The 70335-nt window shown below is 45.3% G+C and overlaps 6 protein-coding genes across 7 annotated transcripts; 1 reads left to right on the top strand and 5 right to left on the bottom strand.

Moving 5' to 3' along the window:
- Window positions 1-29461: 29461 nt before the first annotated feature.
- On the bottom strand, window positions 29462-32972 carry gatd3l (glutamine amidotransferase class 1 domain containing 3, like; the record flags this gene model as incomplete). Its single annotated transcript, XM_080003533.1, has 7 exons — window positions 29462-29593; window positions 29683-29866; window positions 31875-31967; window positions 32266-32397; window positions 32514-32627; window positions 32711-32763; window positions 32856-32972. The coding sequence occupies 7 exons, from the start codon at window positions 32970-32972 to the stop codon at window positions 29462-29464; spliced, it is 825 nt and encodes a 274-aa protein (XP_079859659.1).
- Window positions 32973-34060: 1088 nt separating this feature from the next.
- tmem127 (transmembrane protein 127) lies at window positions 34061-36299 on the bottom strand. Its single transcript, XM_080003370.1, has 3 exons — window positions 35568-36299; window positions 35301-35465; window positions 34061-35198 (listed from the first exon to the last, which is right to left on the bottom strand). The coding sequence occupies exons 1-3, from the start codon at window positions 35830-35832 to the stop codon at window positions 34888-34890; spliced, it is 741 nt and encodes a 246-aa protein (XP_079859496.1). The 5' UTR covers window positions 35833-36299; the 3' UTR covers window positions 34061-34887.
- A 1192-nt stretch (window positions 36300-37491) lies between these two features.
- ciao1 (cytosolic iron-sulfur assembly component 1) lies at window positions 37492-40387 on the top strand. 2 transcript variants are annotated; one of them, XM_080003710.1, is made up of 8 exons: window positions 37492-37611; window positions 37654-37845; window positions 38578-38726; window positions 38806-38917; window positions 39016-39104; window positions 39207-39402; window positions 39497-39566; window positions 39742-40387. In XM_080003710.1, the coding sequence occupies exons 2-8, from the start codon at window positions 37707-37709 to the stop codon at window positions 39974-39976; spliced, it is 990 nt and encodes a 329-aa protein (XP_079859836.1). In that variant the 5' UTR covers window positions 37492-37611; window positions 37654-37706; the 3' UTR covers window positions 39977-40387. The 2 variants fall into 2 exon arrangements, with proteins under 2 accessions (XP_079859836.1, XP_079859837.1); XM_080003711.1 differs by having other exon boundaries at window positions 37501-37845.
- Window positions 40388-40542: 155 nt separating this feature from the next.
- On the bottom strand, window positions 40543-55261 carry snrnp200 (small nuclear ribonucleoprotein 200 (U5)). Its single transcript, XM_080003709.1, has 44 exons — window positions 55043-55261; window positions 54313-54476; window positions 54004-54175; window positions 53727-53919; window positions 53567-53622; window positions 53354-53452; window positions 53113-53265; window positions 52913-53012; window positions 52684-52820; window positions 52473-52550; window positions 51616-51789; window positions 51345-51482; window positions 51077-51232; window positions 50598-50768; window positions 50307-50500; window positions 50030-50153; window positions 49658-49807; window positions 49311-49553; window positions 49004-49192; window positions 48561-48758; window positions 48296-48448; window positions 48131-48211; window positions 47408-47491; window positions 47138-47244; window positions 46938-47056; window positions 46644-46798; window positions 46349-46538; window positions 46085-46258; window positions 45741-45901; window positions 45428-45655; window positions 45133-45324; window positions 44847-45025; window positions 44604-44755; window positions 44043-44151; window positions 43839-43947; window positions 43118-43307; window positions 42829-42993; window positions 42577-42698; window positions 42314-42457; window positions 42016-42192; window positions 41711-41871; window positions 41101-41182; window positions 40918-41010; window positions 40543-40827 (listed from the first exon to the last, which is right to left on the bottom strand). Exons 1-44 carry the CDS (start codon window positions 55085-55087, stop codon window positions 40678-40680), a joined length of 6411 nt encoding a protein of 2136 aa, XP_079859835.1. The 5' UTR covers window positions 55088-55261; the 3' UTR covers window positions 40543-40677.
- Window positions 55262-56743: 1482 nt separating this feature from the next.
- On the bottom strand, window positions 56744-62040 carry slc20a1a (solute carrier family 20 member 1a; the record flags this gene model as incomplete). The annotated part of the gene is made up of 10 exons (XM_080004279.1): window positions 56744-56899; window positions 57483-57567; window positions 57677-57862; window positions 57946-58420; window positions 59128-59340; window positions 59590-59745; window positions 60853-60949; window positions 61036-61121; window positions 61236-61376; window positions 61692-62040. 10 exons carry the CDS (start codon window positions 62038-62040, stop codon window positions 56744-56746), a joined length of 1944 nt encoding a protein of 647 aa, XP_079860405.1.
- A 3318-nt stretch (window positions 62041-65358) lies between these two features.
- Window positions 65359-69885, bottom strand: vgll4l (vestigial like 4 like). The gene is made up of 5 exons (XM_080004104.1): window positions 69763-69885; window positions 68009-68132; window positions 67618-67903; window positions 66859-66928; window positions 65359-66716 (listed from the first exon to the last, which is right to left on the bottom strand). The coding sequence occupies exons 1-5, from the start codon at window positions 69827-69829 to the stop codon at window positions 66415-66417; spliced, it is 849 nt and encodes a 282-aa protein (XP_079860230.1). The 5' UTR covers window positions 69830-69885; the 3' UTR covers window positions 65359-66414.
- Window positions 69886-70335: the final 450 nt, after the last annotated feature.

The raw sequence follows: 70335 nt of genomic DNA, 5'->3' as shown, positions 1-70335 counted from the left end.
TTTTTTTTTTCTTTGGGCACAACCCTTTATGTTTGTTTTGAGCAACCATGGCATTTGGATAGCGGCTTGCATTTTAGTAAGAGCCATATTGTGCTCCCACGCTGTGCTGTGCCTCTGAAGCACAGCCTTCCATCACCTCGAGACCCTCTGTTAATCGGTTTCGCCTCGGCGCAGTGTCGTAAGGAGCTTTCTCACCTTTTATCATCATTAGGTTGCACTGTAGGACAAGCCCATTCCAAAAGCTCTGGAGTTTAAAGGAGGATGTCAGCAAATCGAACACTTGACCAACGGGTGTCAGGAGACACATGTCAGACTAGGCTGTCCACAGGTCTGTGCTATTTATGTTGTATCTAAATCTCAGATATATACCAACTGTCCAGGCCCTATTCTACAAATTGACCTTGGCACTATCCCAGTTACAGTGAGAATATGCTATAAAAACACATTATGTTCACGTAGGTCATTTTTGTACACTGTACACAAGTACCCTGTACCCTGTGGTGCTTTTTGGAAGCTTATTGGTACATGGGTCCATATAGACCCCCCAACCAAGAGGCCAGCGATAGATTCTCAATGATTGCCCATGTTGTTACCACTTGTCAATTTGGGGTGAACAGCTAATTTCCTACTATAGTAATGAAATGTCGATAGAAACATATAATTAGGGTGGAATGCTGAAAATAAATCCATCAATTGATTCCTTCTGCTCCACAGGCTGGTCTAACCAGTCAAATTTGCATTGGTGGCCTATATTCCCTTCTACTATTAATGACTGTAATCCGAGCACCAATCCCGGGTTCAGCTGGTGTTCTCTGTGTTTTTGTTTGCGTGATGGGATTCCTCCACGCAGCTGCGATCACCCCTGCCCGAGTGACACTCCTCGCTCCTCAGATACGCCGGGTTGCCCCGAGGGCTACGGCCTTTGTTGGGATTAACGGGGATTACGAGGAATGCACTGCTACCGCTTATCAGGCCTTTCCCTGTTAGCGGCATCACTGATGGTGCGGCTCAGGTGCTGAATGCCCAGATAAACGCTCCGCTCGCCGCACAGGCTTTAACCAACATCAAGTCCGATGATTCCAACGGCCATGCCAGTCCAAATAAACCAAAAAGTGAGACCTCATCCTTAGTTTAGTGCAGCCCTTTCAGTGATCTTAACAAGATGATACTGATCATTGAACTTCGTCATTAGATGTGGCTGGGCGATATATCACTATTACTGGGTATTGATATTGTGATATGAGATCTGATATCGTCTGGGATTTTGGTTATACTGATATCATGATTATAGCTAAATGTTGTCTTAAAGTGCTTAATTTATGTGAAGTAATGCGAGTAAACTGTTCTCATCAAAACCTCATCCTGCTCGGTGACAATATCCATTTCTAACGACTGGCTCTTAAATGATTCTTGTGTGTAAAGCACCAATAGCCATTCCTCAACATTTCCTAATAATCCATCAATATCGAGGTATTCGACCAAAAATATTTAAATATTTGATTGAACGCAAAGTGCATGAAGAAGCTCAGTGCTTGTGTTTATATTAGAATGTAATAAATGCTCTTGGGTCTGTGATGTGTAGTTTTGTGCAATAATGCTTAAGAAATAGATTCATAATCTTTCGTAATATACTGTAGCTTGGAAACTTAGAAATGTTATACCACGCTGATCCAGAGTCAGCTCCTCAACCCATTGACTTGAGCTCAGCTCAAGCAGCAAAGGGGAAAATAGTCTAAAAATTTGTGTCGCGAGAAATGCAATCCAAAGCCTATGCTTATGTCCAAACTGTATATTTCTAAACTTTTTATTGTTGATCATCGATAATCGATGATTATCAATAAACTGAAATTTCTTCAACAGTTTTTCAAATGTACACCACCAACCTCAGAGTTCCCATACGGACCAGAATAATTCCAGTTCTAAATCTCATCAGGGGCAAAGGAGGACGATCCCAATGAACAACGGCTTTTAAGACCCAGATTAATTTAAAGCATGTGATCCTTATCCACTGTTTCTTATGCAAAGTCCTAACCTCTGTTGCCGGCAGCATATACAGTATATACACAGTGTTTAGACAAATTCTGGCTGACACGCTCTGTCACAGGCAGTAAACCAGTGCTGTTTTCCTTAATTCCACCAACATGCTCAGAATCCCAGCGGGCACAACAAGCCGGAGTGTTGACTTTCGCGGTTTACAAGTGATTTCTACGGCGGAGGTTAAGACGTGAGGGTGTGGTCTTCATTGCGATGTCAGCAGATTATGATGACTTTATGACCCTGGTCAAGTAGATCAGTGGATCTCAGTCGGTTACACAAGCTGGAGGCCACGCTCCCCGCCTGAGCCTCCGTGCTCGCTGCGGGCCGAGCCAAATGACAGAGTGCCCTTAGTCTGTCTCACCAATTTGATTTCTAATTCGATTACACTATTAACACATGGCAGCAGCCGGGCGGGATTAGCATGGGTGTTTCGAGCGTACCGCCCAGAAGGCTAAGTCATTGCCAGGTCCGAAGCAATTTGTGTCAATGAGATCCTGTAAGAGATGCGATTGGCCTAGGTAAGAGGTGTTCCCACATACTCGCCCTGGATTAATGACTTGTGTGGCATCACAAGTTCCATGGTTATAAAAAATGAAAGTGGTTTTCCAGTGTCTCTCCTCCGACCTCTTACCAGAACATCTATCGGCAAGCTTCGGCAATATTGCAAAATTGCAAAATCAAATCCCTTGCAATAAAATTGTGAATTAATAATTTTTTACTACACTGCCCTTTTATTATTATGTGGTCAGGGTGATTTGTGGACCAATGATTTTGGAGTCAAGTGAAGGAATCTGTCAGACTGACAAACAGACTGATAGACGGATAGTCGGATAGATAGATAGATAGATAGATAGATAGATAGATAGATAGATAGATAGATAGATAGATAGATAGATAGATAGATAGATAGATAGATAGATAGATAGATAGATAGATAGATAGATAGATAGATCACCACGGAACTCGACTGAAATGCATGGCTGCCTTCTTGAGGCCTCCTCTGTTTACAGAGGAATTAAATGTCTCTTCCTCTCGCTCTGCTGCTCAAGGAAACAACCCGGTTCTCTCCCGTCCACATGTGCACCTGGAGACAAAGCCCCCTGTAATAAGACGACTCTCTCTGGGAGACAACCCTGAGTAGCTCTATAACGCTGTCATCTGTCCCATGGAAACACAGCAGCACAGATGAGACAGAAGCTAAAACATGGATGTTCCACTGAACCTGACCCTCACCCCTCCCCCATAGACACTTCATGGACCTGTACGCCTTGAATTGAATTGATATGTCAATGCATTACATTAACACACATTCTTCATTCTTCTGGACTATTATCCGTGCACATTGCACATACTGTTGTACTTCATACTCTGAACATTTGCACAATTTTCCTGCACAAACTGTACAGCTCTTTATTTACAAAATAGTTAAATAAATAACTAGATAAATGAATGAGGAAAAACCGCCCTATTTAACATATTCTTACATATTTTAAATATTGTTTTCCTATTGTTCTATTTTGCATTCATGTTTCCTGTGCGCACCAAACACCAAGACAAATTCCTTGTACGTGTAAACTTACTTGGCAATAAAAAGGATTCTGATTCTGATTTTGGATGCAAAACAGGATTCCCTTGTAGCTCATGCTCTGCTTCATATACACTCATCAGCCAGAACATTAAAACCACCAATAATAACCACTAATATTGTGTAAGTCCCTCTCGTGCCACCAAAACAGCTCTGACCCGTTGAGGCATGTCGACTCCACAAGACCTCTGAAGGTGTCCTGCGGTATCTGGCACCAAGACGTTAGCAGCAGATCCTTTAAGTTGCGAGGCGGGCTCCCCCATGGACCAGTTTTGTTGTTCCAGCAAATCCCACAGATCGGACCCTAACCCTGGCCACCCTCATGATGTAGAAGAAAACGCAATTCACCCGACGAGGTCACCTTCTTCCATTGCTCCATGGTCCAGTCCTGACGCTCACGTACTCGCAGCCCAATACGCATCAAGCTGTGATGCACTGTGTGTTATGACACCTTTCTATCGTAGCAGCATTAACTTTTTCAGCAATTTGTGCTACTGTAGCTCTTCTGTGGGATCGGACCAGACGGGCTAGACCAAGCGCATCAATGAGCCTTTGGCTCCCATGATCCTGTCACCGATTCACTGGTTGTCCTTCCTTGGACCACTTTTGGTAGGTATTAACCACTGCATACCTGGAACACCCCACAATAGCTGTGGTTTTGGAGATGCTCTGACCCAGTCGTCTAGCCATCACAATTTGGCCCTTGTCAAAGTCGCTCAGATCCTTACGCTTGCCCATGTTTCCTGCTTCCAACACTGCTTCCAAGAACTGACTGTTCACTTGCTGCCTGAAATATCCCACCCCTGGACAGATGCCATTGGAACGAGATGATCAATGTCATTCTCTTCACCTGTCAGTGATTGTAATGTTCTGTGATCTGTGTATATTACAGGTGACTGGTGTGAATTTACTCCTTATGATGTGATAAAAAAGAAATTGTTTTGTCCTCATATCCTTCCTCCGCCTCCCTGTATTTCCACCAACCCAAATAACAACAGTCCCCAGCCCTTGGTGGTTAAGTACGCGGTTGCGGGGGGGGGGGGCTAGTAATTGTATCCTTCTACTGTTCTATTCAAGGATGCTTGTTAACTCAAGTACAAGCATGAGTGGCAAGAGCCTAAATATAACTGCTGAATAATTTCATTAGCCTGTGCTTCTGCAATACATCTGCAGCCGTATCAGCAAGTAATGACCCACACCTAGCCACGTTCTAATAATAGCGGCCCTCTTATATCAATTTAATTAACTTAAAGTAATAAGCCGGTATTAGGGGTATCTGAATGGAGCAAGCGGGAAGAAAGCTTGAGGAGGTGGCGGGGGGCTCTTGTTCCACTTTTGTCGAAAGGGCACCAACTTGAAACATGTGCCTCCAATCCAATTTGAGTCTGGGGACCCCATGTTCCCCTCCAAGTTCACCGGTGTAGCACTTGTCAAACAGCTCGTTGCCAAAGCAGAATAACAATCTAACGATACAAGGACGCAGCTGAGACAGAGAGTAGACGTCGTTCAAATGGATGGTGTGTCCGGCGGCTCTTCATCGCGTTTAAGTGCCGGTAATGAGGGAACATCTGGAGGCGGGGATCTCACCTCTGCATATGTCACCTGTCCATTGCTGTTGGCCTATTTAGCTTGAGGCAAAACCTTCTGGATAAGGTGGACCAATCACAGGCCTCGGGCTAATCTGTGCCATACACTTAGAGCCTCCCACCGGTCTGTCCTAAAGACATACTTACAGTTGTATACAGGTACACACGCACAAACACACACAAACACAAACACACGTGCGTTCTTGCGGAACACTACTTAGTCCCTAATACTAGTTAGGGATAGCATATTTGCCTTAATCCAGCCACAGATCAGACGTGCACATTTTCTTTCCATTGGATTAAGATTACTCACAATAAATAATGTTATTCAATAAGCACAGAGCATCTGGGAATGTTGGATTATGAGTTGATGGTAACTTCAAAGATTATAATTGTCTGATGCGGGGGTGGGTAGTATGGTCGGTGCCGGTAATCTGTAAATGGCAGCGTTCTGATGTGCAATGTTCCCGTCTCAGGTCGGGCGATGTGTGAAGGTGCATGAGGGACGGCCATGGGATTGGAGAGATGGTGGCTTCCGGCTGTCACCGCTGCTGTGGCCTTCTGTCTGCTCAGTAAGTACGCTCCCAACAGTGACATTTTTCTGAACGAGATATCTAATGAATTCACATCTTTCCTTTCCATCTTCTTTTCCATAGTTCTACCATTGTGTCTTGGTCTTTTGGTGCCATTGTCCAGGAACTCCAGTGTTTGTAATAAACCAAAGAGTCTTTGAGCCCTTTAAATGATGACAAAGCATTAAAGAGGAGTAGGCATCTGCGGCTCTATGTCTAAGCCATCCACAATCAGGGTGACTGAGACCGTGACGCATCTGGCACAATTCCTCCCTCGCCATGCTTTGGGGAAAGTGACGAGGAGGGGGTATTCGGGATAGACGCAGAGTACAGTAGGATAAAGTCCCACTTAAATAATAACTGTGCTGTGTATGTGGATTGAGATCAATCTGGGATTTGTGCTACCCCCCAACCCAAAGACATGCTTAAGTTGGGGGAGGGGAGGGGGTTGCGGCGGCCCGCAGACCATGTGTGCACGCCAGGGGGTGGGGGGGGGGGCAGCAGGGGTACACTGCCTCGCATTGGAGAGCATGGCCCCCTCCTCCAGAGATTAGAGCGTAATCACCAGGACAGATGAGTTGCAGAGCAAACACCGGCGCACATTTGCAGACACGCTCTGGAGAGAGAGAGTCAGAGGGACAGAGAAAGAGAGAGAGAGAGAGAGAGACAGTGAGACAGGGAGCAAAGTGAGAGAGGTGTCACTAATGGGATTGCTGTGTTTCTTCAAGCTTGTGTGGTTTCAGCAGCCACACAATCTTGTCACTAAATCCACCAACATTGTTTTACATGCCCCATGAGTGCCGGCTTTAGCCCGAGAACAAGCCGGGGAGCTCACAGTCACTAGGACTTCCAGGGTCTAGTTCAACACCCGCAGCACTGTCTTTTCACTGCTTCCCTCCGGGCCTGCTGGGGTTTTGCCCTCACTTTTACAATGCACGCCATTCCTCCTTTCCAATAGAAGATATTGCCTCTGAATGTTTACAGTCTACTCTCGGCCTAATGGATAAGAAAAGTCTCTCTGGAATTAGAAAGCCCCCAAACCTCCATCAAGGTTAATCTGGTGTCTCCGGCGGCCATAACTCTCTTAAATAGTTCCACATTTAATGGATGCGCGGGTTGAATTACGTATTTGCTCTCGGCCCTCTCTGTGTTTATTGCCTCCCAGGGCTAGTGCCGACAGATGTCTGCGGTGAGCGTCCCCCATTTGAAGGTGTTTGAATTGTGTTTTCCTGACAGGTGCGTCGCAGGGTTTGGCGTCACTGGTGCGCGGCAGGGTGGGGAGCTCGGCGGAGCTGGGCTGCAGCCTCACCCCTTCTCCCCAGCGAGCCACCACCCCCAACCTCTTCCCGCTGCACGTGGTGGAGTGGGTGCGCCTCGGCTACAGCGTTCCCATCCTCATCAAATTCGGAGTCTACGCCCCTCGCGTTCACCCCAATTACAAGGGTAAGACCCGTTCCGTGTCACCTGACACGTTCCCATATCAACGTGATTGGATCGCATGAACCTTCATGATAAAGAGATTGGAATGACTGCTCACGAACGGCCCAGGTGGGTTTGTGAAAACCTTTTTATTTAATGAAGCCAGTTGGAAGCTTAGGACAATGAGCTTAGGACTATGAACCTAAAACTAGTATGAGAACAAGTGTGTGTTTCTGAGAAGAGTCACGTGAACAACCTGTAGAAAAGGTAGATGCCTCTTGTCTCAAGTGAAGAGGAGTCCATGTGGAAAGGTTTTGTTGTTGTTGTTGTTGTTGGTAGTGTCCTTGTGAAGATGCTGAGTAGGACACAGAAATGCTGCTACAGTGTGGACAGGCAGAAAGGGGTTACTCTGGTATTTATTAAGGCGGGGGGAGGGGTCATTGGGGGGGTTGAGGTTTCGTTTCACTTGAAACAAAACCTCAAATAGATAATCTACCCCAACCGCAAGCCTTGTAATTACTGGTTGGGTGTTTGAGCCGGTGTGCCTCGAGACTGCAGTGGTAATGCATGGTAGAGGGGAAGGGCATTTTAATGGAGGCAGTTAAGGCAGGAGGAGGGGGGATACTGGGAGAAGAAGGGGGGGGCGGGGCTGGTGCGCTGAGGGGATGTGTTTTTGGTATGGCGGGTGGTGGGCCCCCACCACCACCCGGCAGATTAAATAGAGTGGGGTCAAACTAAGGAAGGCCTGGTTGAGGTTGGGGGGGGGCAGTGTTTTATTGGTATTCTGAGGGGTGACCCAGTCAGAGGAGATTGTTTTGCTGGAAGGAGGATGGAGGCATAAGAGGCACTGGGAATAACAGTTTTCTTGCTGGAGCGCCATAATCCCATCATTGTCTACTGGAGAACAAAAGACAAAGGGGGGCCATCATGGCCGCCCTGTACGCTGCATCACTGCCACAAGCCCAAACAGCTACGGGGAAAATCCCAAAACATCCTCGGACTCCTCAAGCTTCCCATAAATTGAAATATCAATATGACATAGAGATCCCTTGGAACACGGCATTAAGAAAAACAATTTGATTCAGCCTCTCCAAAATCATACGGATCAATTTATCGATTTTTTTTTTTGTGTGTGAACCTGCACCCAATAACTCCTTTCCTTCCATTGGGCTGGTGTGTGTGTGTGTGTGTGTGTGTGTGTGTGCGTGCGTGCGTGCGTGCGTGCGTGCGTGCGTGCGTGCGTGCGTGCGTGCGTGTGTGCGTGCGTGCGTGCTTGCGTGTGTGTGTGTGTTTTGGCACTTGGAAGTCTTTATGGAGGCCGTTAGGGGTGTCATTGTCTAAGGGCAATCATCTGTTGCTGCAGCAGCCACTACGAAGTAAACAACATATTACTGACATGGATTTCGAGTAGAGGAGAGTGTGTGTTTTGGAGTTCCCAGTCCATAACTATCACCCGTATGTGTGTTAGTGTGTGTGTGTGTGTGTGTGTGTGTGTGTGTGTGTGTGTGTGTGCGTGCGTGCGTGCGTGCGTGCGTGCGTGCGTGCGTGCGTGCGTGCGTGCGTGCGTGCGTGTGTGCGTGTGTGTGTGTCTGGAGTGGGCACTGACCCCCTGTCTGCCTCGCACGCTCATATCTCCCCTCCCACTGGAGACAGATGGCATATGAAGCGTGTCAGCGCCACTGTAGGTCTAATGTATTCTACCCTGAAATTAAAATGTGATGGGGGATTTTTAGATTTAGCCACAAGACAGAACAGGAGGGCGGCCATTTACTCATCCCTGCCGTGGCTTGTCTGAGATCAGGGGCTGGAGAGGAAAGATTTACACTGGGGAAGATTAACGGTTTGAGGATCCCTGTACTTCAAATAGGGAGGCTATGGAAAGCTGCACCACCCTTGGAAGTAGTTTTTTTTCTCAAATGGGTGGGGCTGCAACACAGTAATTTAGAGTCAATTCAAATACAAGGAGGTCGCACAAGCTTAAGCAATACAAAAGCGGCTCTCGGTGGAATAGCTGTGATTTTGTTCCTGAGTTTACCACCTCTATTATCCCACCTCCGCTGCAGCGTCTCCATTGCGGGCTGCGGAAAAAAATGTTCCATGAAGCCATGTTCCCTCTAATATCGCTGGCCATTTTTAGAGTCTGAGGAAGGCTTATCTCCCTGTGAGGGCAGACAAGTCATCCATTTAACAAACAGCTTTTTTATTTTTATAGTGGATATCAGGTGCATTTGAGATTGCTCTCGGTGCCTGGGGAGTGTTTGCTGCGCAGGAGTGTCCTTCTAACGACCCCATCAGACGTAACAATGTCTGTCTAGGCCCCGGAGTCTTTCGAAGATCTAGTGGGAATCGGAATAAGGTTTCAGTTTCCTGCATCGATCTTGTCCTGCGTCTCAGTCTGTAATCCAGCGCGCCCCGCAGGGCCGAACATCAATCAAGCCCGAACAAAGAGAGAGCCGCCAAATAAATATGTCGACCGCCAAAGCAGTATATGGTCTGCGCAAGGTGTGTTGGAAATATATTGGAGCATTGACTATGCTTAGGGCTGGGACTTGTGGCCAGAGCGGCCATTGGCCTCAGATTGGAGACCTATTGCCGCTCCACACACTTGAAGGCTCAACTAGAAACTTAATCTTGGCCAACAGAGCCTCCGCAAACAAGAACGAGATCGACAACAAGGAATGTGAACAGCTCAACAGAAAGGTGGCACCTGAACCCGATCACTTTTTTTTTCCACCACTAACCAGTTTTTCTCACATAACTGGACAAGCGGGACGGTCCTCCAAACAGTGGCACAATGAGGGAAGATCTCGGGTTCACCTGCTTGGAGCGACTGGTCAGTACAAAAGCACAAAAGTTAGTGAAAAGTGAGTTTCTTAGGCTGGAGTTACAGAGTTAAGGAGGAGGTTGATGTTCTTTCCACCGCTCTACTGTGGCACTCACGTGCCCTTTTCACTAACTCCATTATTAGGATTATGGGAATGGGTTGGGAGGGAGGGTCTTGGACGGGGACCTGTCTGAGCACAGTCAGGGTTCTTATAGCCTTTAACGCAGGTCTTCCATATCTGCACCCATGCATTACTTGTGTCATGTTTAAAGGTAGAATTGATTTCTATAGATAAGGCTCACGGTGATAAACTTGTTCGGCACAAAGGAAGAGGATTAGCCCTGTTGACTAAGGGTGTAATTCTAATGACGTTCTCCAAATGACTACCTACAGCACGTGTTTCAAAGCAACAGGTATTTTTCAACCTTCGCACTGGAGGCGTAAGGGGTTAACGGCACCGGACAGAGCGAGAGGGACAGAGTTAACTGTAATCTATCACACGACAAAGAGCTATTCATAAGAGGGTTAAACTGATTAGGGCGACATGGGGATTGAAGAGAGAAATTTTGGGGGGGAGGGAGGGGCGCGCTGTCAGGGGCAGGGGGCCGGCTCCAGACTTATGATTGTATTCAAATCAAAACACATCCCACAATGCACCTCTGCCTGGCTCTCCCCTGCACATGGGGATGGACAAAGAAAAAACATAGCTTATGCCTCTCCAAACAGCGTAATCTGTCTTCCTCCATAGCGGCTGCTACCATTGTATCATATTGAAATTCGGTATACCCCCACGCATCGCTATATGTCAATAAGTAGGAGTGGGAACCACCCCTGCAAAAAACACATCTCCGTTCTGTGTCCCTCAGTACAATAGAGCCTTATCTCTGAAGCTTTGGGAGAACCTCCGGACCCACAACAAGCTGCATAACAATACGCAGCCGCTGTCACATTCATGTTGCATTGTTGTCGGTGTCGCCGTGTGCTCGCATCAAAGTGATTTGTCCTACAGCACAGCACATCCCGTCAGGCAAAGCCCACTCACAGGAGCACAGAAAATAAGCTTGATTTCTGGCGGCTCCTGGGCTCTGAAGACTGAGTGATTCCTCACCTGCCACCCACTGGGAGAGGAACTAACTCCTGCTAATGTGGAAGAGGGTGGGTTGGGGTTTTGGGGGTCGGGGGTTGGTGGTGGACACGGGGCCAGGGGATTAGACTTTCAACTTTTTCACCCCACCCATTGGAACGAGGGGCGCATTTTAAGGTCGACTGGAGCCGTCATGTGATATCTGCCGGACGGAGAAGAATGCTGAGGAGATGAGACACGAGAAAGCAGCGAGCGGCCGCTGTCTCCGCACGGCTCTCAGGGGAGGCCTCGTGGATATGGTGCTAATGTGGACTGAAGGGTGGGGCGGGTGGGGCTTGATGAATGTGTCTGCTGGAGGGTTACAGCTCTCTAAGGTCAGAGAGGTCACCGTCTCATTGGTCGCGTTCGCTGGATTATGGATTCAAACACTCGGGGTAACCTTTCCACGACCTCTCGAACGAGGCTTTCCTGAATTGGAGACCGGGGGGTTAGTTGGAGGTGCCAATTCGTCCAGTTTCACAGGCAATCGTTGGGATTTGTTACTCCAAGTAGAGTGTTTGAGTTGAAATACATTTGCTCAAATTGAATTGACAGAACCAACAGTTCGTCAGCTTTGCAGGTGTCGATACTGCTCCTTATTCCACAGCCAAACACAGACAGTCCGTCCACGGATTCAAATGAAAACAGAGGCTCCCCTCCTTCTTTCAGTCTCTTCTTTTGCTGGGTGGGTCACATGACATTGGTCCCATTTTTTTTTCCCTTCTTCTCAGAATTCAGGAACGCAGGTTTTCTCTTTCCACGTGCGATATTTCAAACCCTCTGACGTAAAGCGATCCCCTATCCGTGTTTTGGCGTGTCGGGGGGGGGGGGGCGTCTACGGCGGGGCTCAAATTCAAATCTAAACTCCCGGCCCAGGGTTTTCCTTGGTCTCATCGCTATGGTAACCTCAGTGAATGAAGAGTGCGGGGGGATTGCGGGGGGTCGGTCCCTGTGCACTGACGGACAGGAGGAGGATGAAGGAAAGGGTTAAGTGTTCAACGGTGAAATGAGAGTTCCCCTGTGGAGAGCCGGAGGGGGCCGGCACCGAATTTTAAAAATCAACATCTCTGCACGACCACGTGCGTTTGAAGCCAAAAAGGCCGGTATTATCGATTTAAGCAGCCCCGGGGATTCCAGGGTTTGTATTGTATTGTCGGTACAAAATATCCCAAGAGGCACTGACATCTGTAATGAGCTTAAACGTGGTACAGTTTTAAGCCACACGGGGGATTAGGTGTAAAAGACTACGATTGTGTGTGTGGTGCTGCATGTGAAGGATTCCCCCCCCCCCAATATATGCATTGTCTGCAGTGCAGCATAAGTTCAGTTTCCCAGCAGAGAGGGGGTCCAGGAAATGGAAATGGGTGGCTCAGGGAGGATTCCTCGCCCAGAGATAAGAGTATTTTCACCACACCTGTTATCACCCACGTGCACGTTTCCTCTCGCCGAGCCCCGCCCTGGTGTTTAAATGACGCTGACCTGGAATCAGAGGCCGAGTTTTATGAACACTTTTAACTGCGCACCGCCCATCTATGACCGGCTCTGTCTTTTGGGAGGTCAGTCAATCATTAAACCTGACTATTATGCTCAGCAGCAGCCCCGGTCAGGAATGCAGAGTTAATTGTTAGCCATTGTTGTCCCTTTCCAACCACAGTGTGTTGTTTCACCCGGTCTGGAGGCTGCGTATTTCAATAAGTGCCGTGTTACAACCTTCAGACGGTGTTTTATTGAAGGGGAGCAGCCCAACTGCACAGCAGACGACTGAGATTCGGGTGAAGTTATAATCAACAATTATTAATTTTGTCAAGATAAAACTAATCTGGGTGGCAAACCGAGGTGCTAAATATTAGATGCACAGAGGATGAGGATTCAATCTCAGTTTCTCCCTCGTGGTTTATTCAGCGACCCTATTTCAACATTTTTGGATACATGTTTTTTATGCTTTTTGTCATCTGCGCTGCCTTGATGAGTTGTAAACAGTGTGACGCGTAGATACTTTGGTCAGAGGAATGTGTTTGCTCCTCGCTGCTAAACCAATATTCTCAAGTTACGCATCAGCAGCAAACAAGGAATCTGTAGTGATGGGATGACATGTTTCCCCCCAATTACTTAGTTTACTTTTAAACTCTTTTGGCCCCAGCCTGGAATGAACAACATTTGCGGTGATTTTGTGTGTGTGTGTGTGTGTGTGTGTGTGTGTGTGCGTGTTTGCGTGCGTGTGTGCGTGCGTCTGTGTGTGTGTTCCCCTTTCACGCATCCGCTTGTCGTTTAAGGCCCTGAGATTGAAGGGGGGGGGGGGGGTTTCATTGAAAGACAGAATAAAAGGAAGGGGGTGGGGAGCGAAGGCGAAATCCAGTCCCCCTGCAAACCAGGCTGCAGTCACCAGGCAACCAGGCAGATCAAGTTTCAAAGCCCGATGAGGAGTTGTAAGAAGAGTCAGAGAGGGGGGAGACCATGGGTTATGGCTGTGTGGTGCAACTTGTGTGTGAGTGTGTGTGTGTGTGCGTGCGTGCGTGCGTGCGTGCGTGCGTGCGTGCGTGCGTGCGTGCGTGCGTGCGTGCGTGCGTGCGTGCGTGTGTGTGTGTGTGTGTGTGTGTGTGTGTGTGTGTGTGTGTGTGTGTGTGTGTATGTGTGGGGGCCATGTGCTTGTAGTTCCTACGGTGCATCTGCCGTGCTCCACGGTGTTTGTCTCTGCCAAATGTCCCTCTTTGATAAACAAAAACAGGTGGCTCATCTCATGACACATCTCTTTTTCCCGGAGAAATTCACGGTTTTCCGAAAACACACAACCCACCCAACCCTTTTTCAGCTATTTTAGTGATTAGATGTTTCATGTTCCTCCCGAGAAGCTTTAATGATAGGATGTTTTCATCGGCTATAATCTTGCACATCATTACGGCCATGAAAGAGTTATTCATGCTCTTACACTCCTCCGACCTAAGCATTATGGGTTCTCGTCCAATGAGAGGTGTGCTCGTTGCTGTCACAAAATCCGACCGGCAGAAACTATACGCACAGTATGAGATTAGATCATTTGTCCTTAACGCAAACCCCACAGAACGGGCCCCGTCCCCTGCATCCATACGCTGCAGTTGAGATTTGACTTTGACCGTGGCCTTTTGTGACACTGGTTGAACGCTGTGTTTTCCACTGTGCGGTAAAGCTCAGCCATGTGCTGAACCGATCTGACCAGTCTAGCTGTTTGCGTGGGTGTGTGTGTGTGTGTGTGGAGGGGTGTGTGTGTGTGTGTGTGTGTTTACTGATCTCGTGGTCTCTCTCTCTCTTTTTTTCTCCGACCCCCTCCACCCCACCCCACGCCTGGCCAGGCCGGGTGTCTCTGACCCGGGGAGCCTCTCTGCTGGTGGAGCGGCTGACCCTGGAGGACGAGGCCTGGTTCGAGTGCCGCATCCTGCTCCTGGACAGCCAGACCGACGAGTTCCAGAACGGCACATGGACCTTCCTCTCCATCACAGGTGCTTGCTGAGGTTCTGGGGAGGTGGGCTCGTGTGGTTGGGGTGGGGGGAACCTGTTCCTTTTTATTTTTTTATTTTTTAACTTCTGAACATAGACGCAGTCCTTAGATTAGAGCAACTACAGTGTGGGGGCCGGGTCCCCGAGGGCCCTGGGCCCCAGCACTTCCTGAGGAGTGTATGAAGGGCTGTTACATAATGGGAAGCAATGCTGGAGACTGATCACTCTTCTCTCAGGAGTCTTTTCTTATCTTATCTTAACTCTACAAGCCTCAATTGAAATCCATACTAACCCCTTGATCTGCTGCCAGGCTTTGATTGCACACTAAATACATTCACCTCTCTCTATCTCTCCCTCTCTCTCTCTCTCTCTCTCCTCCTACATGTTGCAGCGTTGTCTTATAGGGTTAGGGCCCACATTACTGGTCCACTTTGCCTGTACTGTAACATTTGCATCACATCAGGCATGTATTGTTACATCATCATCATTTAGCAGACACTTTTGTCTAAAGCAACTTACAATTATTCATATGGCGATGGACGCAGAGATTCTCCTGAGATTCTGCCCCCTGTATTGTGTTACATCGAGACACATTATCTAAACCTAACTTATAAAGAGGCTTTTAATGAAAGGATGGACCAAGAGCAAATGTTGACCGGTGCACAATTAATTGTCTCTATCAATTTGCCTCCTGCCACCGGGGCCAAAGTCATTCTAGTGTGTCCAGTTGTGTCCTGTGCCCTGGTGAAATTCAGTGCACATAGAAATAAGAACAGCTTCAGAGCTCAACACTAACTTTTAAAAGTGGTTGCCAGGCTGGCAACCAGGCATGAGCTTATGGTTGTCGAAACTGAATATATGGTTGCCAGTTTTTGTCACCTTATATTTTGAGTAATTAAGGTACTCTGCAGTTATACATCAGCTTAATAATGAAACTGTGACATAAAAGAATGTGTAAAAGCTTTATTACAGTAACCAGTACTTTGTTTGTGTTTTATCTGATACCCTAAAGAATTTCAATCTTCAGTGGGGAAGAAACACATGTTTGTCACACACTGTTTGTCCCCTCATTGTTAACAATGATATATTCTAATTAGCATCTTTCCATTTAAAAGTAGCTTATGAGGCCATATGAGGTCTGAGCCACGCTCATTAATAATGCTGTCTGTCTACAAAGATAAGAACTGGTTATTTTATTGGAACGGATATACAGTATGTTGACAAATTTGACCAAATTGACTAGAAAAAACACTAAAACTAAAGACATTTCCTGAATATTTTTATTTCATTTTAGTTTGATTTGTAGGTACACCATATAGTTTCAGTTTCATTTTTTCTGCTATTTTTAACCAAAATGCTTTTCACACCAAATTTTACTTTTTAATTTAGTTTTAGTTAACTGTACAGGAATGCAAACATGTGTTTGGTGAAAACCTGAGCCTGAAATATACTTATAGTGGTAGCCAAAGGTTTTCCGAATCTCAATGAACGCATCACTTCCGACAGCAATTTCAATTTTCCAAGGGTTGATAGTAGATAGGGCCTGCGTAAAATGTTTCTTTCTACAATTTCCCAAGACTGTGTTATTTGAGGTTTATGGTAGATAGGGCCTGTGTAGAATGTTTTTTTGGCTGCCCCCCCCCCACCACTTCAGACACACATTACAATTTTCAAAGCCTGTGAACGTAGCATTGCTTCCTGCTTGGAGCGCCTTCAACCAGAGATCAGAGCCATGTCCGCTTCTTGATCTAACGTAACATCAGAGAATGATTCCACTAGTTAATTGATCGCGGATAGTGTCATTCTCTCGGACGGATAAAAATGCTAAAATGGGTTGCCGCACCTCACCGCCCTAATTTTCAAATGTTCTTCGTTCAGGTACATCTGGTTCTTTATCAGTTTAATCAATTTGCACATTCATTTGTGATGTTGACGGGTGAGTCAAACTTTTCACCCCCACAGTCAAACGACTTAATTTGCTTCACCATCGGCTAAAAGGTGCCTGTGTGCACCAGTGCATGCACAATTGCACATGTGAGTGAAAGCACCAATGCACGTGCAGCGTTCTGGTTCCAACTGTAACAACATATTAAAACTTCACTAATGCAACAAATGTATTTCTTTAGGGGTGCTGTTTGCTGTCCCTATTTTTTTATATTGAAAATTGGCTGCCAAAGGCGGCAACAAATGGTTGGCAATTGACTAAATCTGGTGACCAGGCAACCGTTACTGTCTTTTAGCACCACCGGTCTTTATCAAGACGCCGCCCACCTTTGTGGAAGTTCTGCTTGGGGACTCTCTGACTCTCAGCTGTGGAGCGCACGGCAATCCTCGGCCAACTGTCGTCTGGCACAAAGATGAGAGCCCCATTGAGAAACATGAAAAAATCAAGGTATAAGAGATAACCAGGCATAATTTGCTCAAATTGCTCAAATTACTGTCAAATTGTATTTCCTGCTTGACCACTTAATAAAAGCCTTTTTTTTTCAAAACTTATTTTTCCCGAACCCTACTTTTCTCTCACCGTTTCCTCCCACCCCTTCCCCTCTCTGTAGGTGCTCAATGGCTCCTTGTCTCTGCCCATCGTCACGAGAGACATCTCAGGAGTCTACAAGTGTCACGTGTCCAATTCGGAGGGGAACCTCACGCATTCCACACAGCTACAGGTCAAAGGTAAGCATTGAACTCTGCTACCATCTGGGAGAAGGTAAAGTCTCTATTTAGCTCAGTGTCTCCCAGGTAGGACACTAGGTCACTGTGTCCAGGTAAACCAGTAACTTTCAGATCATATGTTTCTCTGGGATAAGAAATCAAACCACACTTACTCAATGCACATTGTTTTTCAACCTTGTCTTTTCGAAAGTTTACGCATAATCCATTCATTTTACCATAAGTATGTTGGGACCAAAAGCAGCCTCATGTAGTCTATACCGCCACATAGAGCCCATCCTTGGTCCTTACCAGTCCACAAGGTCTATACCCTTACCCGGCGCTGATCTCTTAGAAAATCCTCACGATGACTGACCGTATCATTGACGCACGTCAATCTTTAGCTGTGTTTATGGATAGTCTAAATGTGGTCACAATATGTACCTGGTGATTGCTCACACTCTCTCCGACTCATCCAACAGGTCCTCCAATCATCATCATCTCCCCGGAGGACACCACTCTGAACATGTCCCAGGATGCTGTTCTGCAGTGCCAAGCCGATGCCTATCCCTCCAACCTCACCTATGAGTGGCTGAAGCAGGGGCAGAATGTTTACCATATTGAGTGAGTGTTTATATTATGAATGTGTGAATATGTCTACTTTAATGTCAATCTAATCGATACAATGACAGTAAAGGCTACCAAACCCGCTGTGTCCTGTTTGCGTTCACCTCTTAGGTCCCTAAAGTCCAGAGTGAAAGTACTGGTGGATGGCACACTTCTTATCCCGAATCTTATCCCAGAGGACGCCGGCAATTACACCTGTGTTCCGACCAACGGTATCCTGACCCCGCCCTCTGCGTCAGCCCACCTGAAAGTGAAACGTACGTACATGTGGTCGTTTTTCTATGAAGAGACAGGACCTGGTTGAGCTGTCTGTTAAACGGTGCTTCATAGGATTTCCTCATTCTCCACCTTAGACCCTGCGCGGGTGATTCGAATGTCCCAGGAGACATATCTACCGGCCGGCATGGAGGGGGTCATTATCTGCCCTGTCCAGGCGGATCCCCCCGTTCTCTATGTCAATTGGACCAAGGATGGGGACAATTTGAACCTTGATAATGTAGGTTCCAGCGGATAAAAACACCATTTCATATGTTATAAACAATGGGGTAATGTGTCAAAGTTAATTTTTTTGGAAGCACTCAATGATTTGAAATTCTGTCCTTGTTCTGTGCAGTATCCAGGATGGATGGTGAACTCAGAAGGCTCTGTATTTATTACTGCAGCTAATGACAACGCAGTGGGAATGTACACCTGCACCGCCTATAACAGCTACGGCACCATGGGCCGGTCCGAGCCCACTAAGGTCATTCTGAAGGTATGCCCCATCATCATCATCGCCATCCCTCATTTGTTTCGGACAGGCAAATCGTCAATCGACTCCATCGATCGCCGATTGACATTAATGGACAGGTGATTCTTTTTATCCAACTGGAAAAATCAGAGCATTGAAACAGTGCAAGTGCAATTAACTGTGCTCTGAAACTCATCCCCCACTCTGAATCGATCAAAGCGGGAGTGGAGAGGGAAAGAAGGGGGAGAGGGGGAGGAGGGAGAAGGTCTCCGCTCTCTCCCTCTCGCCCTCTTCGCTCAGAGCTGTTTTGTATTTATTATTGATTATTTGTAATGTTCATTGTGTAAAAGTGTTCTTGTATTGCATGCAAAAAAATGACTGTGACGTTTTCCCTTTAGTTGTTGTGACTATGTGTTCTTCTAACCTTCATTGTGAAATGTGTTGTTTGTATGAACAATGACCACAGAAATGGAATGTGACAAAGACTTAAGTGGTTGTAAACAAGTACGTCTGTTTACACCTGGCATTAGAATGCATCTCCACATGCGTCTTGAGTAACCACTTGTGATTTGATCTCACTTCTCCGCTCTAAATGCCAGTCTAATGTAGCAATATATAATATAACCTCATAGAGAAAGATTTAGATTTATTTTGTTGCCTAAGTTTCTTACTTGTATGGAAAATGAAAAATGTAAACCTCACTCAGAGAATTTGAGCTTGAGTTTTTTTTATTTCTCCTCCAGACAGCGGTGCACCGTGCACACCGGTTCCCGATTGCCATGCCAGTTTTCCTGTGTTATTATTTTAGATCTGTTTATTTTAGTTACTTTCCTTCTTGTACGAAACTCATTTTTCAAACACAACCGAGTTAAGGGACTGTCGAGTTCCAAAGAAAATCTGTGTGTCCCCACTGTCCCGTGCCGCATCACGCACGTCTCCTCGTTATTTCCGTTGCCATGGAACTGAATTTATGTTTTGTGTAAATATTTTACTTGTAAATAATATATCCTGCACTTCTGTAACGGGGAGACCGCGTTTGCTGCAGCACATTTCGTTCTATGCGCGCCATTGCTCTAGCCTAAAGGATAGTCAAAATTCCTCTCCTTACGCTTTCCAGGACCCGCCCTCATTCCGAGTAGCCCCTCAGCCAGAATATCTGCAAGAGGTTGGCAGAGAGCTGATCATTCCCTGTGAGGCTAATGGAGACCCTGGCCCAAACATAACCTGGAGCAAGGTAGAGGATGGGATGTTCTACCACTACTACTACTACTACTACGTTGTTGTCTACTACTGTGGTGCATTCCTGTTGTATATATATATGTGTGTGTGTGTGTGTGTGTGTGTGTGTGTGTGTGTGTGTGTGTGTGTGTGTGTATGTGTGTGTGTGCGACCTATTTGTCGTTGTTGACTGTAGATTGGCCCAACTCCTCGCTCGCCGTACATAGTGTTGACTAATGGCTCCCTCCTGCTGCGGCCACTCAGTAAGGACCACCACGGGGGGTGGGAGTGCCTGGCTACTAACCGTGTGGCCACGGTCAGCGCTGGGACCGTTGTCGTTGTGCTTGGTAAGTCTGTCTCAGTCTTAGGTGTTACAAGGGGCAGAAGTTCAGGTACAGACTAAACCTCCATCTTGCATTTTATTCAGGCACCAGTCCTCACGTTGTGTTGTCAGTGTTTGTCACAACGGTGATGAACCAGGCAAATGTGTCCTGGGTGCCTGGCTTTGATGGTGGATACACCCAGAAGTTCACCGTCTGGTCAGTAATATTTTCCATCCAACTCCTGTCAAGGGTGAACTATTTATCCTTCGAACGCATTTCTCTTCCATAACTTTGGTGTTTCAATTGTCATTTATTTTCCGATATCTTCTACCAGGGTAAAGCAGGCCTCCAGAGGAAAACATGATTGGGCATCTTTGCCCGTCCCCACATCCAAAAACAATATTTTGGTGACTGGGCTCTTAGCTGGTACCCACTACCAGTTCAGTGTTCTACCACAGAACAAACTGGGCTCTGGACCCTTCAGCGAAATAGTTTCCGTGCGAACACAAGGTTGGTGCATACTATTTATATAAAATTTACCAGCAGATATGATTTTCTTGCTGCCAACGTGACTGAACTTAACTTGGTGTCCTCATCAGCTCCTCCCACAGAAGCCGCCACAGTGGCCACCACTCTCCCAACACTGGACCCTCCCATATTCCTCTCAGCAAACCAGACGGATCAGGGGATTCTCCTGCAGTGGTTCCCCCCCGAGTCCCCGTCCGCCCCGCTGACAGGCTACGTCCTGCAGGCCCGCAGAAACCAGGGCCATTGGGTGATCCTCAGCAGTGATGTGGGTGCCACCCAGAGAGAACTGCTAGTGCAAGGCCTGCACAGAGTAAGGATCCATGAATTATACACGTCAAAAAACATTGACCTTAAATTAAATCCGGGATCTGAAATTAAGACTCTAGCCCGGTTTACCTTGGCTGACTTCATTATTCTTAAATGCAGTAACAGCTTCTTTTAAAACAGAAGCCAAATATCTCAATTTTTAATACATATAAACAAAGAATGACATTTTTAAATAACATTTTGAAGCAAGCATCATTCATACAGATTCACAAGATCTCTCCCACCCTCTCTTACACAGGACTCAAGTTATGACTTAAGGTTGATGTCTCGCAGCGACAAACTACTTAGCGAGCCCAGCGAATCGGTCAATGTGTCCACCACAGGTACATTTAGTTCAATGCCAGTATGTAAATGCCTTGAGTCTGGGTTTAAATTTGATTACAATCTAATATTATTATGCAAGATAGAAAGCTTTCCTCAACTAACATTTGTCTTTATTAAAAATGATCAAGATTGTGTTGTCTGATCTAACTGCAGGGATGGAGATGTACCCCATTCGCCCAAGTTTCCTGGAGTTTGTTCCCGTGCCTCTTTTGGCTGGTGTGCTCGGTGGAGCGTGCTTCCTGGTCATGGCCATCATCCTCTCCTTGGTGACAGCATGTTTCATGAGTCACAGGAGGCAGCGACGACGGCGAAAGAGAAGAGAAGGTAAAGAATAATGCCAAATATTTGAATTTTTTTAATTTGTAATAGAAGGGTCCATAACTATTTATCTATCTATCTATCTATCTATCTATCTATCTATCTATCTATCTATCTATCTATCTATCTATCTATCTATCTATCTATCTATCTATCTATCTATCTATCTATCTATCTATCTATCTATCTATCCCCTTAACTCACTCTCCTTACTCTTTCAGCTCTCCCCTTTGCCTTCCAGAAAAGTCCTTCTACAGAGTAAGTCTAAAACTATCTCAACTCTGTCTCCAATTCACCATTTTCTGACATAAAATTGAACTTATAAGGAATTATTAATTGTTGGAAGCCTTTTTGGGGTAAATTTATCCTCTTTGCCTTTTTCTGTCTTTAGAGCTCGCCCTGCTCCCCCCAGTCCTGACAGTGTCCTGAAGCTGAAGATGAAGCTGTGTCCTACATTTTTCCCCAACTCGTCCTCCTCACAGTCTGACCGCTCTTCCTTTGACAAAGGTAGTCGTGGGGAATACCACGACCAGAGGAAACAGCTCCTCTCCAACTCATCTCCGCCTCCCCATTACACTCTGTTCGAAAGCCATCTCGGTTCTCAGGCGCCTTCGCCAACTGCGCTTGAGTCCATCTCCAGAGGTCCAGATGGACGCTTCATTGTCCAAACCCTGCCGGAAGGTTCCAGTCTCTCCAGCAGAAAAGACTTGAAAAATGAGATCCTGCATAGTAACGGAGGGGCAAGCGGTACAGGCAGCAACCGGACATCTTTCAGGGACTCTCCAAGGTCAAGCACGTTGAGCTCTGCGAAAGAGGAAAGAAACGACTCACCAATTACTGTGGAAGTTCCTGAGTTGAGCAAGCCTCCCTCTTCCCCGGGGAGGGTTAGGGCCATGGCAAGAAACTTCTCCCGCCATGGCTGCTTCCACTCAGATGAAGAGCATGGATCTGAGGTCCTGATAGAGAGAGCTAGCTTCTACTCAGATAACAGTGAAAAGAAAACAAGTGACTCTATGAGGAGATATTGCCTTCCTGCTAATGCTCAAGATCTCCTCCCAAGTCTTGGCAGAAGAGGCATGCGACTAGACAGGGACAGAGACAGGGCATGCTTTTCGGGCTACAAGCCTATTGAGAGAGAGAGCCAAGTGACCAACAACAGCACCCAAGTCTCACAACTTGACGGCGAACTAGAGGAGGATAATATAAGTAAGTGTCTCAAACTGGCCAAAGAGAGGGAGGAGATGGAGAGGGAGTTGAAGAGTTTCACAGCCAATCAAAGGACTAGAGGCCATGGAAGGGAGGAGTATCAGTCCAATAAGGCAGGAAGCCCTCACAGAGATGTGACTGGGTCAGAAGAGGAACCTATATGGAAGCCACAGGACGTCACCTTCAGACAGAAACACAGGAACTCGGGCCAGACAAGTCAGGTATCTGACTATAGGAGGGCCTGCTATTTTGGAAACACAAGCAGTCCTATGGATCGACTTCCATCAACACGTATACAGTGGGACATTAGCCCTGTTACTTCTGCCACCAGCCTTGTGCCAGTACAGAGCCCAAGAGAAACTCCCACACTAAGGCCACAACATCCTCACACATGTGACGTTATGGAAACTACAGAGGACTCCCTCACCGTCGATTCCTTACGTTCCCCGGGCACTCAGATCACTTCCCTACCAAATTCTTCTCCTTTTGTTTCTTCGGAAAGCCATCCGATTCTTTGTTTAGGAACCCCCAACAGAGGCAGGTCGAGGAGCCCGGATGTGAGTCGCAGAAGATCCCTGGCTGATGAGAGCTGGATAGAAAAGACACTGGGAGGAGAAGCTGCACTCGGCAGAACTCCTCCTGTAGATGTTGAGAGGCCTGCAAGTGCAGATAATCCTCACACTGCTACTGTGCCATATAGTGAGTCTGAGAGAACAGAGGTGCTAAATTACACTGGCAAGAGGTATCCCAGTCCCTCAAGTTATTCTACTTTACCGTATGAACACAGTGAAGCAGGAGCAAAGGCCAAAGACAGAGGGGATCGGGGGAATAGTGAGCGTCAGAGTTCAGGGTTTCATGCTGAGTTAGAGAGGGAGGGAGTGAGAGCACGCTCCAGGAGGAGTGATAAATGTATTTTCTCTGCCAGTCCAAGTCCCATTTCCCAGTTAACTCTCGTAGAAGAGTGTGAGAGTGACCAGTCCCAATTTTCTGTAGCTAGAATGTCAGACTCCTTCAAGGCAAAGCCTTCAGCCCCATCTCCGAAAATGCTGCCAACGCAGACAAGTGCAATTCTGGAATACCTGAGCCTTCCAGGTTTCATTGAAATGAGTGTAGATGAACCTGTGGAGGAGAGTGAAGCTAGGGGGAGATCTTCAGTGGCTAGAGCAGATGTATTTCCTAAGAACTGGGAGGTCAATGTTCAGGAAAACCTGGGAACAAAATCAAACCAAAAGGCAGTTTCCTTTGAGGACACACAGTCAGTCACAGTGAGCGCTGCAAAAGCAAGGTTGGATGCCAGCGAAAACACTGCTGAAAAGGCTGAGGTTAGAGATTCAATACTCAAAGTAAGACTTCCAGATAATCTTAAATCACAATCACCCTGTCCAGAAAAAACATGGAAGCAACTTTACCATGAGAAATCCAAACTTCCTGTCAGGAAAAACACTAAAGGTCCAGAGAGGCCACATTCAAGACTAGCCTCCAGTTCAGCCCACACATTGTTAAATGCAGCTAAGAGCATGGCAGATATAGTCTCAAGGCAGTCACCGAGTTTGGGAGAAGGTTATGAATCCATCCCAGAACCACCCCAAAGACAATCTTCCCTGAACAGGACCAACAATATTGCATCACGAATCTATCAAGCCCCTGTGCCATTCCTGAAGAAATCTATAAGCATAGGCCCCTGTAGAACCCTCTCAGGTGTGGGCCAACCTTGTCCCTTCTTAAAGAAATCCATTAGTTTAGGTTCACAAAAATGGGAACATTTTGAGAACCCAAGGCCATACATCTCAGAGAGGTGCTACTGGGATGAGTATCCCAACCCTGATGTCAGGGTCAAGTCTTATAGTTTGGGTCGCTATCCAGCTGCCCCACCCAGGCCAGGCCCCTCCTGGCGGGAATATGTCCCATTCAGGCATCCCGGCTTTGGGAGCCTAGAAGGGCCTCACCATCCCCAAAGACCTGTGCCTAGTCCTTCCTATCTCCCTCCCTCCGTATACCCATCCAGGCTGACATCCATCTCCAGTAGGTTGGAGCCCTCAGATCCACGATGGTGGGCCGCTGAGTCCTCCAGGTACCCTGCCTCTTATCAAGAAACTCTGAGGTCTGCCCAGCATAAATATGTCCCCATGCCCTCTTCCATCCCCATACCCCAGAACCATTATAGACCCTGCTCCAGGGGAGAGACTGAGAGACTCATTGACCCCAGGAGGGGGCCTCCTAGGTCCTACCTGCCTAGGGGTAACAGTTGGCCCTCACCATACGTTGCCCCCTTCCCGCCAAGGGAGGCAGAGAGCTACAGAGAGACAGAGAGGGTGTTGGTGAGGGGAGGGGAGGCTGAGTTTCGGGAAGCGAGAGAAGGAGGAAGGACCAGTTACGCAAGCCAGAGCAGCGGCAGGGGTAGCGCCGGCTTCTTCCGTCAGTCCCTGTCCATCACCCCCACCCTCCTCAGCTCCCCGGAAACCACAGAGGAGAATGAGCGACACAGAGCCGAGATGGAGCTGCATGCGCGACGGGCGAAAAGGTGAAACAGCACCACACCCGGCCAGTAACAGAGAACACTCTCAAGTGTCTTCTTCGCAGAAGGATTTTATTGATGTTGCCAAAATGTTGTTTGTTGTGTCGTAATTACTTGTTGTGAATGTCACTTCTATAATCTGACCACTTGTTTTATATGTCTCTCATTAGAAGGAACACGTCGGTAGATGAGAGTTATGAGTGGGACTCTGCTGATCTCTGTGCGGACTCGGAAGTCCTGGAGGCCACGAAGTTTGATCAGTCGCAAATGTGCGTAGGCAAAGAAGGGGGGGAGTTAAGATATGATCAAGCTCGCTCTACTGGTGGCCTCCAGGACAAACAATGGAAAGGTGAGAATGGAACAGGTTGCGATTTTGTTTGGTGCTGTAAACAATCCATGTTATAAAGCCACATTTCCACCGCAGGAACTTTCCCCAGGAACTGGGAACTTTTGGAGGAACTCAGTGCGTTTCCACCGCAGGGACCAGGGTCTAAATTCAAAGTCAAAGTCCCCAAAACCAAAAAGTCCCTGCTCTGGGGGTGTAGTACTTTTCAAAAGTCCAGGAACTTTGGGGGTGGAGCTTGCAGTGTTGAATATTTATGACTGGTCGTGTACTGCATTTCATTTCAGACATCATTTTTAAAAATTTGGAGCCGCAAACCGACTTTTTTACAGTTTGTTTTTGGTTCTAAAAATGTTCTGTTTGTACAAAAAAAAGACATATTTTGATAATAAATAACAGAAAAATAAATAACAACGGAGTGCAGTATATGAACACACTAACTGATGTGTGGTGTATATACTGGAGTGTATCAAGATTTTGTGTGAACTCTGGTTTTTCAATACGTTTCAAACTTCAATATTTTTTTTTACGGTAAATACAAGGACAGAAGAAAGATAAGATAAACTCTTTCTTTATCCTTTCTATTCTTCTTGTTGGTGTATAGTCTTCTGCAATAGCGCCCCCTACTGGACTGGACTGGAGCCGTTTGTTGTATAGTCGCTCACAAAAAAGACGTGTAAAAACAGCCGTTGCTTTTTCATTCGTCAGCAAACTCATTTGCATAATCGTCACAGGTCTTTAGACCACGGTGGAAACGCAGACAACAATAGGTTGAAGGAACCTTTTTTTCCTGAAAAAAGGTTCCTGGGACTAAAAGTTCCGGGTACTTAAGGTGGAAACGCGGCTTAAGTGTGCTGCTTGTTGTTCCTGCATACATCACCTTGTGCCCTCGTGCTGTGGTTATTGTGAACATCATGAGTGACATGCCCATCCTCGCATCACATCTCGCTGCCGCCCCTCCCAGGCCCGTCTCCCTCAGTCAGCCCACCTGCTTCCATCCAAGCGCGTGGCCTGTACAGCCGCTCCCTAAGCGAGGCCCGCTTCAACGCCCTTCGCCTGGAGTACCAAGAGTACATACGTGCTCAGGAATCCGTTGGTTCCTGTGAACGCTGCCTCACCCCTGGCCCCGATTCAGACTCTGACGCCAACTCAGCACTGTTCTAGCCGCTTAGCCTGGTCCGTCATCCCGCCTGTCCTCCTGTCCCCTTATCGTCATTTCACCCCTCGCCGCCTGCCTTCCCGTCCTCCCCCATGCTGCTTGATCATTAGCGTATAGTGACGTTCTGAATGCATAGCCAGGTCCGCACGCTTTACAACGCCTACCCTTTCCAAACGCTGCCTCATTATGTGTCTCTCTCTGCCGTTCTCCCGCAGGTTCTTCTAAGAAAGACACCGAGTAGTTATTTTATTCTTTGCACAGAAGACAGCACCGTGGTCGTGGACAAGCCTGGACACTTCCATCACAACATTTACCTTGTTGTATTTTCATCCTCATCGTTTTTTGTTTTTTTTTGTTTTGTTTTTCTTTTGAAAAATTCTAAATTCCCAAAACTCCTTTAGCTGTTTCCAATAGGGAAGTCATTCATGACTTATGACATGACTTATGATATCATTTTCTACAGACAAAGTCATGTACTTATAATGGTACCTTCAAGCCTTTTGTGTACTCTACCACTGGCTGTGGACAGCAGTTTTGAGGAAAGAATATTTATTATTTTTCAAAAATTCGGTACAATTGTTTCGAGGGACTTTTGGTCTGTAGTGACAATCAGATACAGATGACCCCATTATGAAAGGACAAGTGAATCCATTTAAATATGTGTTTTACAAACAGCATGCTTAAAAAAAAAAACCACATAAATGTTGTGTGGTGCAATGCTGTGCATTTGATTAAAAAAAAACTGTTTCTGCAACAGTGAATTTATTTTTCCAATCATGTTTATGGGCACTGGAATTCTTTTAAAGTGGACCTATTATGCTCCTTTTCACCAAGTTAATATATGGTGTCTGGGGTCCCCAAAACATGCTTTATTTTTTATTTTTTTTGCTGAAAATACTGTTCAGAATAAATTAAATAAATTAAATAAATAAATTTGATTATGCAAAAACACATAGCAAATACATTTCCATCATCTGCAGTTTTGTCCCAGACAGCTGGTGTAAATTCCTCTTTCTTTTAAAAGATTTGTGCTGATATCTGCAGACAACAGAGCAGTTCCCATGCTTAGCTCTTAGCTTCGACGCTAGCGGGTGCAGTGGCGCAGCCGTGGGTGGCGTTACTCAGATGGAGGGTGGATCTAATTGTAATGTGTCTCAATTCTATGTAGCACTGAGACACAAAGCTGAACGGCGTGTTTTAGGACATGTTTTCTGAAACAGACAGCTCACAATAAACTGACTGGGTTGTCTTATGTCACAGTTTGTGTGTTAGTAGGCCCATCAGAGACCCAAATGTATGTTGAGCACAGAAAAAGGGAGTTTTGCAGAATAGTGCCCCTTTAAGCATTGCCATTAAAATATATTTTTAATTGTTTATTTTTTATTTTTACCAACATGTTAAATTCCATCTAATCAATATCAACTGTATGAGTAATTTAGAAAACAAAAATTGAATAACTTACACAATCTATTAATTCTAATGGAAGCCATGATCATTTTCTTACAAAACAGATACCTTGGAATAACCCCTCAGTATTCTTTGTTTGAATAATGTACACATGCACCAATAATCCCTTTCCTTGTATTTATTTTGGAAGTGTAAATGAGATCAAATGATCTCAGACTTTTTCCATCTTAAACTTGCCTGTAACAAATTGTGAAAGTTGAAAATCCGGAGAGGGTGTACTTCTAGAAACAGTGAAACAGGGAAAAATAACTTTGCCTTATTAAGAGAGATATGATTACAAGCTACAGTATAATGAAAAAAATGGCAACAAAGCATACACATTTTATAAGAGATCCTATAGTTTTGATGTACCTTTTGCTACATTATTTCTGTGGATCTTTGTATTTATTGGGTAACGATATGCAAACATGTTTACATTTCACATTATTAATGTGAATAATACACTGTGAATATTTTGTCAACTTGGCTTCTAATATTTCTTGCATGAACTGCTCCATGAATATTGATTTTATGCTCCTTAATCTTTTTACATTTTCTACGGACCATTTTGCAGTGCCGGGAAGGATTTGGAGAAAAGGAAACTTTTATGAAATTTTGATAAATCAACACTTGTATTATACTTACTGAAGAAACACAGCTGGAATGGTGTGAATATGCATTTCTGGCAACAGTTATTGTGGATGTTTTTTGTTTTGTACAAACTGGAAATTTTTATATCTCGTCATCAGGCTGTTTTGACGTTTTTATATGTTTATTATGAATAAATGGATTTATTTGCAACGACACAGACTGAGATCATGTTTTTGAGTTGCTTTCTAAAAATCATAGGACACAGACACCTCACTTGCTCTTCAACTTAAGTGTTTATGTAAATACGTATTTCAGAACTATTCACATTACAGACAGTGGGCCAGATGAGTATTACAACAACAGGTAAATAGCGTAAAAATGTCATTTTGAATTGTATTTAATGTCACAAAAATTTCAGTGACTTGTGGAAAATTAAGCGACCATGAAAAGCATTTAATACCTAGGATGATGATATCTAAATCTATCTTTCTGTTCAAAGAGCACACAAATCTGTTCTTAATTCAGGCTTCTTAGCACGGCTCACTTGGTTGACATCCGCATGACGTGTTTCACCATGTTACCGATACCATCAAATATGTAGTGGTAGTGGTACTCGGTCTCCCACATGAATGTAGGAGTGCTGATCACCTTGTTCTTCTCGTCCACATAGGCCTCGTGATGAAACAGCAGTCAAGGCAAATACAGGATAATGATAAGAGTGTTACGACATTACACATGAGACACCATCGATGGATAAAAACATCTTTAAAAAAGGATATGTATGGCTCACGCACAGTGTGCCTTGCACCCATGCTCTTCACAGCTTGCACCATGTTTGTGTGAGGCCAGTTCCCCCAGCGGCTGTTCTCGTCCCGTTCATAGCCCAGGGTCACATCTATGCCAGGGAGCACACGACACGCCAGCATGGGAGCCATGCTGGCTAGGCTGGAAAAGGCACCGAGAGAGAAACACACACACACACACACACACACCAACCACATGTTGGGACGGGGTTTGTTTGTCTCTTATGAAGAAAATGTAAGTATCTGGTGACAAAAAGCTGAGTATGAAATCTAAATTGTCTAAGCTCTCACTATTTACACATAAATTGACTAATTTCCAACTATCTGCATTTTGACCATTAGGCACAGTCCATTATGCACGGTGCTTCTTTTGTTTGGTTCAATAAAGAACAGGGTAAAATGAAGTAGTCTACATCTTAAATAAATTTAAAAAAACACTTTTTTTTTTAGGAGGAACGGGGCAAGGGGATGCACAGCAGAGTGCGGTTAGCGGGCAACCCCATCTCTGGTGCGGTGATGAAATGGACCCATATCGGCCACTGGGCCCCGGTGCAGCTGCACCGATTGCAACAGTGGTGCTTACACCACTGGAGGTTGTTAACGAGGCATAACATCGCCCAAATGAATGCTAGATGACCTGAAGATTTTTGGATGATTATCAGCAGATATGAGTATTGCCTATGAAAGTCTGGAGAATATTAGGATTGAATTGGTACAATGAATGAATGAATACAGTTTTAAACTAACCTGGCACTTATCTTTTAATTATTATCTTTCCTAGCAAATACCCTCCGTGTGGGGTTCCTTGACGAATACAGTGAGGCCCGAACTAGTCGTCCCGACACTGGAACAAATAAATACTGTATCTGCTTTGATGATGCTGTGATCCTCTGTCTTCCCTGTCGGCTGATTTTGTCAAACACTTCACGAAGATTGAATCAGCTGTCAGCACCTTTTGCCCTCCACACTGCCAGAGGCCCATCCCTTTCCTCTGTCCACGTCCTCCTTAACTTGTCTTCTCTGTATTTAACAAAGTCAACCAACAATTCCTTCTCGGCACGCTCTCTAAGTTCGCCATTTCTGTATTTTCACTCTCCCACTTTGAGTACTACTTGAATTAAAACTTGTTCCAGGTCACTTGGAGAGGATCTGTCTCCAGTCCATGCACTCTTAACACTGGTGTCCCCCAGGGCTCAGTCTTGGAGCCCTTGATATTCTCATTGTACACCAAATCCATTGATTTCTCCTATCTCTGCTGTGCTGCTGTTCATAAAACATATTTATTGTTAAATAATGGGATAATTTACTATTTGTGTTAAATATTGACGAATACTGTATATCTTTGGCCAATGGCCGTGTTGTTTCCCCACAAAAACATTTTTTCCTCTCTTTCTCATAGTATTTTATTTTGAAACAGTTCCTGAATTACACACCTAACTGGGATAAAGAGCTTTTCTGGCGAGTATAAAGTATTTAGAAAAGATCTTTTGTCAGCCTTAACGAGGACACTGGGGCTTAGCCGAGGTCTTTTTAGGACTGGCTGGCTTACTGCCTGTTGAGGGCGGTGACTTCACACCGAACTTTGCAAATACTTTTTTTTTAATCTAATGTAGTGTGTTTAATTTAAAACAAACTACATTATATGTTAATGATACATATATTTTTTAAATGGACCAGTACCATAGATCTAAAACTGAGGATAATTCCATTATTCTTCTGATCCCCTGCACCATTTTAGAAAGAAATGTATAAAATTACACCAAATTATAATTATGCATCTGAAATCAAAAATAAATTATCTCATATGATATTATTTGAATACCCTACTACCAACGCTATTCTGTTTAAATCCACTCTCTGACAACATTATAAAAGCAAGTAAAACTATCAAATTTGCATTATATATTTGATGGTTTGATGGCATGCTTCCTGTTAATATGTAAATGGTACAGTAGGTTACTGTCGTTTTGCAACGTCCGTTTTGCTTCATTTCAAATACAGAATTCTCAGAGAACAGTTGCAAAAACGTCGCCACTGTCCCAACACTATTACCACTGCTGTACAAGGACTATACACTGTACATTTTGCAAGAAATTGCCAATATACTATAGTATGATATATTATACTATATATAATATAGTAACACATACCCGATGGGCTTGTGGGAGCGGTGGAAATCCTTCAGCACCCTCTCCACATCATTATGGAGTTTGCAGTCTTTACCCTCCTTCACAAAGGTGGAGCTGAAGAGTAAAGCATCAATAATTATGAATATTTCTGATTCTTTCTCTGTCGGTACAGTAGCCTACCCATATTTTCTATTGACCGTATTTCAGGAGCTCATTTATTAGAAAGCTTTAAACTGAACACAAGCAAGTGTAAAAGACACATTGAGGACCGGGCATAATTAGCAAAAAAAATTTATTTAACTCTCAAAGTAGCCCATTACATTTTTCCAGTGTCTATTTTGAACAGTAAAACCTAAATTGATTGTAGGAGCATTCTCTAAATGAGCCCCCCTGTTTCCTCTCTGTTCCTCACAGGTTCTTGGTGATGCCATGGCCCCCGGGGAAGATGACCGCATCAAAGCTGTTCACATCAAGCTTGGCCAAGTCCTGCATCTGCATCATTCCCTGCCCGTGGCTGAACCGAGCTGCCTCCACCATCATGTTCCTGTGCACAGCCAAAAAGCATCATCATTTGAGCTATTTGTTGTAAGATATAGACAAGTACAAGTTTGCTGTAAAGACAAAATCTTCGATAAGAAAGCTTTAAGAAATACAAGCTACCGGTTATCTCCAGAGGCAGGTTGCTTCTTCATGTGGTCCACCACATGCATCTGCTGCTGGTTTGGAGCAAACATCTGAAAGCGTGCACCGTTGCGGCTCAGGTGATACATTGTGCTGCAAAATAGTGGTGAGCCACAGTGAGTCATAATAGAATGATGCAGAAATATAATGATGCAGAATGAAGGTGGGATACTCACTATGCTGCCTCATGGATATCAGTCCCATCCCACCAGCCACATCCTGAGAACACCTAAAGTAAGGGAAGTTAGAGGGGTGACTCACAAAAGCACATCAGTCCACTCTTCTCCTTGAATCGAATCGTGCAAATCGGAATACACTTACCACTGCAACATTGGTATTTCCCCAGTTGCCATAGTCTCCATGATGCACAAAGCACGCAGGCTGGCGAGCGATGGCAGACAGTGTCTGCTTGGACAGGAACAGCCTGGTCGCAAACATGATTAAGAGTTCGGCTGTAGAGAAAAGGTGGACTGTGTCGGTAAGCCTGGAAGACGTTTGACAGGTGCAGCACTGCCACACGCGGCTCTACTTATACAACCAAACTGTGGCCAAATGACGTTGCCTTATTAACCCTTTTTTCTGGGAACAGCCTTCACGTCCTTGTCTAGATTGGCCTATCCCTTCCCTTAACACCGCTTCCCTCATTAATACCTTGTTTTTTCATCTGATTATCTTAAGTCATTTCTGGCATCCATTTTGTCTCAGCTTTTAAATAGGCTGGACATATTTTAATAAGGTACACCCGTCTGTCAGGTCAGCAGAAAATATCTGCCTTCAAATGAAGAGGTTAAAAGTGACTAGTTGCAAAAATGCACATAAATCATAGCAAATGTTGTGCTCTAAAATATATATTACACGACAAAACCGGATGGTGAGGGTTGAACAAAAGATAAACGAGAAGTGATGGAAGTCTTTGCACTCTCCCAGTCATATGCCCTTTAAAGTCCATTAGGGTGTAAGGCTCTTACTTGCTGTAATTCCGTGTGGTGTCTACACAGTCTAGACGCCGAGCCTTGAAATATCCTAGTAATACACAAGTGCCAAACACTATAAGTTGTCTGTCAATCTCTCTGATCCAAACTTGAACCCCTTTAGGCACTTTAAAGTAGTTGTAGTAACCTCTCTGCGTGAAACAACCTAGAGTAAATGCCCTCCAGTTCCACGGGTGAAGGCCAGCATATGTGGTGATAAAATGTGGCATTCATTTTGTTTTTTATTATAACCTCTGTCATTTTTCACTATAGTATATGTACATTACACACAGTATTTTAGTCTTGGCAATTAACAGTGTGTAGATTCCAGCCAAGGGGTTTAAACTAGACAAACCAGGTAGGTTCACAGCATGTGAACAAAACAATACACATACACACATAAAAATGTCACTAGATTTTCACACAACACTTTATTTCCATTGAATGAATGAAATTTAACACAAAAGATGTGTTCAAGTTCATTAATTCAATGGAGAAAAAAAGTTTGCTCTGCACTGAGATTTGGGGAAAAATATTGACTCAAAAAAAAGGTGCTCTTATTTCTCCATTCACTTTATTGAATGGTACAGGGTGTAAAACACAAGACATGATATACAAACACCAACATGTACAATCTTTCACCCACTGTCTGAAATACCATTGTATTTCCTCATCCAGTCTCAGATCTCGCAGTTTAAATAAAACTAAAAACACGTCTACACAGCAAAGGACGCAAAATAAAAACAGCATGAGGGACAACCCGTTAATAAATAAAGGTTCATTTAAAGAGTAAAAATTAAATGTCTAAAGCCTTTACCTTGGTGTAATTCTATTTTGTTGGTGCAAAATCAAATCACACACTCATTGCAAGGGTATATAAAAAAATAATTCAAAAGGAATTCTGCTTTTTCCATCCATCCTTCCATCAATCCAATACTATGACTGTGATCAACTGTCGCCATCACAACTTCATAATTAGGCATCGAAGAGGCTTGGACTTCTCCCCCTTTCGATGAGACGTTGAGGAAGAGCCACGTTGAAGTTGAAACAAAGTGCCAACTAATTTAGTTTTCTTTACATGTAAGGACGAATGCCTAAGAGCCATGTACATGCAAAATCACTGAAAGCGTCAGAGGAGAAAGTAAGAATCAGCTCCAATTTTCTGCCAACACAAAGTTTTCATGCACCCAAGCACTAACAATCAAGGAAAGTCATTGTACACAGTGTGTTCATTACAAAGAAGTGAGTATTTGGGATGTCCACTTGATAAAGAGTTATTGTATCATACATTTTATCATGTCTGCATTTGATGATGAGGACAAAATGAAGCAACGCTGATAGAAAAGCATGTTTGAATCGACAGGCGACGGCCCTGTGCTGCGTCAGGGCGTGTAGGCAGGTGGTGGCTGGAACTGGTTTGCAATGTCATAATCAGCAGGATATGTCTCACTGCTTTCCTCCATCTCTGAGAGCAGTTCTAGAGCCTGCTCCTCTTCCTCCGTGGGATAGTGGCGCAGCAGATTCGCCGCTGTCGCGAGAATGGACGCCCCGCCAGCCCCCGCCACCAAGTAGAAACTGATGGCAAATGTGACGTAGATAAGAGAGCCGTGGTACTTTTTGTGCTGCTGCTGTAGTGACAAAATGAGCTCCGATGCCCAGTAGCAGAAGCCTATCACGGTGGCACACTGCAAGACTGGTGACACAGAGAGAGCCAAGGAAAATGGTTAGAATATAAATAAAAGTATATTAAATATTAACGTGTACTCTGCCAAGTTATGCAAGTACCCCGAATTACCTGTGAGGATATGAGCGAATGCGTATCTGCGGGTGATCTTGAGTGCGGGGTGCTTGGGTCCAAACACATCCAGGAGGAAGGCGGTCAGACTGCACAGGATTCCCAGGAAGCAGAAGGCAGCGATCACTCTCAGCAGCAAGACGGTCTGGGGGTTCACGCAGTTATCTAGGGGGGGGGGGGGGTGGAAAGAGTGATAAGGTGAAAACAAACAACACTTCAGAAGATCATCGCTGGCCGTGTCCATTTTTAGAGAGAGATTCCTCATACCGTCCAGGAGCTTGGGGTCAACGTAGCCCAGGACATCCGCCACCCCCAGCTCCTGTCGGGGACAGGTGCCCCCGTGGACCCGCAGCCAGGCGGGTTCCGCTAGGGCGGTGCACAGGGCGGTGATGGACAGGGCTCCGGGCAAGGCGGAGGCCAGGCTCCGCTCCGGCTGCTTGGGCAGGGACGTGCCGCCGCCACAGCCGCTCCCTCCTCCTCCTCCTCTCCTCCTCCGGCTTCCAGGGACGGCGGAGCCCGGCGGCGCGTACATCTCGCTCGATCTCCCGGTGGTGTCTCTTAGAACAGGCTCCGAAATTAGGCGCCGCAGTTGATCTTTACAGACCGGACTGAACCCCGGACGCCAGAGTGTCGTGTTTCGGCACAGACAGCGAATAAACCACGGAGCTGGCAGCTGGGGATGGAACTATCGCGTACACTGGAAATTTTGGCTCTAACGTCAGAGCGAATAATTAAATAACACTTGTTAAAAAACACGATCGAGACACGACAGGCAGACAATGGACAGATGGGTTTCGGGCCTAAGCTGCTGTTAGATCGGTAAGATCGGTTCAATTTGTTTCTTCACTCGCGTAAAAACAAAAAAAAAACGTCTAGGTAGCCAACAAAAAGTGACGTTGAATGTCTGGTCGAGATGCCGTCGCTTGGCCGGCGGGAGAGGAGAAACAAAGACAAACAAAAACAAACCTGCGCTCCCACTTCCTGTTCCAAATACCAAACTTCCTCGTTCCAGCCATTCTACTTCGCTCACCCCCACCAGCCGCAGTGCGGAGGTCACCGTGGTCGGTGCTGCCGCCCAGAGGCCGTTTGCAGAACTATCGGACCTTCAACACGGTTATTGGAATATACTCCACACACACATACATATACATATATATATATATATATATATATATATATATATATACATATACACACACACACACACACACACACACACACACACACACACACACACACCCCCCGGTATATTCCATATACAGGGAACTTATTGGTACTAGTTGGGTATGAATGAAAACATAGTTGGAGATGTCTGTAAATACTGAGTGGTATATATTCAGCATTTACACATATAAACAACTCGAACTCGACTCGTACTGATGTTTCTAGAAAACGTTTAACGGCCTGTGACACACAGTTGCTTTGATACTGTGATAAATGGACCCTAGACAGACAGACAGACAGACAGACAGACAGACAGATAGATAGATAGATAGATAGATAGATAGATAGATAGATAGATAGATAGATAGATATAGACAGGCAGACAGACAGACAGATAGATAGATAGATAGATAGATAGATAGACAGATAGATAGATAGATAGATAGATAGATAGACAGACAGACAGACAGACAGACAGATAGATAGATAGATAGATAGACAGACAGGCTGACAGATATAGATGGATAGATAGATAGATAGATAGATAGATAGATAGATAGATAGACAGACAGACAGACAGACAGACAGATAGATAGACAGACAGATAGATAGACAGACACGTCTTATAACGGCTGGTTATGGGCTTAACTTCCCAGTGCTATTATAATGCAATATAATATATAAACTGCAATATTGCAGTTTTTGTGTGTGTTTGAAGAGCCACCAAACCCGGGTTAACGCGGCATGGAAACTCAAAGCGCGGTTTCAGACCGGACCTCGACGCGTTTTAAACGAAATTAGTAAAAAAAAAAAAAAAAAACAGGCAGAGGGGACGTGCTTCACCGCTGATGGCGTGGGCCGCAAGGTCCCCGATCGAGGTCAAATCGGACTCGAGCGATGCCGGGACCCAAAGGGTAAGAACCGTGTGTTTTTCCCCGAGTGCCGGCCGGAAAGGAACGCAGCACGCGTGTAGTGCCGCCTGCCGCCCGCCGGGGGGCAGCACCGCAGAGGCCGCGGCAGAGACGCGCCCAGGAAGTTGGCGGGGTTGGCGAGGCCCGGACTGGAGCTCCGTGGAGACGACGTCGGAAGCCGCCGCCGCCTCCTTCCCTTTCCCGCTACGCGTCGGGGAGCGCGGTCGGAAACGTGCGTCTTGCCGCGCACTGCGCCGGGTGTTGACCCAGCCAGCGAGGCCAAGCAGTGCTAAGCCACCACCTGACAGCGGCGGCGGCAGCAGCAGCAGCCATGGGGGACCCGCTGGTTCTGGTCCAGAGGTTCAGCGGACACCCGGACTCCCGTTGCTGGTGCGTGGCCTGGAGCCCGGCGGGCACCCTGCTGGCCTCCTGCGGCGGGGACCGGGCCATCCGCATCTGGGGGAGAGAGGGTGAGCCCGGGGCGGCTGCGATGGCCGTGGTGGCCGTGGTGGCCCGGTCACCGTTAACTTGTTCCCTCGTGTCTGTTGAGCCGCTCCCCTGGTTCCCCCCACACGAGCTTCCAGGGGGTTTCGCGCAAAGTGACAACATGACCACGATCGGTCGCAGATTCACTGTCACACGGGTTTGGACTGGATCATATCTGACAAACCGTCACACTTGTTCAATGGTCGCCTGTGCGCGATTATTTCGAGCGGATCGAGGTCGTTTGTTTCCGTCCAAATTAACGCCAAATTTAAACCGATTGAGTTTAGAGGACACCAGCTGTCTCCCCAAGTCGTTATGTTCCGATCTCAATTCCAACAGATGGACAATATACATGTTTTTACTGTAACAAGTTTAATTTATTTTCGCTTGTGTTTGTTTGCCTTTACATCTGCCTCTACACTGGAATAAAACAAATAGAAAACACACTTAAATTTTCACTCAACTATTTGTCTGGCGATTAATCGTCAACTCACGATGTGAACCGAATTGGGGCGTTGGGTGAGACTATCCCTCGGGTCGATGCGAACTTTGTGGAAGTCTGCAAGATAGAGGGCGGTGGCTCCTGCCATCGCGACACACCCCGGTTCTAGAGAAGAGGTCTGAGCAGAAACTGATCAAAAAAGAGTGCTTATTTTTCATCTCCAGGGCAAGGTTCCCCACCCCTGATCTAGAGACGCTTCCTTTCAAATTTTTAGGTGAGACCTGGAAGTGCCTGACCGTCCTTCAGGACACCCACCAGCGCACGGTTAGAAAGGTGTCCTGGTCTCCGTGCGGCAACTATCTGGCCGCAGCCAGCTTTGATGCAACGTCGTCCATATGGAAGAAGAAGGATGATGATTTTGAGGTCAGCCTTCACCTGCAGTCTTGTTTCAGAATGCAATTGTGAATGCCTGCGACAGCTCATGGTGCCGTCTGTCTTCCAGTCTGTGACTGTGTTGGAGGGACACGAAAACGAGGTGAAATGTGTGGCCTGGGCACCGTCGGGAAATCTGTTGGCCACGTGTAGCCGAGACAAGAGTGTCTGGGTTTGGGAAGGTCAGTGCTGCTCGTATCATTTTACACACCCCCCCCCCCACAAACGTCAATAAAGGAGACTATGTTTACAGACAAATAATTCATTTTGTCTCTAACAGTGGATGAGGAGAATGAGTACGAGTGCGTAACCGTAGTGAACTCTCATACGCAAGACGTGAAGCACGTTGCCTGGCACCCTACGCAGGAGGTAGGACACAGCACACACCACTCGCTTCACCCAAATGGTTGCAGCGTGCCCTCCCAATCCACCTGTGTTTGGTACCTAACCCCCAACAACGCCTCCGTGCAGCTCCTGGCCTCATGCAGCTACGACAACAACATCTGTATTTATAAAGAGGAGGATGACGACTGGGAGTGCAAGGCCACACTGGAGGGACACACATCCACAGTCTGGAGTTTGTGCTTCGAGCCGAGCGGAGAGAGGCTGGCGTCCTGCAGCGACGACCGCAGCGTGAAGATATGGAAGCCGCGTCAGAGCGAAGAGGGTGTGCGCTCCTTCTGTCATACTGATCCTGCTTAGAGAGGCTGGTTGAGCTTATTCCAAGGTAACGGTCTGTTTCTCCCCTTGCTGCTGAACAGAAGACGTGTCCTGGAAGTGTGTTTGCACGCTATCGGGATTTCACGGACGGGCGGTGTATGACATCGCTTGGTAAGAAGTGTTTCCTCCTTGATACTTTGTAGTGTGTTCTATATTTGAATAGGAACAAATCTTAGGAAGAATGAAAACAACCTATAAAGGGAGACCTCTTAAGAATCAATAACACACCAATACTATGTATTCAACATCAGCTCAGTAAATTCTCCGTACGTCCTTTTGTGTCAAGGTGTCGTTTAACCGGTGGCATAGCAACCGCCTGCGGTGACGATGGGTTGCGTGTGTTCAGAGAGGACCAGCCCTCAGACCCCAACCAGCCCAACTTTTCGATAGCAGCTCACGTCAGCAAGGCTCACAACCAGGACGTCAACTGCGTGGCCTGGAACCCCAAGGATCCCGGGCTGCTGGCCTCCTGCAGCGACGACGGAGATATCGCGCTGTGGAGATACAAAGAGCAGGACTGAAACATCACCATCACCGGCCGTTTCAGGAGCTCCAGACGGCGTACATGCAGTATTTTAAGACCCACTGGTGGCAGTAAATGCCTTTACCAGTTGGTAGGACCAGGCTTCATCTTAGTTCTATTGTGCATTATGACCAAATCACCTTTAAGTCCTCTTATGTCAGAGTTTATGTCCACCACAAGGCTTCAGATCGGTTTTCCGAATCTGTTTTTGCTACTGTTCAATTGAGAAAAGAATGCTATTAAATATGTTTAAATAAAATGACCTTGCATAAATTCTAAATTATATTCTTTCCCCAACAGTTGTTCATAATTAAGCTGGTTTTGTTTTAGTTTTTATTGGAAAACATTTGGGACAGCACATCAAACTAAACCAACAATTACATTTCATAATAAAGCATGTCCTTAAGATTACCCTAACGTGCTACGTGGATTTATTAAGAACATTTCTGCATTTCATCCAAACTATCATGTTTGTAATCAATATAGAAGACGTCTTTTTCCTCCAAGGTATCCTTGAATAACCCTATACAACATGCTGGACTGTTGTACATCAAACACGGGTAATTTAAACAAACAATTTATTCATAGAAAAGTTGTCATTGAAATATTCATAAGGGTACATAAGCATTCACATAAAGACATAAGTGAAGTGACTTCAGTGAAATCATCACTACGCAACGTGACTTCTGGTGTCGCTGTTCAGTCCGAGTCGCTGTCTCCGTCGCTGTCTGCCTCCTTCACGTCTGCGCTGAACTTGTACTCCTGGTCACAGCCCATGTAAGCGTCACTCATGAAGTAAAGCGTGTAGTTGTGAACGCCCATCACTGGCGCCACAAAGTCCAGTTTGACCTGGAACAAGACGGATGGACGGGATTAGGCTCCGAAAAAAAATTGTTTTTGTGGTACATGGTGGTGTAGGTTTGTGGCTGATCCACAGACCTTTGCTTTCTGCTGGAGCGTCAGCCTCTTGATGGAGATCAGGCTGTTGGACTTGGGGTCACCAATCACCACCCACCAGCCCTCCTCTCGTTTCTGGAAGCACGCAGGATGGACGTGACAGGGTTATTCAGTTTGCTGACGAACGACACTCGAGCATAAACTCATAAAAGACCCGATTGGTACCTGTGGGAAAAGAGGAGCGATGACGGGTCCGGTGACTTCTTCCTCCCTTTCCAATTGAACCAGAACCAGAACTGGACCGCCGCTGTTGATAACAGACATTTTGTACTTTGGATTAAATTGTGTCTCAACAAAGTGTTGTTTGTGCATTTGAACGCACATATGTTACATTTACAATTTGGCCATAAAACTAGGGCTGTTAATCGATTCAAATATTTAATCGCAGATTTTTTTATCCGTTCAAAATGTAGCTTAAAAGGGATATTTTTCAAGTGACAAATATTCTTGCCTTCTGCAAATGGATTTTCATTGGAAATCAAATAACCCAAAACAATGGCAAATAACATCCGGAGACCCTCAAAACTACTGCATTTAGCGCAAATCAAAGAGCTTCGACAGCCCTAATAGAAAAGAATAATAAAATAATCGCCAGAACTAATGTGCGAGCAGTTTACAGACTCAACAAAACTTTCCTCCATTTACACGTTGGTTCTAGTTGTGGAGCCTAAAACTGACATTTATATTTCTTAACTTTCACTGTTTGATTCAACTTGAATATTATTTACTTGAGGTACTAGTTCCTACAGACGCCGGTGTGAGAATCTCAACGTACCTCTTGATGTTTTCCTTCTCGGCCAACTCGTACGACAGCTCGATGTTGGGGTAGCGGTTGCAGAAGCGAGCCACGTCAGCCATCTGGGCGTCAGAGAGCTGCAGCAGGCCGCTCCGGTCCTCGTCCTCCATCTCCATGATGTCAAAGATGCTCTCCACACCCTGAAGAACCGAGGAGGAACGGGAGGGTTACTTCACACCGAGTCTCACAAGTAGAAATGATCTGTTTAATGCGGTTTCAACAAATGAACACTGGACGAAGTATCGGACACTGCGCTTCCAGCAGAGCGGAGTCTACGTCCAGACCTTGTCCGTGCAGCGTTTGATGTGCTCCGAGGTGAAGAAGGGCAGCTGCTTGAGGTACGAGTCCTTGGACCACATGGCCTGGGTGACCATCTGGGCCAGCTCCATGGCGGCCAGCGCCGGACTCAGCCAGCCGTTACTGGAGAGCACATCCACGCAGGCCTGGATCAGACGCACCGCCTGCCGACACAGAGACACCACACCGTTTACCTCTTTTAACAGTTTCATCGCAACCGTTTAAAAACATTTTTCAACATCTTTCTGCCCGGGAGGACTAGCGGCGGCCTCTGTGGGTCTCGACCTTGCTGAGGATCTCCTCCGTGTCCGACTGGAGCTCGGCGCTCAGCTGCATCCTGGACAGATGGGCCTGGAGCAGCAGGTTGGTCTTCACGTGAGGGTCGTTGAACTTGGGGTTGTTCAGTTTGTGCGGCACCTTCTGAGCCAGCTGAAACAGAAACGTGGATTCCAACTTAATTGGTTTCCCTCTTAAGCAATTTGCTTTTTTCCCCCCATATCTGGAGGAGCCGAATTTCAATCGGCGTTGCGTCAATACAATGTGTTTACCTGTCGGAGCAGCGTGTCCTCGTGGTGCCTGATGGGAATGTTCTTGTACTCGGCTGCGTTGGAGATGATCTCGATCAGGCCGCGGATCTTGGTCTTGGCGTTCAGAGACATGCTGAACAACTCTGTGACGGACGACGGGAAAAACAGAAATCCCACGTAAATCAAAGGCTCAGACGCGGGAAAGGCGCCGGCTTTAGTGGGGTCAGGTTGTCGGGGCGGAGCGTGGTGGGAGGGGGGCGCGTCGCCGCTCACCGATGGTGGTGTAGTTGATGTAGTAGTAGGCGGCGATCATGCCCAAGTTGAGGGGAGCTACGTCCATCTCGTCCTCGATGCTGATGCACTTGGACTGCTCCAGGTCATGCAAGGTGTTCTCCACCAGCTCCGACAGGTGGTCCGACAGGTGACGATGGGACATACCTGCGGGGTGCAGTGAGGGGAGGGAAAGCGGCGTCAGTCATATTGAGAAATATACCAGAGAAGAAAACTGATTGTTCCGGACCCAGCAGCTACGCCTACGCCTCCACCGTGTTGGGAGGCTCACCCTGCAGGTTGTAGTAGTTGGGGTTCTGCGTCATGCGGCGGTAGAGGAACGTCCAGGTCAGGTAGTCCACGGCGTCCTGCTTGTTCTCCACCGTCTTGGTGACGATCTCGGCGTTGAAGTGGTCGTGGAGACAGTGGTCCAGGTGAGACTCCACGGGAAGCGGCTCGTACAGGAACTTCTTGAAGAAATCCTGTTTGGGAAGCGGTGGTTTGGTACGTGCATACTAGGCCTGCCTGATATGACATTGCTCAATATTGTGACGACGATGTGACTTGTAATAAATTAACAAATATTGAAATGTGCATATTAGCTACACAGTTCCTATGTCTTTCTGCTTGAATAGGTTCAGTGCTAACATAGACCCAAAACATTGAATAGCTTTTGCCCACTGAAGAAATGAAATCAATTATTTAGGACATTCTTTTATTGAACAAATTGCACATGAATACCCCACCAATTAAAACAGAACATTAATTTAAAGTAATCAGTCAATAGGTCAGTCAATCAGTTAGTTAGCTAGCTAGTCTTGAAATGGAAAAAAATATCAGGGATAAACAACTTAATAATTATTAATAATAATAATTATTATTTTTGAATTATTTTTCTTATTCATTGCGTTTCAGGCAGTTTTTTGCGATGTGTTTATTACGCATGTTCGTATCGCAATGACTAGTGCTTACTACTGTTTATTCAACTACAGAGAGTGAAGGGGGATCGCTACCTTCTTGGAGCCTTGACACATGATGACGCAGCGTCCCTCGTCATCCTGCAGGGGCCTGTTGGCCTTTCCCACCATCTGGAGGACGTCGTATATGGGATAGTCCACGTAGCTGCGCACACAAGAGGAGATTATCGTCAATGTGAGATGAAACACACAGAACCACTGAGCAAGCTACTGAATGTGTGAAGCCTTCAATGGACTTACGCATGAATCTTGCCGTTGTAGTACTGTGTGTCCATGACTATGACGAGGTGGGCAGAGATGTTGGTGCCCCAGCAGAGCGAACGGGAGGCCACCACCACCTGGACTGCACCTGTTGACAGAGTCGGGTGTGAGATACCACCATCTAGTTCAGAGAGTGCCAGGCTGCAAGGGTAGAGAGACACCAACACCACATCTCCGCTCGCCGGAACTGTGCCGTGCAGGGCCGAGCCCCATGAATTCCTGTTGGTTCCTGATTTGTTTGCATTGTATTTAGAGCCAGCAGGGCTGTTTTTTGCTATGGCCGTGCTATAGTGACTGTTTGTTTGTTATACTAGCTAATGGTAATCACTATCTTGCCATATGAAGATGGAGGACCTTTCTGCTTATTATCCATTGAACAGCTCATTAATGACAAAAACAATCATAAACCACCATTGTGCCTGCATCAACCTTGAGCCTCCATCTTTAAAATCCACCCAAACAGTATCAAACAAGGTCAGAATCTTTCACAAATAGGCACCGAAGTGGAAAAATATATATATAAAAAAAAAAAAATCATACCCGAGTTGAAGAGCTGCTCCACTATTCTGCGTTCGGTGGTGGACAGGCCCTCATGCAGGTAACCAACCCCGTTGGCCAGGGTCTCCTTCAGGGTTGCGTCCTTTATTTTCTCCAGGAAAGGAGTCAGGTCCTTCTCAGCGCAGTGCAAAAACCTGGATCAAGAGAGAATTATCAATTCCAACTGGAAGTGAAGTTGTGAATTTAACTCCCGTTCCCTGTAATCACTGCCATTTCCTTCCTGACCTCTGTGGAACGACGTCGGCGGCGCAGAAGGTGAGGATGTCGATGGCGGTGAGGCGGGTCTGTCTGCGGGAGGGGACGAACACCAGGGTCGGCTTGGAGGGGGAGTGCTTCATGATGGAGTGGTACACCGGCTTGGCCATGGACAGTAGGCGGGTCTGAGTGTGACTGACGTTGAATCCCTGAAGCAGAACGGAGAAGAGGCTTAAAACACATTCAAGCGATGCCACTTCATCTCACATCATTTATTTTATTTTTTTTTTTTTTAATTTGTTACGGACTGCCGCACCTGGATGTGTAGCTCCAGCGGCACAGGCCTGACGTTGGGGTGGAAGTTGAATGTGGCGGTGGTGCTGCAGCCCAGCCAGTGGGCCACATCCTTGGCGTTGGACAGAGACGAGCTGAGGGCCACGATGCGAATGGGACGCTCGATCTGAGAGGAGATGTACCGCATCCTGGAGCAGATCACCTCCAGCACAGGCTAGTGAATGAAAAGAAGGTGCATTAATACCGGGTTGACACTCCACTATCTGGATTGTGCACACAGACTCATACTATATCCATCTGCAGAGAGGTAATCTTACTCCGTTCTCTCCTCCAATCAGGTGGGTTTCGTCCACGATGAAGAGGCTGACGTTCTGGACGTTCTTCCTCTGCTTCCAGCGGCGGGACAGGATGTCCCATTTGTCCGGGGTGCTGACGATGATGTCTCCTTTCCCCAGGAGCTTCAGGTCTGTGCTTGTCTCTCCCGTCAGCAGCACCACCTTCTTATTCAGGACATCCTGGAACTTCTGGTGCCAGTCAAAAAAGACCTGGACAAAAGACATGAAAGAAATTCAGGATTTAATTATTGAATCAAGGGAGTGAACTGTGGTTAGATAAGAGTAGACAGTAAACCTGCTCAGCCAGGGCCTCCATGGGGGTGATGTAGACGCAGCGCCCCTCTGCATTGTGCAGCAGCATCCTCAGAATGGCGAACTCAGCGCAAATGGTCTTCCCGCTGCCGGTGGGAGCTCCCACAAACACGTTGTCATCACTGTTGTACACAGCGTTGAACACTGAAGGAGGAGAAACGTTCAGACTTAGTCCCACACAGTTTGTGGAATGAGGCTTCTTGATGTTAAATAGAAATGACAAGTTGAGTGTTCTGCAGGTCGCAGGCCATACTTTTGTTGTTCTTTTTTTATTTAAAGAATTTGGATTGGAGTACCTCCTACTCTGTTCTTACTCTTGTTTCTCACCTTGTGTCTGAATGGGGTTGAAGAAGGGGAACTTGTTCTGGTAGAGGGTCTCGAAGGCAGAGTTCCTGAGAGCGGTCACGGGCAGTGGCTGCAGATCCAGCAGCTCGGTGGGTGGAGGATACTTCTCTGGCAGGATCAGGTGACGGAAAGACACCGGGAGCTGAGTCTCACAGGCTGGGGGCAGAATAAAATGTGTAAATCAATGCTTCCCATTATGGAGACTGTATGATAAAATGGGAAACCAGTTTTATCCAAGAGACTTACAAAGCCAGCGGTCCGAGGCCACTCGGATGAAGTACTGTGGTGGCAAAGGCTCGAACACCGGGACGAAGAAGGTGACCAGATGTTCGTCCTGGGCGTACTTGGCTTTGAGCAGGAAGTACTCGTGGTGAAGGATGACCTCGCTGTCCACATCCTCGACCAGGATCCAGAAGGCCTCGGATGAGCTGTGAATCTGAGAGGGCCACAGGGATGGTCATGGTCTACAGATAAGCATCTAGGAGAAGGGTGACATGTTGCAGATGCAACTGGATCCAACTACGCTTTTTTTTTTACTGACCTTGTCATCCCACTGGAAGTCAGGAGTTATGGTGAGCTCCACCTTCAGTGTGGAGCGCGTGATTGGCTGAAGGTGGACGGCCAAATCCAGTTTGGGGAACTGGTGGACATACTTGTGGATGGTTTTCCCCATCTTTGGCATGCGGATCAGTTCACCTGAAAACCATCCCCCAAAGATAACTCAGTACTTTAACAAACATTAGATAATATAATTTATAATACTCTAGGAAGAAATACAGTACAGTGAATACAGTTTTAATTAAATACAACTGGAATATAGAACATCAATATTCACCAATCTCATTGTGGTTCAAGTCGTAAAGCCGCTCAAAGGGGAAGTTCTTCTTCTCAATCTTCTTGATCACTTCCTCAGGCAGTTTCTTGAACTGGCGCAGAGGGGACATGGACTGCCACCTGCAGGAATGAATGGAGGACATGCATCAATAACAAAATCATCTTCAGCCCTAAATAGCATACAAGACAACTGTGACTCACATTCTCTTGTCGATCATCTTGCAGAGGTTCATGGTCTTGTCTGTGAGTTGAGCCCAGCCTCTGCTCAACACAATCTCAAAGATGGCCCGCATCAGTCTTCCTGCACTCTGTAGTCAGGAGGAGCAACCGTTTAGCCTCAAAACATGTTCAAATGATAGTCCTTAAACACTGATTTAGATTAAATGACTCAAAGCTTATTCCCTAAATCTCAACGCAATTCACTCAAACTTTAAACAGACTTTAAATATGTTAAAAGAGCTAATTTCTCACCTGTGTTACATACACCATGTCCGCCATGAGAGCAAAACCCTCTAGTTTGAGCTGCGAGATGTATGCCTGGAGGAGAACGTTTATCTGGAAAGACGACACAAAGAAACCGGTCTGATCAGTGTATTGTTACAGTGGCTGAATATTCTTAATCACATTGTAACAGAAAAGCAGTCTCCAAGAGCCCAGAACATAAACAAAACAACTAGGGATGCACCGATTTATCGGCGGTACATCGGTATCAACCGATATTTGCCGTGTTGACTGCCATCGGCCTATTGGCAAATAAGATGACATTCACCGATGGCAGTGGCCGATGTTTATCCAGTGTTTCCCACATGTGGGAGCTGATGGTTGTTTAGGTAGAAGTTGAAACTGCTGGTTACTCATGTATATTGCGCTCTTCTTAGAAATACTTCCACATGACTCCAATGTAAAAATGATGAACTGGGACTTTACTCCACCCTTGCTTTACGGAAATGTTACTGGTTCTATTCCCACATACTCGCATTCAAAACCGTTCCGGAAATTTGCTGGAAATTAAACTACCTTAAGAGTGGGTCAATTTAGGGAACGACTTTTACCGAACAACAAGACCGGCTCCCATTCCCACATGACGCCAATGGGCAACATTACCGGTAGATTTACGGCTTTCAGTGCAAATAGGAAAGCGGCTTATGTTAGCTGACAGATCTTGGTAAACACAAGTTTTGAAATGGTTGCTACCTTAGCGCTAGGCTCTTCGATGCTTTCCTTCACAGGGATAGGAACCCTTTCCAGAAGCTTCTGAAGCTCCATCTTTTCCTCCTGAAAGACAAGGCGATGTGTCACTGTTTGGATTTATTCGTTTTCCTTTTACCATTGGGGGTTAAACAAAAATGCCAGCCTTACCTCTCTCACAGTGATGTTCCTGAACTCGGAGGAGAGAGAGAACACACGGAAGAGCTCAATCTCACTCAGAGTGGGCTTCAGCAGCTGGTTGTAGGTTTGAATAGAGTCGTGGGTGATGTAGAAGTGGCTAGCAATACGTCCCAGATCTGTAACCTTTAAGAAAAGGAAAAATATGTCAACGCTTCAATTGAAAGACAAATGAATAGTCATCAGTTCTGTGGAATGGCATGAACAGGAGAAAAACTGATTTGAAATCAGAACATACCTGGAAGCTACCTGACCTCTTGTCGTACTTGACCAGGCTGTTCTTGTCCAGGACATTGGCAGCTGTGTGCACCAGGTCCAGCCTGCGCCTCTCGAGCAGTGGGTCAGAGCTGCGGTCGTCGTGGGAGATGCCATAGAGGGTGGGATTGCGAAGCATGCGCACATACAGGTAGGTGTAGCCGAGCCAATTCACAGCATCCTGACACAGAGAGGAGAAGCGTGAAATACCAGATGATCTGATCGCAATTATTTCAGCTAATCTCAATCCTTTAACAATATCGTCCGGTCATGTTTCTGTCTAAATTTAAGGGGAATTTTAAGCCATGTAATATTAAACAATTCTACGACAATACGTCCATAAATGTCTTATACGGTTATAGGCTTAAACTTTGTTTCACCATTGTGACAGCCATGTTTCAAAAATGCCGTATGCCAACCACTGACCTTTGCAGTCTGCACGTTGCCGAGCACTATCTCGGCGTTGAGCATGTCGGGCAGCTTGCCCACCATCTGGCTCTCAATGGGCAGCTGCTGGTTGAGCAGAGAGAGGTAGTACTGCAACTCCCCGTGTGATGTAATCAGGATTCCCTCCCCCTTGGTGTCATACTGGGGACGGCCGGCACGACCAAGCATCTGAAAACAAACACACATGATATAAACATAAGGAACGTCTCTGTGTTTGTACTGTAGCTCAGCAACATTTATCTTGTGTTTCCTTCTTTGACCGTTATGTCAAGCTGTTGAGACCGACCTGCAGAATGTCCAGCGCTCCCAGTTCAGTCCATCTGCCTTTCTCGGGGCTGTACACCTGGGTGCCTTTAATGATGACTGTGTGCGCTGGCAAGTTGACACCCCAAGCAAGAGTGGCTGTGGACACTAGAACCTGAATATGACGATCAGCAAACAGGTCCTCCACCAGGGTACGGTCCACCCTGGTCATACCGGCGTGGTGGATGGCAAAGCCATAGGGCAGCAGATCCTTTAGCTCAAGGTTCTAAAAGAGTAGAAGTTATAGTACAGTTATTTATGAACATGTTCTAAAGGTACTACAGATTACCGTATTTTAGACTTTGCCGATCTGCCTGTAGTGGAGCTCACCTTGCACTGCTCTGCCTCAGTTCTCAACACTTCAGTGGAGGCAGAACCCTCCCTGAGGAACAGGCCCAAGGTATCTTTCTCCAGACACATGTCCCTGATAGCCCTGGCCGTCTTCCCCGTCTCCTTTCGGGAGTGGACGAACACCAGCACCTATTGCAGACAAGTGAATGTCACGAGTCTTTGTGTGTGTGTATTGACATAAAGCCCCGTCTCAACTCTTCTCATCTTCTATTCGTAAATGAGGCTTAAACTGCCATCCATATCAAAAAAGTAAGCATCCATGGTAGTATAACTTTTCTTAAATCCTTAAAAACAACTTCAAAACAAATAAACTGGAAATTGAACTAAATAACTCAACAAGACAGGTCTTACCTGATTCTTCCCAGCATGTTCCATGATCTTTTCATAGACAATCTCATTCATAATTTGGAAACGCTTAATGGCCTTCTTCTCTGTGATGCCGACATAGGTCTGTTCCAGGGGCACGGGGCGGAAACTATCAAGAAACCATAAACCATTAGCGTGAGCCACTGGATAATATATAGTTTATTGCCAAGTTTAAAATGTATTCAGAGTGCCAGACATCAGCAATGCATGGCCAAATTTTGGCAACAGACCACCAGTTGATTTGACCTGATGTATACATTACCTGTTGTCAAAGTAGAAGAGCCCCTTGGCCGGGTCCACACGTAGGCAGGTGGCCACATCCTCATAGTTGGGCAGGGTGGCACTGAGGCCTATGAGGCGGACGTCCTCCTGGGTCAACTCCACATTCCGGATGGTCCTGGCCACCAGTGACTCCAGCACGGGCCCACGGTCATCATGCAGCAGGTGAATTTCATCCTGAGGGTATACAACAGTCTTAAAACAGATCTCAAAAGCGCAGGATGTTACACACTTACAGTACTTGGTGGGTTTTAAAGATGTGGTTGGCACTTACAATGATGATGAGGCGCACTAGCTGGGTGTAGGTACGCTCTCCACCTTTGCGTGTGATGATGTCCCACTTCTCTGGGGTGCAGACGATGATCTGTGTGGCGTTGATCTCTTCCTTGCAGAGCTGGTGGTCTCCAGTCAGCTCAGACACGGTGATGCCATAACTTGCCAAGCGCTGAGAGTGGGAGAAGGGCATGGATGAGTACCAAAATGATCAAAAAAATTATTTTAGAAGAGCACAAGGTTACATAAAACTAGTTAACCCAGTTCCTACATACACACATAAACTAGGTTTGATGAATGAAATCAAAATGGTTTTGGGAATTTAAAATCGTAGGTAATGTAAAGGTTTAAGCATGAATATTTTTGATTCTCACACTGTTAAGAAAATAAATCAGCAGGACTTCCAGGTCAGTTGCAAGAAACTGCTTGTTCTGCGTTCTTCATAAAACTTTGAGAGAAAAAAAATATATATTTTTTTACCTTACTGAAGCTTCCAACCATTTCCTGTACAAGGGAGCGCATGGGTGCAATGTAAATGATCTTGAAGTCGTCCACACTGATGGTTCCGTCCATGTTGATATGCTTTCCAATCTCCCTCAACATCGCCATTAGAGCAACGTTGGTCTTACCAGCTCCCTGCAGATAGATATTGAAATTAAATGATTGAACATTTCTGATGCTTTTCTAAAAGTAAACAAGCCTCTGGACAGGATGAAAATACGCAACAACAAGAGTGCGGCTCACTGACCGTCGGAGCGCACACCAGCAGGTTTTCATCAGTCTCCATAGTCGTTTTGAGCAGCTTGCTCTGGATGCGGTTCAAGGTCTTGAATCCCTCAAATCCAGCCTGGGCATACTTAGGCAGTTTCTCGATAGCAATAAGCACCTAGCAATAAACAATATGTGCTTTAAGTTCAGGACAAAAATCACAGGAATAAAGATGTTGTGTCCCCCATCGAAGAGGGGCAAGTTCAGACCCTGCAGGCACTATAGATTTGTGCACCATGCAACATACAAACCTCATCTTCAGCAAAGGGTTTGGGCTGAATGGCCGGCACGTGAACTTCTTCATAGCCTTTTCGTTGCTTACGAAAAGAGCCATCTGGCAGCTGACACCTCTTGTTGGCCATGAAGTGGCTGCCCTGAGTGAATGCCAGGTCTTCCAGGTCCAGCAACTGCCGAGGGGCCATGGACTGCAGGGCAACAGCAGTAATCATTGGTGGTAGTTTTATTAGAATAGATAATGAAGACCATATTGTAGGGCTGAACGATTTGGAAAAATAACCGAATTGCGATTCTTTAGACCAATATTGCGATTGTGTATGCAATTGTTTTTAATGTTCTATATTATTCAACTTTGACACAAGTAATAAATCATTCAACACAACATTGGATACAGTCAACATATTAACTGGCCTTTCCTGTAAGCCAGTCCTAGTTACTATGTTAAATTAGATGAATTGATGCACAAATTGATATGAATAACATGTCTTTATTTAACCACTAAATTGTAAAGAGAAAAACTTTCACGATGACAATAAAATATTGACTGATTTATTTAACTTCAAGATCGCAGCCTTTGCGATTTGAAAATTGTGTTCTCTTACATTGTGATGTCAGTTTGAATTTAATTTATCGTTCAGCCATACCATATAGTTCAATTTATATAAATATTAGTTGCATCTTCTTTAGAAATAAATTATTTCCACTTTACTGTTGTGACGACAAAATGTAATGTAAACATGTGTAACATTTTTTGGAGACTAATGGGTGTCTTGTAATTTTTATTTCCCAAGAATTGTAGAAATGCCATCTGCAGTGACAAATTTGATTTGTGAAGGGAGATTTCATTTTGAAATGTTATGGAATGTCTCACTTCTCCATGGTCAGTGTCCATCATCTCCAAGTCGTCCACACGAGACTTCCTGACTCTCTCCCTGCGGGATCGCTCTTCCTAAAACACAGATTTGAAAAAGAATACCTTATATTAGGGCTGCACAGTATGTTCCTACAGAATATTCTCAAATTCTACTACTGTACTGTGGAGCAAACAATTACTCTTTGGCTCCACAAGCAGAATGGCTTACCCTTATTATATCCTCCTTCTCTGTCTCCTGCAGCTGGTAAAGGATCTTTGAGAGCTCCTGATCTGACTCCATCTTCCCAATGATGCGTTCCTTTTCCGCCTCACTTTGGGCACTAGCCAACATTGTGCAATACTGGACTATGGGAAAAACAAAAGAGATTGATAAACTTCTTGAAGATGCAATGTTTACAACCCCTAGACATAGTTTTGCCCCCAAGCGTAGCACTTACTCATGCGGCGATGCTGGCGAAGGATCTTGATAAAATCGAAAGTGTTGAAGCCAAGCAGCAGCACCAACTGGTTCTCACACTCTCTGTCATCGCTGGCAGTCTGACAAAAGCAGAGAAAAGAGGTCAAAAGGGCACAGGACTCATTACAAAAAAAACCACAACTCAATTCTGACAAACAACACAGAGAAAGCAAGAAATACCTTGAGAATGTCCAGGACCTCGTCTGCCTTCTTTTGAGAGACAATGGCATCATCATAGAAGCGGCTGAGCTGACGCTGCAGCCAAAAGGCATCAATGTCGCGAGGGTGTAGGTCCTTTTTTTTTGCTGTCATCACATCGCCGGTGACTCCGAGCTAGACAGAATAGAAATAAGTTTGTTGATATGAAACTATTTCAACAAGATTTAATCAATTAAGTAGAATGTGGAAGATTTGAGCTTACATTGGCTGAGAGTGTGCAGCCCACATCTGCCTCCTCTCCTTCGCTGTCCTCATCTGAGTGTTCATCACGGACCTCCCCAAACTGGTCCTCATCTCCCTCCTAATAAAAGACGCCAATTCTTTTTTAAGACAATTTACAGTTGATGTTGGAGCTGAAAATCAATATAAGAGATTATCCCAGAGCAATAACTATTCAAAAGGGCATTGAACACACCTCCTCGTCGGACTCAAATTGGACATTCACACCATATGTTTCATCAATGTTGTCATCTGTTGAGAAGTACATTATATATTATAATATATACATCAGCGCAAATACACAAGATGCTCGCTGATAAAGTGTAAAACCATGAGTGTGAGAAAGAGGCACATACCCATATTCTGGAGCTCTTTATCACCCCCGTAGTCAGAGATCTTTTTTCCCAGATTGACCAGCACATGGTAGCGTGTGTCATCGGCAGGCCCAAGAAGCTGCTCAACTTCGCGGCGCCTCTCCTTGTCCCTCATCTTGTCGTTCTTCAACACTGCTAGTACCTCATCTGCCGCTCCACACAAAATGTCACGTGGCTAAAGAAATATAAACTTGTCAGAGGATTGGCTGCTAGTGTAATTTATCAATGAGATGCAATGAAGGTTTAGAAGTTCTCTGACCTGATCGCCCAAAGCAGCCTGGATGAAGCTGAGCAGCACCTCGTAGGTCTCTCTGGTCTCTTTGGTTTTGGGCTTGTACACAATGCCGACCATTTCATCAATACCTTCAGACAGAAGAGTGAAACCCTTCATTTTGTTGATATCGTGTCTGTCCTCGTCTCTCTTTCGCCTCCTGCGGGGTGAAAACAGGGGTCAACAAAAGGGACAAGATCGCATCTTCCTCAAATTGATTTTTCAAAGCATATTCATAGATGGGTGAAAAAACATACCGAATAGAGTATAGATCAAAATATCGAACACATTACTCACTTTGCCCGTCTCTCTTCCAGCATTTGAGGTTTGGTCCTCTGAGACTTGTCACCCATTTTGGTCCCCTCAAGTTTCCCGACCAGGGACAATACTTCTCCAGTGGGCTCATCTCGTCGTGTGCGGTCTATCAGAGAGCGATCAGCTTGCAACACCAAGTTCGAGTTCTATTGGATTCAAACAGAGAAATTAAAGGAGAGACACATTGACAGGGAAGGCTAGCCAGCTATACAAGCTACCATTTCAGTAAGAAGATAGCGATCCTGCAACACTGTTGCAGTGTTACGGGAGCTCACATCAAAAGAATGGGGAACAATAATAAACTAAATAAGTAATATGAATAGAGAGAGGAAATACCGCCAAGTTGCATTAAACAGAAACATTTACAAAAATTTGGAACAGTGGCAGAACAATATACAGTACACACTAATACTTAACTAAAATATTGAACACTTGGCAATAAAAAAAAACCAATAAACCTCTGCATCAACAATTCATACTGTCACAAATAGGAAGTTGTGCAAATGTGCGTGCATAAATATTGAATACAATCTGTGCATACACTGTTTGTACCAGATTCAAAAATCAAGATTCAGTTCATTTAAATATGATGTTAGCGTACATTCAGCATTAATGAATTGGCTAAGTAAATTGATCAAGAAGCATCACTACACCGACATACCGAACAACCGACCTATGCACATTAAACTGGGTTATGATTATGATTACTTACCGCTTTGTACTCGTACTGCAAGCTACGCGCAGTAACATCCGCCATGGTCGAATGGTGTTAGCTAACTGCTAACTGTTAGCTTGGCTGCCGCACTTCGGCTCAACGCGCAGCAGTTTATTCAAAATAGCTCCAGAGTACTTTCAACTCTGTCTCTTTTCCCGAGGTGCGTGGTGCATGGGTTCTCTTTCAGAACTTCAGTAAAATGACCGCGGGAGCTTGTCCCGTGCGAAAATGCGTTCGCCGTACGTCAGAGGAAGAGCCAGCATGAGCGGCGTACAACAATAATGTGCGGCTGCTTCCGCTTCCGGGCCCAACAGGGTCAACGCGGATGCGAAGGCGAAGAGGAGAAAACAAAACAGCGCCCCTGCTGGCCGCACCCGTTAGCGGTCACCGCCTCCTTGTCGACGTGACAAACCCGACATTAACTCCACTTGACCTGTTGTTTAACTTTAAGCCGAAACCAAGGGAATGTGCAAACTAATTCTGTAACCCCACCAACAGATTGACTGTTTCGGCCTTCAGCGAAACTAAAGATCAAGCCAGCTTGAACTTTCATTCAACTTTAATGAATTCAATATTTGAAAATGTTCGTTTGCTTTTAATGATCATTTCCTTTTATTGGCATTGTAAAATAACACAATGTACAAACCTAGTTGAGACAAATATATTGTGGTAAAACAACCATCAATTATGGGAATAGATACTCCATATACTATATATATATATTTATTTATATATAAATACATAATGAATAAAAAAAAATAATTAAAAAGAATATATTTGATATAATAAAGACTGCACCATGCAACCTGCTCTTATAATGAAGTGTGTTACAGTGATTGATTGAAATTACCAGCAGCTGGCCGGAGGCACAAACAAAGTTGAGTTCTAATAGTAATACTGATTTTAAAGCATGTGCTAATATATTTATATGTTCATATAACCAGACGTGCAAAGTATCCACATACGCTGCAAAATATCATCATGTGGTCAGTGTCGTCTAGGTGCAAGCTTGACCGCAGTGGGCTGTCAGCATTATTAACTGGACTTCATCCTCTCTCTTTTTTTTGCTGTGAAAACAGAAAAATATAATTCTGGATTACAAGTTTTACTTGTGTTTTCAAAACAGCACCACATGGGCTGAGATGGAGATGTGTGATGTCATTCAGGAGGCAGTCATCCAAAAAAAAAAAAAAACAAAAAAAAAACCTCTTTGTTTGACCAAAACTACGGAGACCCATTCAACGTTCCCAATATAACAATGTAACGTTAACAATATAACACCAAATCACATTTTATAGAGTTTTTGAGTTTCAATCACAATTCATTTATTTGGTTCTTTATACATACAGTCATTTTACATAAGGAAAATAATGTGGGAACAGTCAGCAAGATCTCTTTCGTAAACATCAATAATGGGAACCGTGCGCATTCGTACTGTGTTTTTTTTATTTCATTGTTTTTTTTACAGAGATTTCTTTTTTTTACAGAGATTTTTTTGTACAAATGTTTGTCGATGACAAATTTGTTCATAATGACATCTGTAGAATTACTCTAGTCAACATACATGATTATCTTGACTGAAAAGGTACAGCGTATTAAAAAAAATAGCAAAGCAATTGGTTTACAGTAAAGTTCCACAACAGTCAGTCATGTCTCTTAGTGCAGTCCATGTGATCAGAACAATGAACAGTGAAAGGCTCACAAAACAACGTGTATGAACAGGGCCATAATGGCGGCGCTGATGAGGCCGGAGATGGGAACTGTGACAAACCAGGCGATGAAAATGTTCCTGAACAGGTGCCAGTCCACCGCCTTCCTGGAGCGCAGCCACCCCACGGCAACCACCGAGCCCACCTGTACGCACGTTAACATTTTAAAAATGACTCAGTGTGACAATCTGAGACGAGGGGATTATGTTATACACTCAAAGAACGGCGTCCTAGAAGGTGTCTACAGTAGCTGTCCAAATAAATGTTAAGCTCATAACAGATGGGGCGAGAAATTGTTTGCATAACATGAAATTACCCAGCAGATTATCTCAGCACAAAACTGGTTCATTGTGGTTCATAGAGGGTTTAAATAGTGAAGCAGTTTATTTATAATACAGCTGAAATGCTGAATTGACTTAAATACACAGTGTATATATTTATTGTTATTGTTATCATCATCAATTTATTAATTTTATTATCATTATTAATTATTAGGATAATTATGATAATGATGATGATGATGATTATTATTATATTATCATAATCATTATTTATTATTATTATTATAGTAATCATTATTTATTATTATTATTATTAATATAGTAAATGTGATTTATAATAATAATAATAATAATAATAATAATATATTATTATTATTATTATTATTATTATTATTATCATTATTATTATTATTATTATTATTATTATTATTGATCAAGCTTGACTACCTTGCAGTGGGTAGTGCTGACAGGCAGACCAATATTGGACGCCACGACGACCGTCAGTGCTGAAGCCAGTTCGATGCTGAATCCACTTGATTTGAAAAAAGAAAAAATGTCTCATAAGTTGAAGCACATAAAAACATAATCTGACATTAGAAGAATACCATAAGACAAGCAGCTATGGAACGTATGTGGTCTACCTGGAGGGTGTGATGGGCGTTAGGTCCTTGCCCATGGTCTGTATGACTCTACGGCCCCACACCCACAGCCCAGCGCAGATTCCCACTCCTCCGTAGAGAAGCAGCCAGATGGGAGTGGGGGCGTTGGATACCACCGAGCCACTGTCATACAGCAGCCACAGTGCCACCAGCGGACCGATGGCGTTGCTAGTGGACGAAGGACAGACAGCATGAGTCCACTGAAGGAGCAGCACACGAAACAGGGAAATACACAACCAGCGGCACATCACCTCACGTCGTTCCCCCCGTGCGCAAACGAGCCGAAGCAGGCCGTGAGGATCTGCAGAAACTGGAAGAGCGAGGAAACAGCCGCCTGGTCGACTTCCAGCTCGTCCTCCTCCAGCGCAAGCTCCCCGTCGGCCTCCTGCGCCGTGCCGCCGCCATCCTGGACGGACGTCCTGTTGGTCACGGCCGAGCTGTAGCTGCTGTAGCTGTCCACCCTCGCCCTCCTCTGGAAGACGGCGTCGCCCTCCCGGTACTTGGGGTCGCCGTGGATGCCGTAGATGGCCATGGTGTAGGAGGTGTAGCTGTTGTTCCTGCGGATGGGGCGCTCCTCCGTGTCGCTGTCGCCTATGCAGTCGCCGACCTTGGCCATGTGCAGCTTGTGCAGCAGGTCCTTGTAGAGGCCCGAGTCCTTGTGGATCGTGTGTGATTGCCCGCTGTGGGGGTCGGTGATGGTCATGGGGCCGCAGCTGCCGTTCAGTCCTTGGGAAAACGGGGGTTGGTCAATCTGAGTCGCCATTTTGAACTTTTATCCTGTCCCAATGTGTGTTCCATCGAGACACAAAATCGACAGATGGCTAACCGGGCGGATTGGGTCCCACTCGGAAATAAAGTTGAATATTTTTAGTCTTGTTTTGTCTTCCACTTCTTATTTTCCTGATACTGAAATCAATGCAATTCTTTGGCGGACAAAACTTGACTTTGAAAAAATGTATTTATTAATTTTTGCTCCACAATGTTCAAAAAATAAAGCACGATTAACTTGCATTCCTTCTTCTCAATTTGCTAAAACCTCTCACATTTCTTAACCAAGGGATTTTTAATAACAAATGAGATGACAAAAATCAATTTATCTTTTATAACTTAAGTATCTCAGTATCTATCTTTTATAACTTTGTATCTAAGTAGTACATGAGTACATTTGAATAATTTACTGAAGACCACAAAGTAATTTAAAGAACATTATTTTGGCACGGACTATGAATCCTGACATTAGTGTGACTTTTTAAATAAAATTAATTATATATGAATTCTGAAATCAGTGGCATTAGTAATGATTGACTACTCCTTAGTTTGATGATTACAAATACATTATAGTTGGTGTAATTCATCCTAGTCTTGTTCATTATAAATGTTTTTAACGAGAGTTATGCATGAAAGCATGGACTAATTGGGGTTTTGAGGCTCACCATTAATGATGTCCAAGTCTTTGGTGTCCGTGCCGTTGCCATCTAAATCCGCCTCCTCCGACCCTCCCAGCCGAAAAGCCACTTTCGGGTCTTCCGCCGGCGGGCTGCTGGGTTTAGCTTCAGAGGGATTTGGGGGCTGCTCCACCGTGACAGGACGGCTGCTTGTGTTGTTCTCTATCAGCGGAGATCCACAGGGAACGACGGCCGCTTCCCCTGATCAACAAACTAGAGTCAGTCCTGAGGCATAACACCAGTTCACACTTTCAAACAACGGTTTAAAAAAACATTAAAATCCAAAAATAGATCTCAACCTTTGTCGAAAAAAACCCTTAAAACCCATAAAACAATGACCCATCCTTTCGATAGGAAATGACGAGTGATGAAGAAATCCTCCATTTCCCATTGGATATAACTGAAGGTTTCATTTCATCTGGAAAATTATTTTTGTTTTTTCTGTCCAACACGGGGAAAGCACGAATACCAGCGACTTTGACTCACGTTGTATCTTCTTCTTGAGGCGGGGGCAAACAAAGAACCACACGAGCAGCGCCGTGACGAGGGCGCAGGCCATCGAGATGAGCATCGTCCCCCACCACGGCACCCTGTCGAAACCCAGCACTGGGCACGGGAAAAAGACGGGATCGTTCAGAAAACTCATTTTGGTTCATTTTCTAAATACAAAATGTGTTGGTTTCGCAGGATATAAAGAAAAACACTCCTGCTGTGCGATAATAACTGACTTCATTTTATGGGGAAACTAGATATCAATTTTCCCTGGTAACCAAACCCCCTTTCCTGTCACGAGAGTTTTTGGTCATGTAATGTGATTGAATAAGCTTGCGCAAAAAGATATCGGGACCTCCCCCTCGGATGTTTCAGAACACCCCCTGAGACAACGGTATCAACATAAGTACATACTCATACAGACAGATAATGGGGAAGAGACGGGCATGGTGGAAAAAGATAATTTACCCACTCCTTAGATACAGCCAGATAGCCAGCCCAGTCACATCAGTTCAACGTCTACACAAAGAATATCTCATAAAATCCACAACTGGTGTAGCTCCTAGAATAATACCAGGTAGTTATACTGTTTGTATGTTGAGTTTATTTTAGAGGTTAGTGTGACATTTCTATGTTATTTACAGAAACATCCTTACTGTTTTCCCATGCAGATAATGGCATGTTAATGACTGATAAGACAGGTTAAAAGTAGAAAGAAAAACAACAGCGTGGCCCCGTTTCCCCTGGTTTCAACATGAATGTAGTCGAAAAAAGCCCCTGCAGTATCAAACAGAGACTGGTACTGGACCTCCGCTGGCTCTGACCGGGCGCTGTGTCCCCGGCCCCCGGGGTCCAGACCGTTTCGGATCTCAGTCTCAAATCGTTTCCGCCCCCGAGGCCTCGGGCCCTTTCGTTTTGTTTTTTCTTGCCCTAAGAGGAAAGAGTGGCACTTTGTGTCTGTCCATGACCCCGTCCACACCCAGAATCTTGCATCCAGGTGTATATCCAGATTGTAGATTCATCTAGATTATCTGGATAGAATGGACAGATCGCGAGGACCCGTTTTGCTTGAATGCGATCCCTGAGTCCGATTTGGAAGACCTACCCGGTGCCACCTGTGTTTCTTATCGCTGCCCAGTTGTGACCAGACCAGCCCATATGCATTCCCCCGGCAGGTCCGATCAGGGGTCCAGGAGACCGGTGTTTGTGTGTCGTACTCACGTGGGGCTCCTGTGAACATGATGGAGAACAGGTTGATGCCCATCGTGATGGCGTAGAAGACGGGAAGAGCTCTGAGGCCGTTAGGTACGGGGTCCTCCTGCAGAAGCGCGAGCGTTACGAGGTAAATACGCTGACCTGAAAAAATGTATCAGAATATTTCAAGCGTTTACACGTCCTTCTTACCTTGTTTAGGATGAATTTGCGAACATAGTAGAAGAGAATTCCCGACATGATGCCAGACAACAGCGGTGAAAGGAACCAGGAAGCCACTGTTGAAAGATACATTTATAGTTTTATACTTTAAACATAACCACCTTATATTCATAGTTCACCTTGAGCGCATGAAACTTTGAAACATGTGGAAAAAAGCAAAGTGCATTCACCGATGCGGAGCAACTCCATCCATTTGACCCCTTGGTGACCTCTGGCTACCATGGAGAAACCAATTGTGGCTCCGACAATACAGTGCGTCCCAGAAATGGGGAGCTTCAGGAAGGAAGCTGCCAGCTGCCACACAGCAGAACCTGAAGCAACACACACGCACACGCACACGCGCACGCACACACACACACACACACACATAAGGCCTAGGAAATGTCTGAGGGGAAATTCACATGCGTCTAAACATTAAAACCTGGGAGAAATCCACTACTACCAGTCTTGTTACACTTTAGTCAGCGGATCCATCAGGGACAACGGACAGTTCAAAACACAAACATTTAGTTTTACAAAATTTTGCTCTCCCCATCACCGAAAGACTCCCGCGTAGCCCCCGCGATTCAAACAACCCAGCAAGTTGGTTTCCATTGTCCAAATACTTCAAAATCCCAGACACTCACCGCACATGGCGCTTATGGATCCCGCCATGAGCACCTGCTCGGAGCCATTGTACATTCTGACATCGATGATGCCCTGTCGGATGGTCTCGCTGACTTTGGCCCCCAGCAGTATGGAGCCCACCGTCTCAAAGATGGTGGCCAGGATGCAGGCCTGCCGCAGGGTCACCACCCCACTGCCCACCGCCGTCCCGAACGAGTTTGCCACGTCGTTGGCCCCCACGGAAAAGGCCAGAACGAAGGCGATGACGAAGCCTAAGACCAAGAGCCACAGGTAGCCGGACATGTCCGTCTGGGAGAGCAGGCCCACGGTGGTGGCAACAGCCAGGGTTGCTAGCGTCGAGGTCTCCATAGTTAGTTGCAAATTCTCTTAATACTTGTCTGAATAAATGTCTTAATATTAACTAACAAAATAAAGCCGATTTTAGATCGGATTGGCAGTATTAAATGAGGTATGTGTTTATAAATAATGTTCCGCCTCTACTTTTATAGATGAATAAATAAAAATATACAGTTTAATGAACTAACTCAATTTCGAGAAAAAAAAATGCTGACGGAACAGAATAATCTTTATTGCTATCTGGGTATACGGAGCTTGTCTGCAGGCATCATCATAAAATGAGCAAATAAAAATATGGAAAAGGGGCCCATGGCGGCTGCTGCCTCTGATGAAAGACGCTGCAAGAAAAGAGAGATACACACCAAAAGTTTAGAATGAAAACAAACTGATCAAATTGTATTTACAGGAATATTACACATTTGGAAATATCAATAACAGGCCCAACAGCTATATACTTATATTTTTAGGAGGTTAAAAAAAAAGGCAAAGTGTGTTAAAACTATATTTCTACCTTATGAGTATACTCGAAGTGTATTCTTTAGTAGTTGTTGTTTACTTGTATGTACTGATTTAAAGCACAGTATGCCATTAATGGTTTTACTAATCAGATCAAATAATCGCGATATGGCAATAAGCCTATTGGCTGCTCAACTAGTTGAATTGAAGTTAACCATTATGAAGGAATAAAGAAAGGTCTTATTTTAGGTCTTTATTGACCCTTCTGTTAACGTCCACCTGGCTTTACACAACACTTCACAATAATAATAAGAATAATAATAATAAACTCACAAGGCCCCATACATATTAAGGTGGGAGTACAAAATAACTGATCTATTCATGCATAAATACAGAAAAAAAAAGTATTCAAATGTAATCCCCTTAGCCCTGACGTACTATTTGCTCCGCTATTTCTGGATAGGTACAATGAGTGAATAGACTGATCCAGATCTGGCCTTCAGAGAAAGTCATAAAAAGTTTCTGTTCGTGTGATCAATAGACTGATGTAATGTTAGTGGATAAACCTACCTGTTAGGCCGAGGCGGCTGTCTTTTGGGGAGCTTTGGGTTATTCTGGGTGCCCGCTCCAGTGCGTGTGTCCATGCAAGGCGCAGGAGCCTCCGGCGGAGCGCCTTTAAATATCGCGGTGTCACATGGAGGAGGAGGACCGGGGGAAACGCCTTCCAGTCCAATATTTAACTTCTTGGTGTGACCCGAAATAATAATTAAATGTTCGGCGCTTCGCTGTCTGCAGCTCAAATTGATGTTTTCCCTCAAATCTCGATGTTTCTTTTTTTTGTTTTTTTTGTTTTATTGATTGTGACGGCCACCTTGTGTTCCCACTTGATGGAGCTGTTGGTTAACGGGCGCCACACACACGTAAACGCACGCACCCGCGCACCCACTCAAGTATCATAAGTGTATTAACTTTATGTACCAGTGTCATTAATATGCTCTGTGTAATGTGTCAGTTATCAATTGTTATGTTGTTTTTGGTCGTCCCAGAGTAGCCAAAGATATTGGAAAAATCAATTTTCAAAATGTTCGAGCACATCTGAAGTTCATCTGCGAACACATGAATTCAACCTCAACGGTTTCAATTCATGGGACATAACAGGACATGTAAATTATACTAAATATCTTCAGGACGCTTTGCGACTGTCTTTTCACTTGGGCAATCATTGAGGTTTGGCCCCCGCCGTTTGTTAAAGTTAGTCATTAACAATATTATTAGCAGCGAGAACAATCATTAATTGAATTTTCCTGCAGACTTCCTATAGGTGTTTTTTTTTTTTTAATCTGTCAGCGGAATAAAATGCAACATTAGTCTTGAAACTGCTGACTGCTTCTTTTCACAACTCAATGTTTCTTCAACAGGCCTAACTGCTCTGAAAGGGGACGAATGGAGGCCATCTGGATCTCTGGTTTTATTATAGAATGTAGCTATAAAAATTAATCGGACAAGAAACCTGAACGTTGAACCCTTTTTACAGGCCATATGACTTACATGCTATTGTGTAGTGTAGTTTCATCAAATATAGAGTTTTAATTGGAACAGTTAAAAAATAAAACATCAAACTTACGGCATATTATCTGTCACTATATTATCATATACAATATCATATGACGCTCTTGTTTATTTTGAGCTGTGCCATGGTGCCATAATCTGCCCATGGAGATTTACCAATTTTCTGTGTGAGCCTTGAATAATTACCACTCTTGAAGTCGATCTGAGTTAAGTGTTGTTTTCTGTTGTATTGGTGGCTTTATGTTGTTGTTTTTTTAAACAAGAACAAAAACGAAGTATTTATATAATCAAACATGAGGAACAATGGCTTCTGTGTTCTTTAAAACATGGGAATGCGTTCTACCAAACGTTCACATGAGCGCGCAATTATAGGGACGCATTATAGGGTCCAATATGTGGCTTCAGCATTTTCACACAGCCCAGTACAACACTTCCCCCTAGCGTGGACCGAAAGCACACACTTATTTCACCGAACATGATAAAGCCCTATAATAAACCAAGATTAAACAAGGACCCTACAATTTGAATTGAAAGTGGCGATGTGCATATCACGTTCCCTTCTTCTTCTCTTCCTCTCTGCTTGGTCTCTCACCCTTTCTTTATCTTCCGACTCCTACCTGGAAGCAACGTGAAGCTACCACGCAAAGTAACAATGTTTACTCTTATTCGTATTGCTCATGTCGCAACACAACATTGCTTTTCCTCGACACTGCTTACAGTAAACACTTTAGCCTGGGGTCTCGGGGTGGCCTCAATGTCCCTGTTCAGGTTACACGTTCTAAAGAATGAGTATAAGGTGGAGATACCAGTTTCAAAACCACTTTAATTCGGCAGTAATTAATATTGACACTGATATCCATCCAAGTAAAATAATCACCATGGCCGCCTATTCTGAGTGTGCGCGTGGAGTCAGTGGACAATAAATGCCTTAGTGTGAAATGCTTGTTCCTGTTTCCGTGTTTTATATGTTCATGCAGATGCTTCTGCTGCAACCAGGCAATGATCCAATAATGAAATTGTCCAATCTTTACTTTACAGTTTATTGTAAGAAATATGATGCTGTTCCCCACTGTTCTGCAAAGATCCACAGTATTTCGCGTGTTTAAAACATTCAACTAAATTACCTTCAATGACAGTGGAAAGTTTTCCCTGTCTATCTTTTTCTTTCTCTTTTTTTTTTTTAATGAGACAAGATTGAGCATGCAAATAAGCAACGCAAGAGCGAGGCCAGTTCTCATACTCCAGACCTACATCGGCCCTACCCTCGGCTCCACTCTTCCCTCCCTCCCTCCCGTCCCTTGCCAAACAGGATTTGTAGGATCCTCCGGAGTCATTTTCTCAGGAGACAGGAATGCCAGAACACAAGGCCCGATGCCTGCTGGGACACGCAGCCAGCATTCCCTGAATCCACCGGGGGGAAAGCCCAGGAAGAGTGGCTCATATTTCCATTTAACTTTTTACAGGTCTTCGTGTGAGTGTGTGTCTGTGTGAGCGCATGCACCACACCACACACACACCCCGGATGTGCGACAGACGCAGACTTACTCACCGCTGACATTAGCTCGTCTGGTGCGCTGCCCTATCCCTCTTTTCCACGCAGGTGTGGACAGGAGGGCCTGACCTTGACATTCTGATGGAGTGCACTCATTTTGATGGGTCTCATTATAAAACGTCTACTTTCTCAGGAGAAAGCGAACGGGGGGGCGGGGGGCGGAAGAATTATCTGTCAAAGAACGCCTGCGTCTGTTACTGTGGTGTTCATTTGTAACCTAATGCTATCAACCCTGTCGTCGGGATTGAATGACATTATAGAACCACAGTTGGGAGACAGTGAAAACCCAGAACAGTAAATATTGGCTTGAGTCGCCCTCAATATTTAAAGCTTTCTCGCCGCGCTCAGAAGGTTCTGTGTTCGGCACAAACCTCTTAAGCATTGTAATATACAGCAAATGGAATAGACATTGAAACCAGAACCAGGGACCCGGGTGCTTGGGAATATAAATACATTTTTTTTTTTTTTTGCAATATGACAGGCATGAAATGAGTGACACAAGGTAAAATAAATGTGAAGGATTGGATTGATTTCCAGCGATCCCCGGTCACCCTCTTTTACAAACAGAGAAAAGACGGCTAACAAAATGTAAAAAAAAAAAAAAACAACTTCCTAATTGATGCTACATGGTTCTTCCATTTAGACACACTGTTGAAAGGATCGTCCGCTTCAACAGAACTCAATGTCCGAGGACCTCTCCACCGCCATCTTGTCACGTTCATGCTGTCTCAAAGCAGAGTCGCGTAGAGAAAGTAAATTATAAAAAAAAGAAAAAAAAAGTCTGGATATCCTCCTCGGGTCTTTCCGTGTTAGTTGACCGACCAGCGACTGGAGGTCGGCGATGAAACACCAGAGGTCTCCTTGTGGCCTTGATTCGGGCTCTGGCTGTAGCCGGGGGAGTTGGTGACGCTGGGGCTGCTGGGCGGCGTGGAGGAGCAGGAGGAAGACTTGGATTTGATCTGGAGCCACTTGTCGCCCAGGGCCTTGGCGAAGTGGTCGTCCACGGACACGCTGATGGAGACCTGCTGGGAGTGAGCGCGCTGGTAATCCGCCCCCAGGCTACGCTGGAAATGCTCCTCCAGCACGTGCTCGTAGCTGCTCTTGGAAACCACTGGAACGGAAAGAATGGATATGTTCAAAATCAATCACACACACACACCTCGGCGGTGGGCTCACAGTGACGTGTCGGCGTTTGAGGCGGCGACAGGATGAAGACGGATGTGAGTTCAGAGTTCACGGGTGGGGAGACTGACCTGACGAGTGGCCGCTGTGGACCTCGGGTCTTCTTACAGAGGAGACGCAGGTGATCACAGAGGGACGCATCTAGAAAAGAACAAGTCCGATTGGGGATTAGCTGAATATAACAGAAACACTGCGTTTTCTTTCTTTTTTCCCTTTATTTGCTCACATTCTTTTTGTAACCGGTTGTGAACGCTGCCCAAACGCTGTTTGTTTGTCATTTTTCAAACAGAAAGCTCTGTTTGAAAAACATTAAAGAAGGGGTTTAAAAACCCATTAAACAGGTTGGGCTTGCTGATGGAAGTTTGATCGCTCCCGATGTGATGGCATAAACAGGTCAGGGAGCGATCCGTCTGTTTGGTCTTGTTGACGACATTCCTCCCTCCATTGCTCACATTTTCTTCCCGAATCCGGCCGGATTGCATAGCTCGGACAAGCACGGGCCTGCGAAGGCTCTTAGGAAGAGAATGCCTGAGCGTTTGGATTCGCTAACTTGCAGATACGGGAGACACACAGTTACTCTGTGTGCCTAAAGCTACACTGAGATTACAGGGACACACATACACACAAACAAACACACGCGCACGCATATGTACACACACACACACACACACACACACACACACACACACACACACACACACACACACACACACACACACACACACACACAGAGACTACCGGGCACTTCTCCCAACAGTCCAAATGTCCCTGGGCAGTGATACAATCCCCTTGTACTTTGAACATAAACATTGAATTCTTCAGGGAATTACCTGTCTTTGGCTGCTGGCCGTGCTCATGCTCTTCTCCTGCACGTTCTCAGATTCCTTCCTGGGTTTCTTGATGAGGGCCAGCGGTTCGTCCATGATTGGAGCATAGTACATCTGGCTGGGCAGGGGGCTGGTGGGGCTGGGTGTAGGTGTGGGACTCCAGGTGGAGGTGGGGCTGTGCGACACGGTGAAGGCGGGTGGTGCCGCCGCCGCCGCCGCCGCCGCCGGTGGTGGTGGTGCTGCTCTCTGGACGTTCCTGCTGTTGCTCCTGCTCAACGCCCTCTCTCGCCTGGAACACAGGGACTGGTTGTAAGATAACAGTGGACTTTTGACTTTCAACGCTTAAGTCGAGCGATCACAGAGGAGAGTGGTTTTTAACAGCGCTTTAACCAACCTTTCCTCCAAAGTCAGACCTCTGTCCAGGCTGCGCTTGCGTTTTATGGGGTACACGGCCGGGGCTCGGACCCGATCATTGCTCATGTGTCTGTATCTGTCTTCGCTCCTGAGGTTGGGCTGACCTGGGACAAGAGATTTCGGAGCATAATTAGTCATCAAGTCATTTGAGACGGACATTAGGCGAAGCGAACAAACTGCGATGGTATAAGGTCAATGAGAAATACTAATATTGGCTTTGGTACAACCCACACCGAGTGGTTGTTTTGATCCATGACACATACTGGGTTGACTAATAACCGTGTGAAAACGTTCCTGTCAACCTTAATCGTAAACTCCGTTAAGTTGAAGAACTTGAACTACCTGATTAGAGCATCTTACAACACGACACAGCTGATTCAATGCTAACGGTAAATGTTGTTTTTCTGCATAGTCTTGGCATTCAGCCGATTTGCACAGGCAAATAGGCGAGATCAACAGACTTGAATGACAAAAAAACTGCTGCTAAAGGTTCAACGAACCTGATCCCCCCCATCTGCATATTAAGTCTGTGTATTCCTGCAGGTGAAGACAGTGACACAAATTGGGCTTAAACGTTCTTTGTTGTATTGAGTTGGATGGCCAGCGAAGCATACTGCAACATCTGGAAATCCCTAAATTTCCTTGTAAAACACACAACATGAGAACATCTCAAGGCAACCTTAACCAATGTGTGTTTGTTGACTTTGTGGATTGTAACCGAAGCAACATTTACCATATTAATTAAGGCCTATTGATCTTGTTTCCTTAAAGTGAAAAGTACTAGTTCCGGTGGCCTTCACCCATGCTGAATACACGTTAGAAACAGCAAGGCCAGAGGCATACAGAGGCCAGATAAGACTATTTAACGGATGCTTCCAACGCGGTTGACTGTTTGATTGTATGTGGGGATTCTGAACACCACACTGGAGAATCCACCTTCATATGGCATTTCAACTGTATTCAAATTGAAGTAAAAATACACTTAAAACAACACAAAACCACCATGGTTATATCCCTTTTGTGTTGCGAGACAATTCACCCCGAATGTTTTCACACTTCAGCCTTATGAATACACACAGTGCTTCAGTCCAAGTGCTCCCAGAGCCGTTCCTGCAGATGCAGCTCCATTGTGGTGCGGGGCAGGCTCAACCACACCTACTGTATGCTGATTTTCTGATGCCTCAGGCATGGTTATTTCTTCCCCATTACCAAAGGGAACAAGTTGTTTGACCTCACGGCCTACTGTAATTACACCCAAATGTGTAACTGTAGCAAATTTTAAGAGATTTTAAGAGTAACACAGAGCTATATTCCGATTCGGGAGTGAATCATTATTAGGTAAATGATTTTCAATGAAAGTTTTTTTTCCCTTTCAGTAGAGCAAAAATACATTATAGTCAAAGATGAAGGTTCTTATATTATATTATATTATATTATATTATATTATATTATATTATATTATATTATATTATATTATATTATATTATATTCTGATGACGAAAGAAGCTGCTTAGGATTATATTGACACGACTGCACAATTATCATTTGATGCATGGTAAAAATAAGGCATTGTAATGGAAATGAAATGCATGTCAGGGACATATGTGAGTAATATATATATATATATATATACACGAAAGAATAAATATTATAATAATAATAATAATAATAATAATAATAATAATAATAATAATAATAATAATAATAATAACAACAACAACAACAACAACTTACCTTCTAGAATGTAGACCTTGAAGCCACTGCTCATACGAGTTATGTAGTGAAAGTTGGCCACAGCCATGGCTGCTGTGTCTTGGATAAAGGCGAGCACGGAGGGACACCTTGACTGCAGAGGTTTTTGGAACCCAACGAGCCTCAGCGGTGAGCAGAGCGCAGGGAGGATAATGAGACGCTGGCTCAGAGGTCGGCCAGGTAACGTATCAGGTGAGCTCAGGGGAGTGCTGCGGCTTCCCTGTGCTGCCTTCCCTCCGCTCACATTGGCTGCTGCGTTCAGGCCAATCAAGAGCCTTCCCTCGTCCAGTGTTGTTATTGTGCTGCAGGCACAAGTGTGGCCATGGCGATGCTCATATCTCATATGTGGAGAACCTGATCAATTCTCGACCCCATGGCCAAACATCACACATAACACCCTCAATTACAACTCCACTCGGCCAAAATCACAGGGCTTGCTGTGACGGACAGGACTCCCCCTTAGCTAGATAGGATCAGCTCCAGTCAAAACTCTTACTGACTATGAGTTCGAATCCCTTTTTTTCCTCCCGGGGCCACGGAAAATTTGAAGTCGAC

This window comes from Zeus faber (genome assembly GCF_960531495.2).
Source record: "Zeus faber genome assembly, chromosome: 7".
NCBI lineage: Eukaryota > Metazoa > Chordata > Actinopteri > Zeiformes > Zeidae > Zeus > Zeus faber.
Note: the sequence above shows the minus strand (reverse complement) of the source record. Positions and strands in the feature narration are given on the sequence as shown.

Coding starts and splice junctions, on each gene's coding strand:
- tmem127 (XM_080003370.1), bottom strand. CDS start 35,832: ATGTACGCGCCGCCGGGCTCCGCCGTCCCTGGAAGCCGGAGGAGGAGA. Junction 35,466..35,567: donor TGACCCCAAGCTCCTGGACG/GTATGAGGAATC, acceptor CCCCCCCCCTAG/ATAACTGCGTGAACCCCCAG. Junction 35,199..35,300: donor ATTCGCTCATATCCTCACAG/GTAATTCGGGGT, acceptor CTGTGTCACCAG/TCTTGCAGTGTGCCACCGTG.
- snrnp200 (XM_080003709.1), bottom strand. CDS start 55,087: ATGGCGGATGTTACTGCGCGTAGCTTGCAGTACGAGTACAAAGCG. Junction 52,551..52,683: donor AGAAGGAGGATATAATAAGG/GTAAGCCATTCT, acceptor TCTGTGTTTTAG/GAAGAGCGATCCCGCAGGGA. Junction 45,656..45,740: donor TGGAGGCCCTGGCTGAGCAG/GTTTACTGTCTA, acceptor TCTTTTGTCCAG/GTCTTTTTTGACTGGCACCA.
- vgll4l (XM_080004104.1), bottom strand. CDS start 69,829: ATGGCTGTGGCCAACTTTCACTACATAACTCGTATGAGCAGTGGCTTC. Junction 68,133..69,762: donor CAAGGTCTACATTCTAGAAG/GTAAGTTGTTGT, acceptor CTCTTGTCCCAG/GTCAGCCCAACCTCAGGAGC. Junction 67,904..68,008: donor GGTCTGACTTTGGAGGAAAG/GTTGGTTAAAGC, acceptor CCTGTGTTCCAG/GCGAGAGAGGGCGTTGAGCA.
- ciao1 (XM_080003710.1), top strand. CDS start 37,707: ATGGGGGACCCGCTGGTTCTGGTCCAGAGGTTCAGCGGACACCCGGAC. Junction 38,727..38,805: donor AGAAGGATGATGATTTTGAG/GTCAGCCTTCAC, acceptor TCTGTCTTCCAG/TCTGTGACTGTGTTGGAGGG. Junction 38,918..39,015: donor GAGTGTCTGGGTTTGGGAAG/GTCAGTGCTGCT, acceptor TGTCTCTAACAG/TGGATGAGGAGAATGAGTAC.